Raw genomic sequence first — 64,109 nt, 5'->3', positions numbered from 1 at the left:
GTATAGGTTTACTGAATAAACGAAATTAGCTGTAGTGTGTATGGATGTTTCCCAGTACTGGGTTGCAGCTGGAAGGGCATCCGCTGTGTAAATCATATGCTAGATAAGTTGGTGGTTCATTCCGCTGTGGTGACCCCTAATAAATAAGGGACCAAGCCGAAGGAAAATAATGAATGAATGTCACTAAAATGCGGTATTTTAGCATTTCAAAAGGTTTAATCCGGATAAAATTGATCTGGATTTAGTAATCCTTTTTTGGATCCGTGATCACGTAATCCTGTTTACTTTTTGAGCCAGTTTTTTAAAGCAACATCGGATTGGATCAATTTGATCCGGATTGGAACTTTTCAGGATCACTAAATCTGTATAACCACTGCTCAAACAGGATAGGACATCACAATGTAGAACTATAGATATGTAAAGAGCAACAAGTAGAATAGCCAGTGTGGGGTCAATATACAGTTGAAGTCAGAATTATTCGCCCCCTTTGAATTTGTTTTTCTTTTTTAAATATTTCCCAAAAGTTGTTTAACAGAGCCAGGACATTTTCACAGTATGTCTAATAATATTTTTACTTCTTGAGAAAGTCTTATTTGTGTTATTACAGATAGAAAAAAAGCAGTTTTTAATTAAAAAAAAAAACCATTTTAGGGACAATATTATTAGCCCCTTTAAGCTATATATTTTTTGCAAGTCTACAGAACAAACCATCGTTGTACAATAACTTGCCTAATTATCCTTACCTGCCTAGTTAACTTAATTAACCTAGTAAAGCCTTTAAATGTCACTTTAAGCTGTATAGAAGTGTCTTGAAAAATATTTAGTTGAGTTATTAAAACTATTATGTTTAGAAATGTGTTGAAAAAAAATCTACCTTTTAAACAGAAATTGGGGGAAAAATAAACAGAAGGCCAAAAATTCAGGGGGGCTAACAATTCTGACTTCAACTGTAACTTCAATATAAATTTGTATTTGAAATTTTTATTTTAAAAACACACACATTTAAAAAAAGTCTTCTTCCAGCAGTCCGCTCATTTGAGACCTACAACACAAACACTCACTGTACATTTAGGATATTTATAACAAGCTTCAAATAAAGATGTTTTGAATTTAAAAAAAAAAAGACTTGATGTCATAAATTCCAGAATAATTTCAGATTTCCTCATCTGATGTGGAAAGACCAGCTAATCTGAGTGTAGCCTTTAGGCGGCGGATCTCAAGTCTGGCCTTGTTTGCTGCAGTTTGGTCAGAGTCTGTTGTTCTTCTGCCAGATGAAGCTGTGCATCTGCCCTTTCATTTTCTTTTTGCAATTGTTGAAAGTGATTTTAAAAATCAGTGATTGCCATTTTATTTTTATTTTTTTGGTTATTCTGTAATCATTGCATGCATCACTAATAATTATTCTAAAAACACAAACATTTTTTTATTGTGATGAATATGTATCAATTAGTAACAGAATGAAATGTATTGATTTTGGTCAATTTTGACAGCTGTTAGGGGGATTATTTCATGAGGTCAAACTCTTTCTACTTTACTGTAAGCCTACCTAATCACTGTAGCCTGACGGATGAACAAATATAATTAAAATAAGATATTCTGTAAGATACTGCATGATCCAAATGTAGTATTATTTGACACATTTTAAAGTTTTCATTACATTTTGGGCATGAAATCCATGCTAAATCCACCCTTTTGATAGGATCAGTTTAATCCAGATTTTTTGGATCAAAGTGATCAAAATCCTACAAAAAAAATCTGAAAAACCCAAAATAAAGGTTTGATCTGAATCAAAACCGGACTATGTGATCAAATTCAATTGTGTAATTTTTTTTTTTCTTTAAAAAAAAGACATTTTTAAGATTTGATCCAATTTGTTATTCAAAAACCTATAACTTTTAAAAAACCGGGCCCTGATAAATAAAAGGACTAAGCCGAAGGAAAATGAATGAATGAATGCATACTCGCGTCAAATCAATCTACACTGACAGACATGGTAAGTGTAAAATAGTTGTTTGTCTAAGTCTAAAGTCTAAAGTCAAATTTGATGCATAGTTTGTACAGTTTGACATACAGTAACCTCTGAAATAGCTAATCACAGGATACTGTAGGTTATAATCAGGGCCAGACGGAGGTTTTTTTTGCTATTTCTGCTGAGAATGTTTTTAAAAATCTGCGGATGGGAGTTTTATAACTAAAACCTTAATATGTGAAATACAAAGTAATACCTTTCTAACTTTTATTTAAAGTTGAAATTGCCAATCCAATTAGATGCACTTTATTTGGTAAACAAAACAAGTCTCTTATCTAATATATCTACTAAAAGACAGAAAATATTAGTGTATAAACTGCATTGTACATAAATCAGATGCGCCTTTTCATATCAGTCAGTAATATTCCTGTAATTAATAAAAAAATCTAAATAAATATAGATTTACACACATTTACTCAAGTAAATAAGCAGAATTAATGATGGGCTAGAAATCTGCAGAATTCTGCCCGCACAGATTCCGTGTGGGCCTAGTTACAATATAAAAAAACACTAAAAACTTAAATATGTTTACTTAATAATATAGATGTAATTTAAATAAACACACTTGATTGACTGTATTACTTAAACAAAAAAGTTGACCCCTGATCGTCAATGTCTAATTTGCATCATGCTAGTAAGTTTACTGTTGTAGAGATGTGGGATTTTTTTAAAGGAGTTATTCAATATACTTTCATGAAATGCTAGAAGTGTCCGAAGTGTTGGTGAACTGACCTGCAGTCAGCAGACCTGCTCTCTGTTCTCTACAGCAGTTGTTCCCAAAGTGGGGGTCGGGACCCCCCTAGGGGTCGCGGTATAATGAAGAGGGATCGCCTGGTGATTTCCAAAAATCTATTTATTTTCAATTAACCACTAGAATTACCATTTTTTACTGAAGGGAAAAAAATAGTTGTTTCTAGTTGCATGCAATATTGTTACTATAGTAGCTTATAGTTACTAGTTCTATTGGATTGCGACCCCTGGGTTAATTACATAATATTAAAGACATAGCAATAGCGTCAGATGCAGCAGATTGATTTTATGGCACCAGGTTAAACTTTCTGGCCCATTTACAGCACTGACATACATTAAATAAAATAAACGAAGAATAGAATTGGGTCTATTGGAGTGTGTGCGCCATTGCATGCAAGGTTTCTGTATTTATAACCACCTCAGAGGATATTGGGGGTCACGAGTCACTGTCATTGTCATTTTTGGGGTCGCAGGCTGAAAAGATTGGGAACCCCTGCTCTACAGTTCCGCACAGAAGCACCCTCTGCCGGTCACTGTTAGAACAGCAGCGGTCGAGAGGGGGCGGATGACACGGAGAAACAGAGGAAGGGGGAGAGAAAGAAAGAAAAGAGCCTGTGCGTGTTTTCGCAGGCGGAGTTTCGTTCTTGCGCACCGTTGGAATTCACTGTCTGTATTTTTTTCCTCGGGGTTTGCTTGGAGGAGACCGAAGGAGCGAGAAAGCGCCGCCAGCGAGCAGATGTTCTAGCTGGACTATCCCTGTTTCCAGCCTGACAATCGAGCCTATCATCTGGTAAAATGTGGCAGCCCGCGTCGGAGCGATTGCAGGTAAGACTGCCCGTCTAATTACTGCAAGAAACCCTTTTTTTGTCTGATGTCTGTTGTTCATTTTGGAGCTACAGTGTGCAGGCCAGCCAGCGGGTACACGAGCTACCCATCCAGCAAACCTGCTCATCATCCAGCTTTCATTTATTTGTTTATTTCCCTGATAAAACGCTGTCCTGGCGTTTGCATGGCTCCTCAACTTTGTGTCGCGTCTCTTGGCTGGAGCTCTGAGTGTCTGGACTGCAGCTGGTCGCAAAACAGACCTGAAGTTTTACAATTTCTCCAGAGCATATCGTGCTTTTCCAGACCCAATGCCATTTCACACCGTTGCTGTGTCTGTCTGCAGTCTCTGAAATGGCTGGAGCCACTTTTAGTTGAGCTGGAACTTGCTGTTCTTCAGGCCTTGATGTGGTTCCTCTTACTAGCTGTACCTAGTTACTAGTACCAGGGGGTCTCGAGATCATGGAAGACCTGAAAATATCAATGAGTTAGTGATTTTACAGCTCTGGAAAAAAGTCAGAAATTATTCAACCATGTGTGAGTCATAATTTTTCTACAGGTCTTTGTGAAAATTGAGTTAAAGTTGGTTTTATATTTTCACATTCAGACTTTCACTTTAGTAATATAATTTTTTAGGAAACTATTATTTGCAAACTCGTGAAATCATATTAGCAGCCAATGACTATCAAAGTACAACATTGTTCACAGCTAATTAAACAGTGCTAATATTGTTCTTAAGTCATGTTTACACGAGATTTCAGACCAAATGTCGAAAGTACCGTGGTAAACAATATAGGAAGCTTGTCACAAGTTGTAACTAAACGAATGTGCAAATATAAAACCAACTTTACTTTAATCAAGTACCAGGGGTCTCGAGATCATGGAAGACCTGAACATATCAATGAGTTATTGATTTTCCAGCTCTGGAAAAAAAGCAGAAATTATTTAAACACTCGAGTCATTACTCTTCCAATATCTTAGTGAAAAGCCAAAGCTAGTTTTTGGTTAAAACAGCTCTACCAGTGCTGACAAAATGTAGTTAAAGTTGGTTTTATATTCGCACATTCTGACATTCTTCTTAATAATATCATTCTTAAAAATTATTATTTGCAAACTCTTAATAGTGAAATCAATTTAGCAGCCGATGACTATCACAGTACAACATTGTTTACAGTCGTTTAAACGGTGCTAATGTTTTTTTCAAAGTCACATTTATAAAAGATTTCAGAGCTTATATTGAACGTGCCGCGGTAAAAATATAGGGAGCATGTCACAAGTTGTAACTGAACAAATGTGTGAATATAAAACCAACTCTACTTCAATCGAGGGGTCTTGAGATCATGGAAGACCTCAAAATATCAATGAGTTACTGATTTCCCAGCTCTGGAAAGAGTCAGAAATTATTCAACTGTGTGAGTCATGATCCTTCTACAGGTCTTAGTGAAAGTTGAGGTATAGTTGGTTTTATATTCAGACTTTCTCCCTAATAATATTCTTTGCAAGCTCTTAATAGTGAAATCATATTAGAAGCCGATGGCTATCAAAGTACAGCATTGTTCACAGTCGATTGAACAGTGCTAATGTTTCTTTTCCAAGTCATATTTACAAAAGATTTCAGACCAAATATTTAAAATACCATGGTAAACAAAACAGCAAGCATGTCACAAGTTGTAACTGAACGAATTTGCGAATATAAAACCAACTTCAATCGAGTACCAGGGGTTTGAGATCATGGAAGACCTGAAAATATCGATGAGTTACTGATTTTCCAGCTCTGGAGAGAGTCAGAAATTATTCAACTGTCATGATCTTTCTACAGGTCTTAGTGAAAGTTGAGGTATAGTTGGTTTTATATTCGGACTTTCTCACTAATAATGTTCTTTGCAAGCTCTTAATAGTGAAATCATATTAGCAGCCGATGGCTATCAAAGTACAGCATTGTTCACAGTCGATTGAACAGTGCTAATGTTTCTTTTCCAAGTCATATTTACAAAAGATTTCAGACCAAATATTTAAAATACCGTGGTAAACAAAACAGCAAGCATGTCACAAGTTGTAACTGAACGAATTTGCGAATATAAAACCAACTTCAATCGAGTACCAGGGGTTTGAGATCATGGAAGACCTGAAAATATCGATGAGTTACTGATTTTCCAGCTCTGGAAAAAAGTCAGAAATTATTCAAACATGTGAGTCATGATCTTTCTACAGGTCTTAGTAAAAACTGAGGTAAAGTTGGTTTTATATTCGCACATTCTGACTTTCTTCTTAATAATATCATTTCAGAAAACTATTATTTACAATTTTTTTATAGTGAAATCATATTAGCAGCCAATGACTATCAAAGTACAACATTGTTCACAGCTAATTAAACAGTGCTAATATTGTTTTCAAGTCAAATTTACATGATATTTCAATCTAAATATTGAAAGTGCTGTGGTAAACAATATAGGAATTGTGTCACAAGTTGTAACCGAATGAATGTGCAAATATAATACCAACTTTACTTCAATCTAATACCAGTGGTCTCGAGATCATGCAAGACCTGAAAATATCAATGAGTTAGTGATTTTCCAGCTCTGGAAAAAAAAGTCAGAAATTATTCAAGCATGTGTGAGTCATGATCTTTCTACAAGTCTTAGTGATAATTGAGGTAAAGTTGGTTCTATTCGCACATTCTGACTTTCTCCTTAATAAAATCATTTCAGAAAACTATCACTTACAAACTCTTAATAGTGAAATCACATTAGCAGCCAATGACGATCAAACTACACCATTGTTTGCAGTTGATTAAACAGTGCTTGTTTTGAAGTCATACTTACGGGCTATTTTACACTGAATATTTAAAATAACTTGGTAAACTGTTTAGGTACCGAAGTTTTAACTAAATGATTGTGCAAATATAAAACCAGCTTTACTTTAATCTAGTACCAGGGGTCTCGAGATCAAGGAAGACCTGACAATATTGCTTATTTAGTCATTTTCCAGCTCTGGAAATAACTCAGAAATTATTCAAACGTGAGAGTCATTACTCTTCTACTGGTCTTAGTTTAAAGCCCAAGCTGGTTTTTGGTTTAAGCGGATCTACCAGTGCTGAAAAGATTTAGGTAAAGTTGTAAAGACGTTCGTCTTAATAATCCGATTTCAGAAAAGAATTCTTTGCAAACTATAAATAATAACATCATATTAGCAGCCAATGACTATCAACATTGTTTACAGTCAAATAAATAGTGCTAATGTTGTTTTGAGTGTATACTTGCGTGCCATTTCAGACTGAGTATTCAAAATACCATATAGAGATCGTGTCGCATGTTTTAACTGAACGAATGTGCAAATATAAAACCAACTGTACCTCAATTTAGTGAAAAGCCAAAGCTGTTTTTTGCTTTAGACAGATCTTCCAGTTCTGAAAAGTCCTCCAAAACCAGTATATGTAGTTTAGGCTTTTTAAAAAGTGTAGTTAAAACCCGTTGTCTTTTGGAGCTAGTCATTAGCAGCAAAAACTAAAAGAATCTAGTGACCAGCAGCCTGTGCTAGTGCTCAGGATGGTCTTTGAAGTAAATGACTGGTTGGCCAGTGTGAACTAGCTAATTACAAGCTTGTACCAGTCAGAAACTTACTGTAAACTGAGTTTTCTTGTAGACGTTGATCGTTGTGAAGTATCACATAAATGGTTTCTTTGAAATTGGTAGAAAATAATAGGAATTCAAAGGTGTAAAATAGATTGTGTAAAAGTCCCTGCTGAAAGCTTGAACTGGTTAGTTTTTGCTGGTATAAGCTGCTTTTCCAGTATGGGCGTTTTAAGTTTGTTCTCATCCTGTCTTTTTCATTTTTTATTTTAAAAAAGTGCACAAAAGCCATCTGAAACCATCAAATAAACAATGTTTGGGTTTTCCCCATAAGAAAATAATCCAGTTTAAGCTGCATGTTGTGTTTTGGAATATAGTAGCTGGTTTATAGCTGGTCATTAAGAGGGAAATCCTAGCTACCAGCTGGCCTTACCATTGGTCAAGATGGTCTTTTGATCTGTGCTGAGTGCTTGGCCAGTTTGAGCTAGTAAATGGGCACTTTGTACCAGCAGGAAACCGGCTTAAACTGATTTTCTTGCATATGTTAATCAGCAAATCACACTAAGGCTTTAAAAGTCAAGACAAAGGCTTTGAAATTAGTTGAAGGTGTGGGAATTCTGAGGTGCAAAATGGACCTTTGTCATAGAAAGTCAATTACAAATTTGCTACTGAAAAGCCTAACTATGTTGTCTACTTGATGATAAGTTCTGAAAAGTCCACTAAAACCAGCAAAATAGTTCTAAACAGTTCTCAAAGTGAGCTTTAAAATATTTATTCAACTACCCACACATTAAAAAGCACATTAAAGTCCATTAAAAGAAACAGAAATTTAAATTTAAAGTATTTCACAAATTTCAGAAAAGGATTCTTTGCAATTTCTAAATAGTGAAGTCATATCAGCAGCCAATGACTATCAAAGTACAACATTGTTCACAGTCCAATAAATAGCGGTTTGTTGTTTTGAAATTATGCTTAAATGCAATTACAGACCAAATACATAAGTTATAAAGTGTGTAGATGTACAGATTTCATGATGAAAAGTCTACTTTTATCCTATTTAAGATGGTCTCCTGGGCCCAATTTAAAAAAAAAAATTTAATCCAAATCAATTTGGTACAGATTTGGAAATCCCACGTTTTGATATGTAAGATTAACTGATCTATCTTACTTTCATGACTGTTTTATCACTGTAATCCAAATGCCAATTTTCAGGTTTATCAAATCCAGTTTACCAGAGCCTTAAATGGGACCAACAGTAGGCACAGGCTGGTATAAGATTCTGACAGCATGACAACCTTGGATAAAAAAAAATTAGGGTTAAATGGTATCATAGAATTGTGAATACTTCTCTAAAAAAAAAAAAAAAAAAAAAAAAAAAAAAAAATATATATATATATATTAAAACAAGTCGTTTTTTTATCCAGACAATAAAAAAAAAAATAATATATATATATATATATATATATATATATATATATATATATATATATACATATATATATATACATATATATATATATATATATATATACATATATATATATATATATATATATATATATATATATATATATATATACATATATATATATATATATATATATATATATATATATATATACATATATATATATATATATATATATATATATATACATATATATATATATATATATATATATATATATATATATATATATATATATATTATTTTTTTTTTTATTGTCTGGATAAAAAAACGACTTGTTTTAACCCATTAAACACTAGATTTTATATTTAAGAAACATTTATAAAACATGTTAAGATAAAATATTTTGGCACTGTAAACATGTCAGGCTGAATAATTTAAATAAATCATTGACTTTGGCTATCTTCATTAGTTTCAAAAAACAGATTTCTTTACAGATTTTCTTTGGATATAAAGTAAGCCACTGCATTGTTTATCTCCATAGCATACTTATATGTTAGTTTATAAGTGGTTTTATTTTTAAATGTTTGCTGAATCTTGTGTTAACCAGTAGCTTTTGATGTGGAGATACTGTTGCCAAAAAACTAAGTAAAATGGTGTTAAAAAAATACATTAAAAACCAAAACTTGCATAAAGTTCCTACGGTATATTACAGAAAATTTGAGCAGTTATAAAACCTTGACGTTTCCAAACTGCAGTATACCTTGAAACGGGTTATCGTCCCATGTCTAACTATCAGTGTAGCTTACTGGCTTGGCAAAGTGCAACAGGTAGGGAAAATACCAGTGGCCACAAACAGTCATCGTTTGTATTAATGATAAGAAACAGAAGCGCTGTAATCAGCAAATTTAATTTTTTTATTATTTTTTTTTGTTTTAATACAATTCTGCTTTGATATTGTTTTGTTGTTGTTTACCATATCTCATTAGATGTGACATGCTTCATATAGGCTTCAAATATGAAGGAATTTATTCATCATCAGTAACCATTAAGTTTGCGAGCATTCACTTATATATTTTAGTTGGTTCATTTGGTTAAAAAATCACAAATGAATCAACTTTTTATTGTAATAGGAATTTGTTTTTATCATGTAATATTTATGTATATACATTTTGCCACAAAATAGCTATAAGTTGCTGATGTGGCAATAAATAAATAATAAATAAATAAATCACAAATGAATCCACCCTTCTGATGGGATCAGGATAATCCTGTTTTCTTTTTTTTTTCTTTTTTTTAGATCAAGTAGATCCCAAACTGAGTTCAAAGTTCTGAATAACCCAAAGGGCAGGTTTGATCCAAATCAAATGTAAGTTTGGATTACATGGTCTGATTTTAATATACGGGTGCTTTCACACCTGTGAATCGATTCAGTTGTTCCGAAACAGAGATTACAATTGTTACATTGTTGCTCTTTGCTCTTGGAGCTTTCACACTGCAAAGTTTCTAATCGGACCAAAAGAGCTACAACAAGTCACGTGCGGGTAAACTCTCCTTACATTGGTCAGAGTGTCAGGGTTTATTTTGCAGCGTCCTGCTAAGCTGTCAGGAGAGGTGGTGGTTTGGTGGTGATTGACAGGGTGTGCGCGCGCGACGTGTCTGAGAAGAGACGCGGTGAGGAGGGGTGAGAAGGGTGCGCGACGTAGCCTATTTGAGGACCGGGAGGGAGAGGCGAGATTACCGGGAGATCATCACTCGTTTGCGGGCATCCGGAGACTCGCGAAACTTCCCGCCATTCTCATAATTCTCTCTTCATATAGCCGTAAGCCTATTACATATCCATAAAACACTGTGATATAACCGCGCTCGGATCGGATCGCTTTCTCACTGCAATCGAACCACTCCAGGGTTCGTTTCAATCAAGCTGAGACCACCTCATTCAAGCGATCTCGGAGCGATTACTTTGGCGCAGAACAGAGCGCGATTGCCCTGTTCACATATGCCAAACGAACCGCGCTAACTGGGCAAACAATATACGTTCCGAAACAAAAGTGTAGGTGTGAAAGCACCCTAAAATCTCTCTGTTACTTTTGAAAAACCAATTTCCAAGATTTGATCCAATCCGTCATCCAAAATCCCACTGGATTACTTTAAAAAAAACTGAGCCATGGGAGTTTTAATCTAGTCTTCTCTGAAAAGTGTCCAAAACCTGCTAAAATTCACTTTAAACCATGTGCTCTGATTGCTTTCTGACTGGTTATCAACTGGTTATTAGCAGCAACAAACTAGCTACCAACTTAAAATCAACAACATCTCTGTAGAATAGGAGATGCTCAGCCATCTTGAACTAGCAACTAACAAGATTATTAAATAATTCCCAAAATATACGTCCCTACTTAAACTGAATTTTCTTGTAGATGTTAATCTTTATAAACAAATTTAAAAGATCATGAAAAAGTCATGAAAATTGAGGGTATCCTGAGGCGTAAAGTGGAATTTGGCTTCACATCGTTATGTTTTTAAGTCGGTGTGTCAAGAAAACCAGTTCAAGATGCTGCATTTGGTACCATCTCACTGTTCCTGAATGGCATCTGAAACCGGGTTTATTCCTGTACAGCACATCTGTTACCAAGCTGTGCATTTTGTTTTATTATTTACTGGTTAACTGTGCAGGAGATCGACACCGACGTCCGAATAGTAGTTAGCCAGATAAATTCAAGCATGCGGATTCATCCAGTTAGAAGTCCAGATTTAGATTTACCTGTAAATCTCCTTTAAATAAAAATAAAAGTTCACGTCAAGTATTTTTATCTCCCGGGGTGCTGGGCTTCACGTCTCCACTGTTTGTAATATTATCCAGATGTGGAGAGGGACAGACTATGCCAGATGAACTTGCACAATCTTTCCTCATAGAGTTTGGCACGACGACACTGATTAAATAGCATAGTAAACTCTTTTGAAAGCAGCTACGATGGATTTGATAAACAAAATGTGCTGCTATGCATGGCAAAATAACTGTAGTTAACCACTATAAAGGATTTTAAAAACCATGTAACATCAGCAAGATTTTATTAAACCACCACGGTTCTGTGCAAAGTGAGCTCAGGATTAAAAGTTTCCCTTCCTGAACCAATGCAGCTGATTATACGCTTAAGTTTGTTAGTCTGAATGGTGGTTGGTTATAAAGCATATAGGTCATTTTGGTCGTTTTAAATGATCTGTTATTATTACACTATGCTCCATGACCTAAATCCATTCAAGTCATCGTTAAAACTTCAAACTTGGTATGTCATGAGCGTTCTTCTTTCAGTGGTTAACATTAACATCATAAATCATTAATGATTGCTTGAAAGATGGATTATTTGGAATTCTTTCTTAGGCCCCGTTTACACTAGTGCGTTTTAGCTTTAAAATTGTGTTTAAGATCAAAAACGATCCGCATCCACACTTGCGTTTCACTTAGCGTTTCTGAACATATCTCCGTCCACACTACACCACCAAGACCCTATATCACGTGATCATTCGCGCACTCTGGGTATGTGCGTTCTAGTGTAAACAGGAAGCATGTGTCTCACTCGGCATTTGGTTATTGTTAGTCAACAAACGTCAGTTGAACAATGAACGCGATGGCAAAGAAAGCAAGAGAGGTATTTTTGTGGACAGACGACGAGGTCGAGTTGTTACTAAACGTAACAAATGAATAACTGCACAATGGCGCCTAAAACAGACAATAGTGCAAGCAACGCTCCCATTTCTGTGTTCGTGTTGTTTACATTGAAGGCTGGTCTGCTGTCTTCCGGTAGCATTAAAGCCATGTGTTATAGTCATGTGATAGGGGCTTGACGAATAAGGGAAGGATACGCAATGACACAAAAGCACCAATCAGGTTGTGAATGTCTGCAGCCCAACCTCCGTCTTCAGATGTCTCCGTTTTCCCCCATCCACACTGAGACGGAGCAGCAGCGTTTCAGAATGAAAACAGCCTCTCCAGCGTTTCCAAAACGCTCCGTTACGGCACTCGAAAATTCCGGCGTAACCACAGCAAAACCTTTGCGTTTTCAAACTAAAATGCATTAGTGTAAACGGGGTCTTACTGTATAGTTACAAGTAACCACAGATACAGGGACTCTGGAGTATTTTAAAGTCGCGATTCATCAGCGGATTGCTCGTATGTCAGCTTAGAGACAAACCAGCTGATTGATGTGACTTTGAAACGGCAATGTCCCTGTATCTGTGGTTACACTCTGTAAACAGCGGTGAGTTCGGTGAACTGATGAGCTTCACGGCCAAATCAAGACGTGCGAAGCAACTACAGTGCATGTTTTTTTTTTTTTTTTTTTTTGTCACCACTAGTTCTTTGACGTTAACTTAGGCCCCGTTTACACTAATGCGTTTTAGTTTGAAAACGCATACGTTTTGCTACGGTTACGCCATCCGTCCTCACTATGCCGGAGTTTTCGAGTGCCGTAACGGAGCATTTTGTAAATGCTGGAGAGGCTGTTTTTCATTCTGAAACGCTGCTGCTCCGTCTCAGTGTGGATGGGGGAAAACGGAGACATCTAAAAATGGAGGCGGGGCTGCAGACATTCGCTACCTGATTGGTGCTTTTGTGTCATTGCGTATCCTTCCCTTATTCGTCAAGCCCCTATCACATGACTAAAACACATGGCTTTAATGCTACCAGAAGACAGCAGACCAGCCTTCAATGTAAACAACATGGACACAGAAATGGGAGCGTTGCTTGCACTATTGTCTGTTTTAGGCACCATTGTGCAGTTATTCATTTGTTACGTTTAGTAACAACTCGACCTCGTCGTCTGTCCACAAAAATACCTCTCTTGCTTTCTTTGCCATCGCGTTCATTGTTCAACTTACGTTTGTTGACTAACAATAACAAAATGCGGGGCGAGACACATGCTTCCTGTTTATACTAGAACGCACATACCCAGAGTGCGCGAATGGTCATGTGATATACGTTTTTGGTGGCATAGTGTGGACGGAGATATGTTCAGAAACGCTAGGTGAAACGCAAGTGTGGACTCAAATCGTTTTTGATCTAAAACACCATTTTAAAACTAAAACGCGCTAATGTAAACATGGCCTTAGTGCATTGACCAGGCTATAATGTAAGCTACGGTAGTTTCAGACGCGTACACGTTAGATAAAGATGCTGGTCTGTCCATATAAAGTCTAGTTCTCTGGATCTTTGGTGAACTGTTCTATAATCTTATAAAATGCTGCCTTTAGAAGGATTGCGTGTATTCTTAAGAGCATTGCATTATGGAGATTTGAAGAGAATAGGATTATGGCATCAACACTACAGTCAGATCTCATGTCTCATAATAGTATAATCTGTGAAAGCAGCCATAATATGAAGAATACATTAGATTCAAGGCTCAAGAATTTGGCCATTTTCACATCGTCCCACCCAGTGTAACCCCACACTTATGGGTCTTAACAGGCCATCTCGAGATCCATTTCATTTTTGTCAGACCCTTGTGGTTCGGTGAGTTTGTGCAGACCGGCATGTACTTGTGCCTTTTCACACATTTGCTCATTTTAAAATAAGACTGAAAGTTCTCGCTGTAGTCAGTGTGTAACTGCATCTCATTCTGGATTTAATCAAAACGAGGCTCAATTTACAGCATTTGTGGTGTTGTTTTGATCACCACATCAAATAATTTAGCATTTTTCTCAGGAAGAAAATAAATGAGATGACAGTGGTACAGAATGAAGCCAATTTTGGAGTATTTACAAAATGTTATAGTATTGTAGGAAGTTTTATGGTATTAATATTATTTGTGCTACCTGTTATAAGCATTATATGTTTTAGCTTTTCTTTCATTCATTCATTCATTGTCTTGTTGGCTTAGTCCCTTTATTAAACTTATCCAGCTAGTTTTTACGCAGCGGATGCCCTTCCAACCCATCTCTGGGAAACATTCACACACTCATACACTACGGACAATTTAGCCTACCCAATTCACCTGTACCGCATGTCTTTGGACTGTGGGGGAAACCGGAGCACCCGGAGGAAACATGCAAACTCCACACAGAAACGCCAACTGAGCCGAGGTTCGAACCAGCGACCTTTTTGCTGTGAGGCGACAGCACTACTTTCTGCGCCACTGCCTCGCCTTAGCTCTTCTTTTCCGTTTTAATTCATTTGCATACTTTTATTATTGCAAAATTTGTTCCCCACAGTAACGAAAATGGTATTAAATATCGATATTTTTCAAAGTATCGTATCGAAGTTGGAAATTCCAGTATCGTGACAACTAGGGTTGCACAATATATTGTTTCAACATCGATATCGCAATGTTCACAATAGTCGATTATTGATAACGATATAAGTCACATCGCAGCATGTGCAATGTTGAGTCTGGATTATAGTTTATAGTTTTCATGTGTTTTTGAGGATTTTAAATACATTCAGGCATTTTAACCATTTATAACTTTAGTAATGATTATTTTTATTGAATTGTTTATCCGATGATGACAACACAGTGTTATTTTACATGTGATCATTCAATTACTCTACCTGAATATTGTTAAAAATCTGTAAAACACAGTTTATTTTATTTATGTCCTGTCCTCTAGTTTTTTTTAAGTATTGTATGCGTGATTCACTCCCCTACGAAACCATCCCAGTCAATGTAAAATGATTCATTCTTTCCAAATACAGATATTCAAGTCATCTGTTGATATTTTATTTATATTGCAGAAAAATTAAATATTGCAATGTAGGGCTGAAACAATGAATCGATTAAATCTATAAAAATCGATTACTAATAGCGTTGGCAATGAATTTCATAATTGATTCGTTGTGTCGTGCGACACGGGGACGTTTGATTATTAAAATACTCTTTACTTCAGCGCGGAGCGAAGTGAACATGGTCTCTCGCGCACTGATACAGAGTTTGCCGCCTCATAGACAGGGATGAGGAGGAAAAGAGGTTAACAGCAGGGTCCTACTTTTGTTCCGTTTTGAAGTAAGGACTGTAAAGTCCCTGGTGCTGATGTTTTACTCGTTATCCTGCTTGAAAAGCATGACAAGTTAGCTTTAGCTCATTTACATTTAAAGCGGCAACTGAGAAATCGAAACTGAACTTTGGCGCGGTGTCTGGCGCTGAGCTAGATAGAGCTCGCCCTGAGCAGATCTCTCAGTAAGGGACCGTCGGAAAAGTGCTTCTTTTTTTTCCGAAAACAAAACCAACTTAACCCGCTGAGAAAGACATGTCATATTAACACAATTATGCAGCGTTTTAACCTCCTAATGCTTAAGTAATGTTTTAGACATGTAAGTACACACATGAAAACATTACATTTAGAGTTTGTAAAAACACACAAGTCTAACAGTCCATTCAAATATAATTTGCAGATGTGTTTTATTCAAATCAGATACACAATACACACAGTGAAAGTAACTATAAAGCTGAGTCTACTCTTCTCTAAGTTCACCAGCCACTTACTTGCATGTATTTGGGGAGTAACAGGTGAATTTGCGTGATGAATCCTGCGTGTTCTGTTTTTTATTAATAAGGCAAACGTGCGGCCGCAAGTAAACATGGCGATGACCATCTCATGTTATAGATTGCGATCACTCACAAGTTTATGTGAACTGGTAAAACTTGTTTGAGATGATATCTCAAGATTTTTTTTCATATCCAATTCACAAATAATTTACCTTTTATTTGTTTTAAACAAAAAATCACTTAATTTGGAGTTTTTTTTTTCAGAAAACCACATAATTTCTAATGCTATCTCAAGTGTCTAGTATGTATCTTGATTTAAAAATATTTAGATATTTGAATTAAAAACAGGACAAAACTACTTACTTACTTAAAACTACTTTTTTAAAAATCTTTTTTCATTATCTTATAACATTTTAACACATTTTTATCTGTTTATCTATTTTTTTATTCTTATTTTTATAATTTTTATTTTTATTATTTCTTTTAATTTTCTTACACCTGTCTCTTTTACTCTTGTTTATGTAAAGCACTTTGAATTGCCACTGTGTATAAAATGTGCTATATAAATAAACTTGCCTTGCCTATTATTATTATTATTATTATTATTATAATAGCTCAGGGATGAGCTTTTTTGAATAAACTGTTAGAAATTAATGCTTTTTTTTATCCGATTCATCGATTAATCGAAAAATAATAATCGCTAATCGGATTATTAAAATAATCGTTAGTTGCAGCCTTATTGCAACGTTCGATTTTTCTGAAATCGTATACATAATATCCAAACAAGTAAAATTTTGATCACTTTATAATGCACTAGAACTCAGACTGGAAATCTTCTTGAGTGTATATAGTGACATGGATATCTTCTGAGGCTTTGAGACGAGCGCACACTTCAGATTACTCCTACCTTGCTGTCTAAAATAACAGGGAACGTTCTGTCATGTGTTATCTCAGCCAGGATTGCACAAACACGCGCATTCTTGGCATTACAGATCAGGGCATCATTTCTGCTGGACTCAGCCTGAGGGTCTCTCTGTAATTGGAGCATAATACTTATTTAATAGTGGTCTCAAAAGATCCCTCAGCTCACCCATGCATGGTACAATTCTTCCCGTGCCACCCTAAGTGATCTTGATGTTGCCGTTAACAAAGGGATTTCATCGATTTTCCTGACAATGCAATTGAAATGAGATCTAATTCTTGTGCTTCTCTCAAACACTCGTGCACGCTGATTCTTTCCCGAACGCAACACTTTTGTTGTTGGGTTTTTTTCTCAAAATGTAATGAAGCACTCTGAGTGTCCGCTGCATGGTAACCATGACGACCGGCAGGCTCTCTCTTTGTGGCGTTTCCATGGGAACGGGCATCGCTGTGTTGATGGCGATGCTCAGTCTCATTCTGTTTTCTCCCTTTCTGTGATTTGCAAGTGTTCTGGTGTGTATATTCAGTGTTTTTTTTTTATCTTGAAACTTTAATTGAGCTCCTGGTTTGACCCTCATCATAATCAGGATGAAGTACTGGGTTGGCATCCTCTGTGTAAAAACGTATGCCAGAGTAGTTGGTGGTTCATTCCACTGTGGCGAACCCTAATAAATAAGGGATTAAGCCGAAGGAAAATGAATGAATAAATGATAAAAATTTATGTACATGCCCAGTACTGGGTTGTGGCTGGAAGGGCATCCACTGCATAAAACATATGCTAGAATAGTTGGCAGTTCATTCCGCAGTGGCGGCCCTTGATGAATAAAGGACAAAGCTGAAGGAAAATGAATAATAAAAATAAATGTACATTCCCAGTTCAGGGCTGTGGCTGGAAGGGCATTTACTGTGTAAAACATATGCCGGAATAAATGGCGGTTCATTCCTCTGTGGCGACCCCTGATAAATAAGGGACTAAGTAGAAAGATATTGTATGAATAAATTATAAAAATATACGTACATTCCCAGTATTGGGTTGTGACTGAAAGGGCATCCGCTGTGTAAAACATATGCTGGAATAGTTAGTGGTTCATTCCACTGTGGCGACCCTGATAAATAAGGGACTAAGCTGAAGGAGTATTAATGAATGATATATATATATATATACATTTTTAGTTCTGGGTTGTGGCTGGAAGGGCATCTGCTGTGTAAACATATGCTGGAATAGTTGGTGGTTCATTCCACAGTGGCAACCACTGTTAAATAAAGGACTATAGCAGAAGGAAAATGAATGATAAAAATATATGTACGTTTCCAGTACTGGGTTGTGGCTGGAAGGGCATCTGCTGCGTAAAACATATGTCGGAATAGTTGGTGGTTCATTCCACTGTGGCGACCCCTGATAAATAAGGGACTTAGCAGAAAGATGATGAATGAATAAATTATAAAAGTATATGTACATTCCCAGTTCTGGGTTGTGGCTGGAAGGGCATCCGCTGCCTGAAACCTATGCCGGAGTAGTTGGTGATTCATTTCGCTGTGGCGACCCCTAATAAAATAAGGGACAAAGCTGGAGGAAAATGAATAATAAAAGATATGTACATTCCCAATATTGGGTTGTGGCTGTAAGGGCATCCGCTGTGTGAAACATATGCCGGAATAGTTGTCGGTTCATTCCACTGTGGCGACCCCTGATAAATAAGGGATTTAGCTGAAGGAAAATTAATGAATGCATAATCGGGATGATCATCTTGCGCTCATAACTACTGGAAGATGACCCATTCAATGCTTAAAAAATGAAAGAATGCTTCATGTCACTCATGATTTAGGCTTATATGCTGGGTGCTCAACCCTGTTCCTGGAGATCTGCCTTTCTGCAGATTTCAGTTGCAACCCAGATTAAACACACCTGCCTGTAATTATTATTTTCCATTTTTCTAAAGATGTACTGTTTAACAGGGCAAGGAAATTTTCACAGTATTTGCTATAATATTTTGTCTTCTGGATAAAGTATTATTTGTTTTATTTCAGCTAGAATAAAAGCAGTTTTACTTTTTTTTTTTTTTTTTTTTTTTTTTTTTAACATTTTAAGGTCAGCATTATTAGCCTTCTTAAGGCTGATTTATACTTTCGCCTGGCACTGTGTTGCGTACCACCGCTGACTGCGCACGCACTTTACGAAACAGACGAGGCTTTATTTATAGCTTCTGTTTTATAATTAACAAAACCAAACAAAAAAATTTTCCCATTGTAAGGAAAAGTCTTTACCAACATTCTCAATTACAAAAAGAGAAAAGGTTTGGAAACGAATGGAGGATTCATTCATTTTCTTGTCGGCTAAGTCCCTTTAGTAATACTGGGTCACCACAGTGGAATGAACCGCCAACTTATACAGCAAGTTTTTACGCAGCGGATGCCCTTCCAGCCGCAACCCATCTCTGGGAAACATCCACACACACTTTCAGACACACCCTCATACACTATGGACAATTTAGCCTACCCAATTCACCTCTACCGCATGTCTTTGGACTGGAAACCGGAGCACCCGGAGAAAACCCACATGAACGCAGGGAGAACATGCAAACTCCACACAGAAACTCCAACTGAGCCGAGGCTCGAACCAGCGACCTTCTTGCTGTGAGGCGACAGCACAACCTACTGCGCCACTGCTTTGCTTTATTGTCTTAATTAGATTAAGGCAAATAATTTGATTACTGATGTCCGTGTAAACGTAGTCCGTGAACTGAAGTGAACCCACCTTCAAGTTACATCCAATCTTTCTGTTGTGTGTTTGCACGAAGAGGCGAGATTTGGGTTTGGCGTTTAAATGAAGTATGTGTTTCGGGTGTTCTTTAAAGGATTAATTGAGAGGACTTCAGTACAATACGGCCTTATTCTGTTACAATGCAGCGTTTCCAAGAATATCATTTGGTGTGTGTGTGTGTGTGTGTGTGTGTGTGTGTGTGTGTGTGTGTGTGTGTGTGTGTGTGTGTGTGTGTGTGTGTGTGTGTGTGTGTGTGTGTGTGTGTGTGTGTGTGTGTGTTGAGTGAGTTTGAGGGTAAACCACAGATATGTCTGTCTGTCGTTAGTTTCTCTAAAGTCTGGCAGGGATCTCCAACAGGGTTCACAGAGAGCTTATGTTAGGGTGTGTGTGTCTGCAAAATATGTGAAAATGAATGTATTTACAGTTAAGCAGTGTGTGTGTGTGTGTGCTAGTGTTGGTTTAACGCTCCCTTCGCATCAGTCTGCTTGACATTGATTGGTGTTTTGCTGAAAGTGGGCATTGCCTTTGAGGTTTTCCTCTGCCACTGGCGTCTTCCCACACCATTTTGTCTTGGACTTTTGCGTCCTGTATGGGACCTCCTACGTGTCTGTCCTGAATTGGCCCTGGCGGGTGCATGTGAAACGCAACACGGACCCTCGTAAAGTTATACGCACATCCCGACAGACACCCACACTGGAACTTACGAGCTTTTGTCTGGTCACACTCTCATTCTTTGCAACCTAGCATTGGCGTACTATCTCTGTGTGAAAGTCGGCTTTCAAATGGCCCAATAAATCGCCTTTGGAGAGCAGCTTGCATTCTTTGCATCTTTTGCAAAAAACGTTGTGTTGGACACATTTATTTTTGTGTCAATCAGAATAAAATGAATTGCAAAAAAAGTTTATGTGGCTGATTATGTGGCCTGAATTTAAAGGGCACCTATTTGACCCCTATTTTCAAGATTTAAGAGAAGTCTTTTGTGTCTCCAGAGTGTGTCTGTTAAGTTTCAGCTCAAAACACCCATCAGATTATTTATTATAGCTTTTGAAAGTTTGTAATGTTCAGCTTTGAGCATCTTGTAGCTGTTTTTGTGGCCTCTAATGCTAGTTGGATGCTCCCCATCCACCGTTTGCACGTGCCTGTCAGAGTGTACCCTAGACAAACAGCACAGTGACAGACATTAAGGAAGCAGATCTCACTTAACATTTGTGAGAAATACTACAGTAGGAACATTCCCAATGATTATTTGATGTATTTGTTGTTGAGTTAGTCAATGAGAATGATGAATTACACAATGTTGTTACAAAATGCACAAGTTTGCACTGTTTTTGCACAGCAAATGTGACATGATACACATTAATATCCACTGCTGTATGGATATCCGTTATAATAATGTACAAAATAAACCTGATTTAACGTCAACAAACCGGGATTGAAGCATCTTCTTTTATAACTTACTGCGGCTGTGGTGATGAAGTAAAGCTGAGCTAAATCTCTATAATTCTTTAACATGCGCTGTTTTAAAAACGTTTTACACTTGTAAGACTCATTCTTGATCACATTTGACGATGATTGATGATCACAGAGAGCTGAACAGATCTTTTCATCCCAGTTGCTTTGCACATGTCCTCTCTTGTTAATATGGAGACATGTCAATACGAGTCTGTCAATCAATTCGGTGGAAGAGGAAACGGCACTCCTATGTCATGTTGAGATTGGCTTCAAAATAGAAGGGATTTGGATCCTATTTTACTATCAGGAAATGTAAAAAAAAAAAAAAAAAGATTTATTTTGTTTTTATCACTTCAATATGACTGTGGACGCATTATACCTGCACACAGGTCTGTCCAAACAGCTTCCAAAAGACGATAACAAACTAAAACAGTTGAACATTACTATATGTAGTTTGTTTAAATTCAGCTCATTTAAATACTTTGCAACCACTTACCTTAAAAAAAGTTGAGTAAATCCAATGAATCATTTTTTTCAGTGCTGCAAATGAGCTGTAGATAAGTTTGGAGCTGCGGTGAAATGAAATCATGACATTGCTGATTGGCTGATGAAACCGCAAGAACACAAAGTACTGAACCCACTGTTGAAACATCATCCATGCCGTGTTTATTTTTATGTCTTCCGACATGGTTGTTTAAGAAAAAGAAAAAAGCTACACATTGAATCCATTAGGATAAAGAGAATTGCTGCCAAATGTATAACACGGCAAAAACAAATTAATCACTGCGGTAAAGACTGCTCATATTTAGCCAGGCAGTGCATATTTGTCAAATATAAATCTCAAAAAGTATATGTGCATTATCATTCAGCATAACAGATTTATTTTTTATGTAAAAAGCTACACAGTCATTGTGAACTGTTCTTATTAAAACATACAAGCAATCAGTCATGCTAAATTTAAATCATTTTGCTGGCAAATGCATAAAACTTATGATTTAAAAGATTGTGTCAATGAATATGATTTTAAAATGGCTATTAGTTGGAACAAACTTTTTTTTTTTTAACATAAACCTGAGGTCTGTAAAAGATGTTAAGAAGCCAAAACAAACTCCCCAAATTTTGCTTTAGTGAGATGTTTTGTTTGATCTGCCAAAACAAACTCAAAAATAGCTTCATTTTGGATGGATTTTGTTCGAAATAATTTAGTTCATTCTTAAATGTGTTTTCAACTGCCTGAAGAAGTGGCTCAAAAAGATTGCCACCTTTATTTAGAGTCATCCACTTGTGAATATGATAATGCATCTTATAGGTGGCCTATTATGACCTTTTTTTACAGGATGTAATATAAAGGCTGATTTATACTTCTGCGTCCAATGCACGCGTATGCTCCGGCATTGACGCATAGCCCTACGCTGTGGCCGTCGGCGTCGCTGATGTGAACCTCTCGAAAAATTTAACTACACGTTGCAAAGACTTGTAGCGCAAGCTCTGATTGGTCGGCTTGGTAGCGCTGACGAGTCTGGGCGGGACCAAGAGCCGCGTGAATTGCGCGACCCCGATGGAGCGATTGTTTACAAGTGTGGAGTCCTGTGAAGGAGCTCCGGATGAAAAGTTTGGTTTTGTGTTTACCTCATAGTTACAGCTGTTGTACGTCTGCCGGTTCCTGCCTCAAAATGAGCGAGTTTAAGCCACTTGTACATTCAGGAAGTGTTCAGGAAAAGCTAAACAAGTATAAACCAGGCTTAAGTCTCTGATGTCCCTAGAGCAGTGCTCTCCAACCTATTTTATTCCTACATAACGCTCAACGTTGGATAATTTTACCATCCCTGTGGGGGGTTCTACGTAGATTTCTAGGCGACTATCAACCGTTTTCTCAAAGGATGATAAGTTGACAAAACATTGCTTATTTATGGAGAAAATCAAAAAGCACTGCAGTGTTTGGGTGTTCTGTGTTTGTCTGAAGTAATTATTCTACCGAAGGGCTGGGCGATATTGCAATAAAAATTTCACAATATCATGTTTCATATCATTCGATATCAATATTTCTTGATTATTTTTAGCCAATACATTTAGGAATATTAGGATTTTTTAATTTTACCACTACTCTTAATTTACCAACATTTCTAAGGCAAATAGTTTTAATAGTCAAAACCAAAAATATTTAGGCAAAATATCTGATCTCTTAAAATAAAAAATCATTTTCGCATGTGTTGTTGTTGTACTGACCTTAAGTGGCGAGCACATGGTTTCCTTAACCATTTACAAAAGTCATTGGGTGCGCTATGTTTTCTGCGGTAACTAGTCTACTGCTATTACTGAAATGTGTATATTCTATACAATGTATGAAGCAGATTGGTTTGTTCTACTTGCATGAGTCGCGGTGCACGTGTCGCATTCAGAAACGTTGGGACTAGTTGGGACTAGTAGGGGCTAGTTTTCAACTAGATGCGCATGGAAAATGCACAAAAGTCACATGTGCAATGCTTGCACAGCATGTGCGTGTCGCTGTCAGACTTGAAATGACAAACTTGCACCAAAAGCTTATTGGCATTGCTTCCAAGGCACATGCTCAGCAGCCACATTTTAATAAAGCTATAGCCTTCATACTAAAACTTCATACTTAATCTTTTTTTTTTTTTTAATTAATTATTGATAATGGTATTCGCTCAATAAATATCGATACCAATTTTATTGCCCAGCCCTAATGTGTCTATTAGATACAAAATATGAAGCTGATTTGTCAGTCCTTGTCACGTGACTCGGAGTGTGCTCGCAGCATATTGCGCGCATATTGGGAGCGCCCGCCTCCATTGAAAATAGCTTGCTCTTGGAAAAAATGCAATATGTGAACAAAGATGCCGTCATTTGCAAATCCAGCAGTTCAACTTCTTTCACAGACATGCTGAATTCACCTAATTTGTTGACAGTTGGGTTGCGGATCCATTCCTTGGCAGTTCTCAGTTCCTTCACTGGGTGTTTTCCCCTTCGCAAAGAAACTTTCCATAGCATCTGCTTTTTGCTAGCATGTGGTTTAAATTTTGGCGCTCAAGTGACCGAGATATAACATGAAGAATACAGTTGTTTACAATAGTATAAGAATACAATAGTTAAAACTCAGATAATAAATAAAACTTAAATAATTAATGATTTCTTGTGCAACCTGGTACCAATTGATCCACTGACCGGTATCGGTTCGCAGCCCGGGGGTTGGGGACCACTGCCCTAAAGTGTGTATGTAAAGTTTCAGCCCAAATACCACACAAATAATGTTTTATAACTCTTTGAAACTGCCTCTTTTAGGCTTTGATCCTAATTGTGAGGATTTGGCGACTGTCGCTTTAAATTCAAATGAGATTGTGCTCTTTTCAAAAGTGGGGCGGAGCTAAAAAACACCTATGTGTCAGCATAGCGGCAAAACCGGAATAACATTCAATCAGGGCTGTTTATGCTAATGAGGGAGATCTAGTCACTAATGGGCGGGGCTTTCTCCCTCTGACACGTACAAAAGGAGAATGTCAGTCAAAGTGTTTAAACCTTTTATAAAAGTGATTTTTGCGTAATAGCTCCACTTTAATAACACCAAATGTGTAATTGGGCCTTTAAAATCTAAGGGGGACACCTTAAAATTCAAGCAGGAACCAGAGTTAAAACAAACTAGTTTTAAAAACGTTGGCTTAATAGTGTTCCGGGTGTCTACAAATGTCCCTGAAGATGAGTGGAGACTGTGAACTCGAGGCTTTGTAGTCGAATTGTGGAAGTCATTAAGCGAAGGCCTTTGGCAGCAGTGAAGGCCAAGAAAACAGTGTTTTGAATTGTTGCAGATATTGGCAGGCATCGTGAAGACTGTTGCGTTTCACTCCAAAATACTCCTTTAAGAGCGGAGACTCTGTTTATATGATTCTGACCTATATTTCGGAGTCCAGAACTGCCGAGGAATGTTGCCAGAAGTCAGCTAAATCTGCGCGCATATGAAATATGAGGCTTGTCAGATGTAATCAAGCTGATAGCCGCCAGAGATCTGCCTGAACCGTTTCCATTGTCTCCAACTCTTGTGTTTTTCTCTTTCTGTCTCTCTGTGTGAGTGATATATGAACGACCAGAGACTCGCATGCTCTTGTTAAAGTCATCACTGCAAGACAGAGCCACAAACGCCGGTATAATGTGTTAAACACTGAGTCCATCTCTCATACACACACACACACACACACAGCATGCCATGGGCACACATTTACACATGGTTCAATTAGTTCAGCTCTGATAAATGATTCTGCTGCTCTTTCATGAACACTCACATTAACATTGAGTGCAATTTGAGTTGTTCAGCTCGTGTTATTAGTTATTTTGGTGTATGTTGTAGAGCCCAGAAGAAGGCTGGATTTCTTCGCAATAGCTCTTATCTGTATGTACTTTTTGCAGATACTTTCAGTGATAATTTGTATTATTATTAGTGCTTGTGCAACATATTTGTTTCACTAACTAAGGTAAAGCACAACAAAACATCCCATTTCGGTGTCTGCACAGGGTGTCCGCTGGGTTTTAAAAAGACTTAAAATGCCTTAAATCTCAAAAATCTAAATTTTGGGGCTTAAAAAGTCTTAAATTTACTGAAATATTGTGTTGTAGGTCTTAAATCTTTTTTTTTAAACAGTTCTTAATTTTCCTTTGTTCATGTATTCCTACCTAGTCTGGCCAACAGCCATACAATCACCAACAATCCATCTCAATAACTTTTTTTTTTTAAGAAGATTATTTTTAACTCTATTTACCAATTTCTTTCCTTACAATAACATTTGTTTACAAGTGCTCTATGTATTTAATAATAACAATAATAATTTCTTACACACACACACACACACATATATATATATATATATATACATATATATATATATATATATATATATATATATATATATATATATATATATATATATATAACAAAATAACTAACAATAATGGTTAAAAAATTAGTAGCCCAAGTTTATATGTTAGAGGGAAATACTAAATAAATTTGTCAAAAATAGCAAAAATCAAGAGGAATAAATATATCTGTTTAATAAATCGGATTTGTTCAAATGCACCAATGTATAGTACCTATATTCACTGAGAAATTGATAGAAATATAGATTTTCAAAATAGGGTGTACTCAAATGCTGAACACTGTATTTATTACTACATTATTTAATTTAATCCTTTTTCTTTTTTTTTTCATTTCTTTTTTTTTTCATGCCAGAAAATGTTGTGTCGACTTCAGTTGATTTGACCCATTTTAATACTCGTGCTGATGACGCAAATGTGCCAAATAATGGGACTCATTCTTAAATTAGGACCTAGTAAGGAAATCAGTTGTGAAAAGTTGATTCCCAACCATGTTCTAGAGTCCCCAGATCAGTAATCAGTACACATTTTGGACATTTCTCTTAAAATTCATGCAGATTAAAAAAAAAAAAAAACATTTTAATGGGGATGGTTTACCCAAAACTAAAAATTCTATCATCATTTATTTGAACACAGGTTATTTTGAAGAAACCTGTTACCACTGACTTCCATAGTAAGAAAAACAAATACTATAGAAGTCAGTGGTTTGAAAAAAGTCAGAAAACTTTCACACAAACAAAAAAAAAAGTCATAAAGGGACAACTTGAGGCAGAGTAAATGGTGAGTAACTATTCATTTTAGGTGAACTATCGCTTTAAATTTGCTAATGTCAGAGTGACATTGAGTTTCAGACAAGACCCTAAAGACTGGGCATCAGTAGTTCAGGTGTGGAAGTCATTAAGCAGCCGTTTGGCCAAGAACTGTGTTTTCAATCCAATTGTTGCAGATATTGGCAGGCAGCGTGAAGACCTCAGCAGAGAGATAATGGAAGAAACATTTTCAAGGTTCAAAATAAGTATCAGTTTGGTTTGATTGGAGATGAAGATCATTAACCCTGTAATCAGAGAAGAAACCATTTGTACAGAAAGATTTGAGCTGGGGTTGGGTGATTAGTCGAAGGCCATTTTCATGCACATTTTGTTAGTGTTGCACACCATAGAGAAGGTGCACAACACAAAAGCCAGGACAAAGAAAATCTGAAATAACAAATTTATTATGGTTTGAGTTTGAGTAAACCTCCAGCACGTCCTTTCAGATGAAGCAGCATTTACTACACAGAGCCATAGTACACTTATGCAAAATCGGTTTCAAATGCAGAATTGGTTTAATTGGTTGATTTATAGTGCATCTGGAAAGTACAATGTAAAAAAAAAAAGAAAAATCCAGCAGCTGGGGTGGCGGAAGAAAAAGTTAAATAACGGCCATTAAATTTGAGAAATTTCCTTTATAATAATATCATTTTACTTTATTTTTCATTTATTTTACAGTAAACTTCTGTAATTTAATGGCCATTATTTTACAATTGTTTGTCCGGCATTCCAGCTGCTAGAAATAAACCGTAAAATTACGGATTTTCTTCACAGTGTATTGATAGCGCTTCACTTTTTCCACATTTTTTTTATGTTATAGCCATATTTAAAAATGGAATAAATTCATTTATTTCCTCAACATTCTACCCTAACAATCTACCCTATAATACCCTATAATGGTAATATAAACCATGAGTTTTTGTAATTGTTTCAAATTTATTAAAAATTAAAAGGCTGAAAAATCACATATACATCAGTATTCACAGCCTTTGCTGTGAAGCTCTAAATTGAGCTCAGGTACTTTCTGTTTCCACTGATCATTCTTGAGATGTTTCAGCAGCTTCATTGGAGTTCACCTGTGGTCAATTCAGCTGATTGGACATGATTTGAAAAGGCAAACACCTGTCTATATAAGGGTCCAGGGTTGACAGTGCATGCTAAAGCACAAACCAAGCATGAGGACAAAGGAATTGTCTGTAGACCTCAGGGACAGGATTGTCTCAAGGCACAAGGCTGGGAAAGGTTACAGAAACATTTCTGCTGCTCTAAATACCAATGAGCACAGTGTCCTCCATCATCCGTAAGTGGAAGATGTTTGGAAGCACCAGGACTCTTCCTAGAGCTCTCCGGACATCTAAACTGAGTGATCGGGGGAGAAGAGTCCTAGTCAGGCAGGTGATCAATAATATAATCCATATAATCAATAATCCGATGGTCACTCTGTCTCAGCGTTCTTCTGTGGAGAGAGGAGAACCTTACAGAAGGACAACCATCTGTGCAGCAATCCACCAATTAGGCCTGTATGGTAGAGAGGCCAGACGGAAGCCACTCCCCACCTGGAATTTGCCAAAAGGCATCTAAAAGATTCTCAGACCATAAGAAACCAAATTCTCTGGTCTGATGAGACTAAGATTGAACTCTTTGGAGTGAATGCCAGGCGTTACGTTTGGAGAAAACCAGGCAGCGCTCATCACCAGGCAAATACCATCTCTACAGTGAAGCATGGTGGTGGCAGCATCATGCTGTGGGGATGTTTTTCAGCAGCAGGAACTGGAAGACTAGTCAGGATAAAGGGAAAGATGAATGCAGCAATGCACAGAGACATCCTGAATGAAAACCTGCTTCAGAGTGCTCCTGACCTCAGACTGGGGCGACGGTTCATCTTCCAGCAGGACAATGACCCAAAGCCACCGCCAAAATATCAATGGAGTGGCTTCACAACAACTCGGTGAATGTCCTTGAGTGGCCCAGCCAGAGCCCAGACCCAAATCCTATTGAACATCTCTGGAGAGATCTGAAAAGGTCTGTACACAGTCGCTTCCCATCCAACCTGATAGAGCTTGAGAGGTACTGCAAAGAGGAATGAGCAAAAGACAGGTGTGCCAAGATTGTGACATAATATTTAAGAAGACTTGAGGCTGTAATTGCTGCCAAAGGTGCATCAACAAAGTATTAAGGAAAGAATACTTCTGTACATGTTTTTTATTTATAATAAATTTGAAACAATTTCAACAGTTCTTAGTTCACATTGTGATTATGGGGTATTGTGTGTAGAATTTTAAGGAAATAAATGGGTTTAATCTATTTTGGAATAAGACTGCAACTTAAAAAATGTGGAAAAAGTGAAGCACTATGAATACTTTCCGGATGCACTGTATATTAAGTAAATTAGATTTACTACTGATCACACAACTGTGCTTCCCTGATATGATGTTTCTGACAATCACTGCTCGTCTTACACAATATTGAAAAAATCTTGTATTGTGATATTTTATTATTCTGCGATAAATATTGCAATATGAATACATTTTCACAAGATGGTTTAAACAGCTCTATTTGATGGTTTTCTGGGGAGTCTAAAGGCTGATTTATACTTCTGAATCAAGCGCACACATAGCCCTCGCCGCTTCTAACGCACACCTCTCAAAAAATGTAACTACCTTGCAATGACGCATAGCGCACGCTATGTGATTGTACATTCGTTTTCACATTCTGATTCCAATACCTGATTATTAATAGTTAAAATGACTATAATTAAATGAAGTATATCTTAAGAATAAAATATCATGTGTTTGGAAGAGTGTACTTGCATTATGGTGATATTATATTGCCATTCTGATATTATGAGTGGCATAAAATGGCTTTAGGATGACAATAATATTGTTTATCTCAATATATTTCGGTGCAATATATCGTAAAATAAAAAATAGATATCATGACAGGCCTAGTTATTAGCATTCTTATGAATAGGGACAGTACAATAACACTAGTCCAGCTGAAAAAATATGCATTGTACTTGGAGGATCTAGCTTATGCTAATTCCCCTCTCTGGACTGGAGCACTTGTTTAGTTTGGCCACCACAAACAGAAGTGAAACCATTCCTGTTGATCTCTTTAGTTACAGAAACATGGAGTAAATGGAGAAGTGTGTGTCGAGGCGTCCTCAAATGAAGACTGAGCTCCGCAAATATCCGTCTGTTTCTCAGAAACCCTGTCTCTCTAGAGAAAACCCCTTCGCTCTGTAGGAGGCAAAGTTTGGAAAACAATCTCTCATTTCAGGAAGGGAAGCTCAGGGTCAACCTTCTGGTTGCTTGAATAATCAGTGATTTAGAAGTATTTTATTATGACTTTGCTGAATGACAGACAGATATGATTAAAGATCAAGGATGTGACAATGACGGCGTGTTTAAACACAAACATGTGCCGTTTTTAATGCTTTTTTTGTTGAATTAGGTGTAAATGGAGTCTGGATTAAACCATTAGCGAAGGCTTTTTGACATCCTGACTGAGAGTAAAAATGAAACGCACTGAAAATATTATGAATAAAATTCCAAATTTATTTCGACACCTCGTCCTCCCCTGAACAAACCTCTCTTTCGTTTTTTCTCTCTCCGCTTCTCTTTATTCTTTTATCCTCCGACCACAGGAATGTTTCTCTTTCTCTCAGAAAGTTGTAAAGTGCTGAATCTGGGCTTGGGGTGCGTTTATACATGTGGTGGCTTCTGTCGTTCACTGGCCTTTCATATTTCTTTTCGTTATTTTCTCTCTGTGCAAAATCTTCTGTCATTTGTGACTCCGATTGGGACTATATATAAAATTATAAAAATAATTTTAAGAAAGAATAATAATCCCATCAATCTAGTTACAGTACATGTCGAAGGTCAATGAATTCAAGCTAACTATTTATTGTTCTGTGTGTGACTAAAAGGTAGGCAATATCTATGTTTCCATCCAAATATATTACATAAATTTATGTGCAAAACTGGAATATTGTATAAAAGATGCAAATAAAGCAGCGTTTCCATCCAACGAGTCAAAGAGAACAAAATCGTCACTTCCTGATTGACTGGCACCAAATATCAACAGTAAAAACAGAATTTACCGTGGTAGAAGAAGCTGCGTCAATTATTTAATAAATGTACTTGCGCCTCAGAAGACCATGAACACGTGGGGGTGTTTGAAGCCATGAGACGCAGAGACTCTTGACACACTCCAGATGCTCGGAGGTAGCCTAAATATATACACTACTACTGAAACAGTTAAGGCATTTTAAAATGACTAAAACAACATTTAAGACGTGTTATAGTGTGCTCAGCCTGCTGGTTTGTCCATTCACACACATTTTCATCATCATATGAAGACCTTTTTTTAATGTACATACTGTAATTTGTTCAGTAAAAGTGTTTCCATCGTAGTTTATGCGCATATTTTCTATCGAATAAAAGTTTAATCTACTCAGTTATGCGTGGTTTTTATGCATATTTTCAAAAGTTATGTGCATCATGACGTTTCCATCAATCGTTTTTATGCACGTATCCAAAATTGGCATTAAAATAGGTGTGTGGAAATGTAAGGCTAAGGCGAGAAATACCACTTCATCTTTAAAAAAGGGGAGGAGACCGACAGAAACTCCGAGTTTAGAGAATAAAACCTGCTCCTGACCAGGTTAGGTTCACAGAGTAAGTTACTACAGTAACTGACTCTGAGTTAAAGTTAACTCTCTTTCAGAAACAGGCTTGACTTACCCTGCTTTCTTGAGTTTAACAAACCTGCCATTTTGAAACGGAAAACCCAGAGTTTCTCTCATTTCAGGGTTAAAATACTCTGAGTTTTCACTTAACCTCCTTTCTGAAACAGGCCCCTGGTTGTACAAAAACGTTTATAATTTGGTCAGTTTCATCAGAAACGGGTCATTCTCATTTTGTATTCATTTTACAGTGGGGAAAATAAGTATTGAATACATAATTTTTTTTTCGTGGGAATAATATTTCTAATAAGCTGTTGACATGGAATTAAAGCAGATTTAAATAAAAACTCAATACAATCATAAAAATAAAACAAAACAAGCAAAATCTGATAAATGACTTCTGTGTAATAACACTGAAATGACACAAGGAGAAAGTGCTGAACTTCTGAAATGTATTAAATACTTTATATAAAAACTTTTATTTTGTTTTTTGGTGATGGCAGCTTATTGACGTCTCTTACGTTACTTGCTCAGGTGTGAGTTTTTTTTAAAGGCTTCAACACATTGTAAATATTGATGCTCTGTGGGTCTCGTCCATCAAATCTGAGCTTTAATTTGTAATCTCTATTGGATTAAAGTCAGGTGATTGGGTAGGCCATTGTACAGGTTTTTCTGAAAGCATTTGAGAGTTTCCTTGGCTTGGTTTTAGATCGTCTTGCTGAAATGGTTTGATCCTCCTGCTAATGTAAATGTGGGACTGAAGCAGCTAATACTCCTTTACAATGAGGAAGGGCAGAGGGTTGCTGAAGAACTACTAAGAGATTTCAGCTGCTGTCTGGGCGTTCACTGTCTTTCTACACCTCCCTTTCTTCATGTTCAATTTTTCCCTGTGTCATTTCAATGTATTACGCATAACTTCATTTCTTAACTAATTCAATGTGTTATGCTTGCATATATGTATTTCTTTGGTAGCTATCAACATCCAGTGTAAATTTGAAGTCAACGACACCTTTAGAAATATGTTTTCTGAGAAACGTTTCTGTGACGTGTTCAATACCTATTTTCTCGGCTGTATATATAGACCTTTTTCTTGGCTTCTGCATGGAGGGCGCCATAGCGACCAGCGTCTTCCGGTAGAATGTTTAGAACTTCCGCTTACATCGTTTACAATAGGTAATTTGCGATTTCGAATTGGGTTTTAATAGCGATTTTAGTGGATTACGAAGTGTTTCTGTTACACACAACTTTGGAAGGTGTGTGTTAAAGCCGTTATAATCTGTCAGATGTGGTTCAGTGCGAGAGAAAAACATTCTCCTGGTTCACGTGACTCCCGTCAGAAATACAGTGTGTTTGTGTGTTCCCGGCCTGTCAGCTATTAGCATTATAGAGCAAACCAGATTACTGGCATGAAAGTTAACAGGTATGTAAGCCATGCAGTTTACAAAAGTGACCAATAATAGTCTGTTACTGATACTCTGCTCGCCGTTTATGTTTATGTAAGTGGGACAGTACAGTAGGATGTATGTGTGTGTGTGTGTGTGTGTGTGTGTGTGTGTGTGTGTGTGTGTGTGTGTGTGTGTGTGTGTGTGTGTGTGTGTGTGTGTGTGTGTGTGTGTGTGTGTGTGTGTGTGTGTGTGTGTTAAACATTTTGGTGAATTGCATTGACTGTTGACTTTATCGATGACGAGGCTTCATTTAAATGGCACAAGATGCCTTCTGACAACGAGGGGAAATGCATAACAGCAGTTGTTTTCCATCCCATTAGATCGCATTTTTTCATTGATCAGTCCAGGAGGTGGCGCTGATCGACATCAGTATTGGTTAAAATACCTTAAAAGCCATAAAAAAAGTAGATTAAAACGATCATTTCAAAGCTGTCCAAATGTGATCGTTTATACATGTCAGCTGTTGAGGAAGTTCTTAGCATTCTCCTTGCACATATACGCAAAGCATAATGGGTAATTTTGCGTTGTGAGAAAAAGGTCTATGTAGCACTCCAAATGTGAGTGGCCTAAGATTGAGACCGACGTCTGTGTAACATCACACAAGTCTGCCAAAAACTTCATGGAGTAACTTGGATATTTCTTCCAACCAATTCATTCATGCCTCCAGTTGTGGAAGTGGTGTTTTATAAGACTAAACAGGCACCTGTGAATCTGTGCGTGTGGAGATCATATAGGCTAATCTGAGCTGTTGTGTTTTTCAGCATTTACAGAGCATGCTGAAGACCAAACTGAATGTGCTGACGCTCCGGAAGGATCCGCTGCCGACAGTCATCTTTCATGAGCCTGAAGCCATCGAGCTGTGTTCAACCACACCGAACGCCAAGAACCGCACACATACAGGATACAAGGTAAAAATCACAGATATATGTCTTTAAGAGACACACAGGAGACCCTGCTCAATGAATTTAGATTCTGAGCAGTGTTTTTGATTCATTTTAGAGTAAAAAACTTGAATTAATCTGTTGGGGTAATTCTATAGTTGGTTCCATCATTACTGACACTCGTATTGTGTCTTTACAAATGTTTTGTTTAGTTTCTTTTCAGCTTATTTTGTCTAGTTTTATGCTTCATAGTTTTGTTTTGTTTCAGTTTGGTTTTGGTGGGTTTTTTGTTGTTTTTTTGTTTTCTGCATTTTGTTTTGATTCTATTCAGTTTGTTTTGTTTTGATGCTTTCTCAGTTTTGTTTTGTTTCAGTTTGCTTTATTTTGTTTTCTTTTGGTTTGGTTTTGGTAGGTCTTTTTTTTCAGTTTCAGTTAGTTTTAGTTTGTTTTGTTTTGGTTTGGTTTTGGTGCTTTTTGTTTTGTTTTGGTGTGTTTAATTTTGTTTTTAATGTTTGTTTTTTAGGTTTTGTTATTTATTTCCAGTTTGTTGTTCTGGTTGTTTCCGTTTGGTTTACTTTTGGTGATTTTCTTGTGTTGTTTTTTGATGTTTTAGTTTTTTTGGCATTTGTTTTGTTTCTTTTCAGATTCTTTTGTTTTTCTTTTCTGCTAATTTTGTTTTAGTTTGATTTTGTTTCAGTTCGTTTTGATTTTGTTTTGTTTCAGTTCCTTTGGTTTTGGTTTGGTTGGTGTTTTTGGGTTTTGTTATTTCTATATAGTGTTTTTTGTTTTACTTTTTTAAGGAGGGGTTAGTTCGTTTTGTTTGGTTTTGGTGTATTTTTTGGTGTTTTGGGGGTTTTCTTTTTTTATTAGTCTGGTTTGTTTTATGGGTTTTGTTTTGTTTCTTTTCAGTTCATTTAATTTTGGTTTGGTTTTGTTTTTGTTTCAGTTCGTTTTGGCTTGGTTTTGGTGTTTGTTGGTGTTTTTTTGGGGGGATTGTTTTGTTTCGTTTGGTTTTGTTTATTTGTTTGTTTGCTTGTTTGTTTTACATTGACATTAAGCTATTAACTTGTTACTTTAAGTCAGCTTAATACAAGTTGAAATGACCTGTCAAATTAATTTGATTTAATTAAAATTTAATGCAGAAATTAATTTAAAACAATCAGATTTGCTTTATACTTCTATTTATAAACCTTTAGAATGGCATTAATCTTTGGAATCACTTAACATAATGTTTGGTGAGGATGCCCTGTTTATCTGATGAAGATAAAATATTTCATTAGTAACAATACAAAAGTTCCACTATCACTATATGATAATGTTTCCAATAAAAACCATTCATCTATAAGCTACCTGTTCTTGTGCATCATTGTGGAGTTACATGCATGAATTGGATGGCAGAACAGCCGATTAATGCATAAGCTAAAAATATAGACAATCTCTCAAGGATACAGGCCTACTAAAGAATCTGTGGCGCTGTTGCGATGGAGACCACAGCTTCCATTCATCTGAAAATGCTGGCTAAGGCAAACACAGAGCGTCTCCTTCTCTATATATCTGCCTGTCTCTCATAATCCAGTGTTTCTCCCCTCTCCTCATGAAAGCTGTTGAGTTCGGCTCTTAATTCATGCCACATTTTGGACGTTTAAAGGAATGTACTGTGGGCACGATTTTTGAAACGGTATGCATATTTTCATCTGTGTGTTTTAACATGGACCTCCGAGAATATAAAGCATCTGGCCTGCCTGAAGCACACTCGACCACAAGCATTCCAGCATTTTTGTATGTAGACGGGGTTTTCAAATGATTCTCATTTTTCAGTGATGTCCAGTGCGGTGTTTCAGAAAGAAGCACCTCATCATCCATTGAGGCCCTTTGATTATGTAACAGACTCAACAAAGCCAGTCTATACGCTGTTTCCATGGCGATCAGCCCTGCTTTGAGTGTGTGTGTGTGTGTGTGTGTGTGTGTGTGTGCGTTTGTGTGTGTACTTCACAAAAATAGGATAAATTCTGAGAATTTTTGTGGGGTTCAGCCTTCGGTCTGTAAAAATGCAAGCAGGTTTTCTGTAAGAGGTTTGTTTAGGGGTTGGTTTGGGTTCAGGGATAGAAAATATTTAAAAAAAAAAACAGTAGAAGTCTACAAAAATTCCCCACAATTAACACAAAAATGTGTGTTTGTACTCATAAAGGTCATAAATGTGTATAATGACATGGGTAATGACTTAGTTGTGCTCTGTTAATGCATTATGTCTATGGAGCATCTTCGCAAGTTGTGTGTTTGTGTGTGTGCATGTGTGTGCGTGTTCAGAGATAGAAAGCATTGTAAAGTCTATAGAAATTCACCACAAAAACTGTGTTTGTAATTGTTTAGGTTGTATATGGGGACATAAATGTCTATAATGACATGAGCATGACTTAGTTGTCCTTTATTAATGTGGTTTACGAGGACAAAAATTATTTAAGGCTTGAAAATGATACTTATTTGACATTGGGATAGTGGGGCAAGGCCATATTTTAGGCTGTTTTTGCAGTATAAAGGCAATATGAGCATCTTTGTAAGACGTATACGTGTGAGTGTGTATTTGTGCATGCTGTGTGTATTTGTATGTGCACTGGGATAGAGTGCATTGTTTGGTCGGAATTAAAAAAACAATCAAAGTCTGTAGAAATTCCCCACAATTCACACAAAAATGTGCGTTTGTTCTTGTTTATGGGGACATAAAAGTCTATAATGACATGAGTATGACTTGGTTGTGCTCTATTAATGTGGTTTATGAGGACACAGATCATTTAAGGCTTAAAAATAATACTTAATAGGGTATTTTGACATTGGGACAGTTGGGTAAGGCCATATTTTAAGCTGTTTCTGCACTATAAAATACATCATGCCTATGGAGCATCCTTGTAAACCTTATATGCGTGCATGCATGCATGTGTGTGTGTGTGTAAGTGATAGAAAGTACTGTTTGGTTGGTATTAAAAAAAATAATAATAGAAGTCTATAGAAATTCCTCACAATTTACACAAAAATGTGTGTTTGTTCTTGTTTATGGGGACATAAAAGTCTATAATGACACGGGAATGACTTGGTTGTGCTCTCTTAATGTGGTTTATGAGGACAAAAATTATTTAAGGCTTGAAAATGATACTTAATAGGGTATTTTGACATTGGGACAGTGGGGTAAGGCCATATTTTAAGCTGTTTTTGTAGGATAAAATTTGCATTATGTTTATGGAGCATCCTTGTAAACCTTAAATACTTGCATGTCTGCGTGTGTTCAGGGATAGAAAGTACTGTTTGGTCAGTATTTAAAAAAAGAAAGAAAAATAGAAGCCCAAAGAACATTTGGACAATGGGACAAGGCCATATTTTAATCAGTTTTTCTGTTTAAAAAGGATATTCCCCACTGAAAGTGTGTGTTTGTACTTGTTTATATTGTTTATGAGGACATAAAAGTGTATAATGACATGAGTATTACTTAGTTGTGGTCTATCAATGTGGTTTACGAGGACAATAATAAAATATTGAATAGGGTATTTTTACATTGGGACAGTCGTGTATATGCGTGTGTATACATGTGCATATCTGCATGTGCATTTTTGTGCGTGTGTTTGTATACATGTGCATGTGCTTGTGTGTGTGTGTGTGTATACCTGTGCTCTGTCAAGGTTTTGGATGATTTGGACAGCTGTGATTGAATGACAGATGTTGTCCGTGTGTGTGTGTGTGTGTGTGTGTGTCTGTGTGTGTTGTTGAGTGTCAGTAAGTGTGGTTTCTGTATTGATCTCCTCATAACTGTGAGGGATTGTGGGATTGGCCGCTCTTTGATCAGGGTCGCTTATGGGTTTAAACTGTCACCACAATCCAGCATAAACACATTCTTCCTCTGCCCTGATGTCTCTGTCTGACTCTCAAAGAGATGAATGTGTATTTTGAGGGATTCACGATCCCGCTACAGGAACCATGAGGGTGAGTTTATACAGTAGTGTAATATTTGTTTAGTGCAGCATATACAGTGGGGGAAATAAGTATTCAACGGGTCACCATTTTTGAAGCTTAAAGACGCCTCTCATGTGGAGAATGAAGTCACATGCATTGCTCAGGTGTGAATTTTTCACAAACTTCAACAGAGGGTAGAAATCTTGATGGTTCTGTGGGTCTCGTCGATCAAATCGGATCTTTATTTTGTATTCTCTATTGGATTCAGCTCAGGTGTTTGGCTGGGCCATTCTGAAGCTTGATTTTCTAAAAGCATTTCAGTGTTTCCTTGGCTGTGTTTTGGATCATTGTCTTGCTGAAATGTCCACTCTAGTTTCATCTTCATCCTCCTAATGTAGATGTTGGACTGAAGCAGCTCATATTCATTTACGCTGAGGAAGGGCAGAGGGTTGCTGAAGAACTACTGGGAGATTTCAGCTGCTGTCTGGTCTTTCACTGCCTTTCTACACCTCCCTTTCTTCATGTGTTCACTACTTTTTTTCCTCTTTCCTTTTTTTCCAGTCAACAGCATCTTAAGAAATATGTTTTCTGTGAAAAATGGTGAAGTGTTGAATACTTATTTCCCCCACTGTATATACTCATACTGGATAATGGTAGCTTATTATTTTATATAACGTCAACAGCAATGTAATAATGCCAAATACCTGCCATTTTAAATGTGGCAGAGTGAAAGCATGAGTCCAACACTATTCATAATTCAGCTTCAGCATCATGATTCTTTGTGTTCATCATTGCTTTATACTTTAAGGATTATGACCAAGTAAATATATATATATATATATATATATATATATATATATATATATATATATATATATATATATATATATATATATATATATATATATATATATATATATAATATTTATATATATAATATTTATATATATATATATATATATAATATTTATATATATATATAATATTTATATATATATATATATATATATATATATATATATATATATATATAATATTTATATATATATATATATAATATTTATATATATATATATATAATATTTATATATATATATATATATATATATATATATATATATATATATATATATATATATATATATATATATATATATATATATAATATTTATATATATATATATAATATATATATATATATATATATATATATATATATATATATATATTAATACAAACCAAATTAAGCACATTTGAAGCATCAATAATAATAATAAACTATCAACTACTTTATTTGGATTTAATGTCTTCGTTAACCGGAAGCTGCTGAAAGAAATTTACTTCAGTTTGTTTATGTACCTCCAACTGAATCAGAATATTAAGTGGGGGGCGGGGCTTTCTTTTTGCACGTCATTCCCTTGTAGAAAACAGTGAGTATATTTACATGGACACCAATAATCCAATTTTCATACGATTAAGACAAAACTCTGATTAAGTGTCCACCTTGTAAACAGAAATTTTTGATTAATCTAATTAAGATCATGATCTGCACCTGCCGAGTCAGTGAAGCTTGACCACAGACACACCTATCAAGTGCAGAGTTTGTTTTTTTCCCCATACAGCGTGCGGTATGAAACGCCATTAAAACAACACTCCTCCAGCAGTTTGTACTCTCATCCAATATCTCATTTGTCTCAAGCCTGATTTATACTTCTGCATCAGGTGACCGGCGTAACTCATGGCGCATGCAACACGCGTGGCTGTGCATTTATACTTCTGCGCGCTGTCTCTGTTGGTCTGCATTAACACTTCTGAAACGCTAGTTGGCAGTGAGGTGTTGATGTTCCTCTGTGTCGAGTTTCTTCTCTGCTTTTTTGCTTTTCCTGAACACTTCCGGAATGTATAAGTAGCTCAAACTCGCTCATTTTGAGGCAGGAACCGGCGGACGTGCAAAAACTTTAACTATGAGGTAAACACAAAACAAAACTTTCCATCCGGAGCTCCTTCACGGAACTCCACACTTGTAAACAATCGCTCGCGCCATTCGCGCGGCTCTCGGCCCCGCCCAGACTCGTCAGAGCTACCAAGCCGACCAATCACAGAGCTGACGATACGCGTCGTTGCGACGTGTAGTTACATTTTTTGAGAGGTGCACGTCAGTGACGGCGATGGCCACGGCGAAGGGCTATGCGTCAGCGCCGTAGCATATGCCGGCGTTTGACGCAGAAGTATAAATCAGCCTTCAGGGGCATGAATGAAATGTTCCTAAATGAAAGTGAAAGTGCCGAACTGCAATTAAAGTCGAACAGTTAAAAATGAAACACCCGCATTTTAATAAAACTGTAGTGCTTCATACCGAAACTTTATACCAAACTTTTTTTTATCGTTATTGATAATGGTGTATGGTCAATAAATACAGATACCTTCTTTATCAGCCAGCCCTAAAGCTGCCTTTCCACTGCACATGACATTTGGACACGACTGTCGGAATACGCCACCTTGTGGCAGTCGCACAGAATTTTCAGTGAACCATGAAAGAGAGGCAGTTCTCGCTATGGCTGAAATAAAGAAGTGCAAAAACAAGAGCCTTTATTCGTCGTGCGTTCACCATGGTTGAATGAATAAATACTGAAACTCATAGACTGCTAAAAATATTGGAGGAAATGTGGAGACAACATTTAAAAAATCATATTTTTTATAACTCATTTATTAATAGAGATGTATTTTTAAATAGACTTTTTCCTGATATAAACAATAACTAATGAAACTACTATTTCTCATCTCGTGTGCTCGGACTTACTTGGACAACACTGAAACACATCACATCCTGTCAGCCGGTCGCATACGGTCTAGTCACAGAAGTTCAAATAATTCAACGGATCCGCAGCTCGATTCGCATCCGAATTTTCCGCATACAGAGATGATCGAAACCCCAAACAGCTCCCGTCTACTCTCCATTGGAAATGAATGACTTCCGGTCTGTCGCTTGTCGTTTGTTGTGTGCAGTGGAAAGGAGGCTAAACTTGCTGTATCTGGAGTTTCCGAGAGGGTTGTACTCCCAGTACTGGGTTATGGCAGGAAGGGCATTATCTAAATAAAACAATTGTTTAAAAAAAAATTGGCGGTTCATTCCGCAGTGGCAACACACGGCAATAAGCCGAAGGAGACTAAGAGAGTGTATCTTTACACTCCTACTTTAGAATCTCCCCTGTGGTTTGGTATTTTTTGAAGTTTGTAAAGATCAATCTACCAGTGAGGAACGGTTAACGAGAAGGTTCTGGAAAGTGATTTTGTGCTTCACTGTTATAGTAATATACTAGTTTCTTACTGACCTCAGGCTTCTGAAAGGGATTTTCACTCATTCATTCCTTTTCCTTCGGCTTAGTTCCTTTATTCATCAGTGGTCACCACAGTGGAATGAACCACCAACTTATCCAGCGTATGTTTTACGCAGCGGGTGCCCTTCCAGTTGCTACCCAGTACTGGTACTGGAAATCGGAGCACCCGGAGGAAACCCACGCCAACACAGGGAGAACATGCAAACTCCACACAGAAATGCCAACTGACCCAGCCGGGATTCGAATCAGCGATCTTCTTGCTGTGAGGCGACAGTGCTAACCATTGAGCCACCGAGGTTTTCAAAACACATTAGTCCAGCATTAGAATTTCAATTCTGACAAATTAAAAATAATAAATAAACGTAACAACACCCCATTCTGAGCTTGTGCAGCTACTGTCATCTGTGTTCACTTCTGGACTTCAGCAGTGTTATGCAGAGGGTGACTCACAGCCTGTGTGTGTGCGCGCGCGCACTAGCGACTCATCATTCACCATGTCTCTGTTTCTGTGAGAATGTGTGTGTATGTCTGTGTATGTTAGTTCTGTATGTTTGTGAAAGCCTGCATTATGGAGTCAGAGGTGAAAGATTCATTCTGTGAGCTCAGCGTGTACAAAGTCTGGTCTGTGTGCTGTTTACACACATTCTGTTCACAAGCACACACACACACACACACACACAAACCATATGGAGTCAACACTTTCCCTCAGAGCAAACTTTCTCTGGTTTTAGCGCACAGACTCCCTTTGACATGTGTGTGTTTGACTGTGCTTGTGGCCTCAGCTGTGTTTGGGACACTTGAACCTCTCGCTCCGCATCAGGCAGGATCATTAACGTCTCGCTCCGGAATGTGGAGCTGCCGAAGAATTTGCTTTTGCTGAATTATACATGGAGATTCTTGAGGGCCTGTAAGATTGTAGTTCACCACACTGCCACCTGCTGGACATGTGAGTCTGGTAGAGCAAGTTAAGCAGAGATGGACAGGGTGTCTGCTGGGTCCTAAAATGTCTTAAATCTGCTGAAATTTTGACTTGTAGTTCCTAAATAATTGTAAACCGGTCTTAATTTTCCTGTGTAATGCTACCCAACACGCATCCAATCACCAAGAATCCATCTCAATAGAACTTTTAACAGAACTTTCTTTTTAACTCTATTTACTGATATGGTTAAATCATCGTCCTTACAGTAATATTCATTTTAAAGTTCTCCGTGTATTTATAGTCCAGATGTGGTGAGGACACTGATCTAGACAGACTGTTGTGCATGCATTTAGTTTCTTGTAGATATTAAATATATATATATATATGAGCAATATCTCATGAGTAGCAGTGTGATATGACCGTATATAATGGCTGTGCCTTAGCGTCCCACCAGTGCTGATATACAGCCATATTGCACTGCTACGAGTGTGATATTGCATTTATACAACAGTTCGATGGCACAATCGTGTATATAAATAAGAAAATCAAACACAGAGAGGCTAAAACCCTTTTTTATTAGGAACTACTTTCTTCCGCCATAAATTCACATCTGCAGCTGACATCAGAACAGCAGAAGCCGTTTCTAATTCACCAACGTCACTTTAGAGCTAGTGTTTAAATGACTCTCTATAGTGTAATGACAAAACAGCTGATTTTGCTCACACTTTAAGATTATTAGGCTGAACATGACATGAAATGCCATCCATCTACAGAGATATCTTCTTACAGTGTTACAGTCTACAGTATTTCTCTGTTGCAATCTGGATATCACAATAATTAACCCCAAAAAAGCAACGCAATCACTACCAGACTGCTGTTGTGTTTGCGGTAAGGAAAAACGCTAAACACATGCAGACTTTGCTTCTTTCTGTCTGCCAACACAACACACATTCCTGATATGCGAGCAAATCGGTATAAATACAGCACTAGAACATACAAAAGAGAGAGATCGACTTAGAATATCACTCACCAGCATACCTGCTAACATGTCTTTGAAAATCCAGGAGACCGGGGGCAGGGGGTGTTTGGAGTCTCTAAATAACACTTTTGAGAACCGGATAGGATGCAGTGGGCATTGGGCAGCCGCTGCGTTTGGGTACTAGACCAAAGTTGGCAACCCGGGGGTGTTTACAGACTGTAGCAAAGAGAGAGGGTGAAATTACGGGAATTTTCCGAAAGAAATAAAAAATGGGATTGTTGCGGGAGATTGGTCTGAAATACGGGAAAAAAAGAGTGTTGGCAGGTATGCGTACCAGTTTAATAATGATTTGATCTGCTGTAATTTAAAATCAGACTGTTATAATCTTCTGAGCGTAAAAGCTTATTATACGCTTCTGTCGCCATCTTGTGGATAGAAAACGTCAACCGTCTTTGGTCTACTCTATGGCAGGCTAATGGCCGCCAACGAGCTCAACGAACTTCATTCGTAATGGTCCTAAGGTCTTAAAGAGGTCTTAAAAAGCCTGACTTTGTGAAACCTGTAGAAACCCTGGATGGAAAAATACCAAATTTAAAAAAATTAACCCTAACCCGAATTAATATATTGGGGAAAAATATAAAATAAAAGTTTAATAAAAACAAAAATCAACTAAAAAATATAAAATGTAGTTGATATTTTGTAGTGTCATTCATTCATTTTTCTTCGGCTTAGTCCCTTAATTTATCAGAGGTCGCCACAGCGGTATGAACCACCAACTATTCCAGCAAATGTTTTACGCAGCGGATGCCCTTCCAGCTGCAACTCAGTTCTGGAAAACACCCATACACACATTCACACACACCATCATACACTACAGCCAATTTAGTTTGTTTAATTCACTTATATAGCACATGTGTTTGGATTGTGGGGGAAATCGGAGCACCCAAAGGAAACCCACACCAACTCTGTGAGAACATGCAAACTTCACACAGAAATGCCAACTGACCCAGCCGGGACTCGAACGGGCACTTCTTACTGTGAGGCGACATTGCTGACCACTGAGCCAAAGTGTCGCTTATTTTGTAGTTTGTATTTATTAAATCTTAAATAAACATTGAATTAAAAACAACAATTAATTTAAAAAAATGTAGATGATATTTCATAGTTTGTATTTTTGTTTAATGACTCATTTGATTTGATGTATTATCTCTCCGTTTCCAAAGATTATAGATGACTAAAGTCTTATTTTAATGCATATAACTGTTAAATTGACAAATGATCAAATACAAAATAGTAAAAACAATTTTTAATAATAAATAATTTAGTAAAGGGTGCTCCGCTTTTCCCTTCAGCCCAAAGACATCTGCTATTGGTGAATTGGGTAAGCTAAATTGTCCATAGTGTATGAGTGTGAATGGAACTGTATGGGTGTTTCCCAGTGATGGGTTGCAGCTGGAAGGGCATCCACTACATAAAACATGTGCTGGACAAGTTGGCGGTTCATTCCACCGTGGCGACCGCAGATTAATAAAAGGACTAAGCGAATAGAAAATAAACTAATGAATGAATAATTTAATTAAATATTTTATTGTGTAAACAATAAAATAATAAAAATATTGTGTAAATAATAAAAACTAATAAACAATATAAATGCACAAAGATATTGAATTTTTATCACCTGACTACAAATTATTCAAAAGCATTTATTTTTAGCTATAACACCACTCAGCCAGTATAAAATACTGAACTCATGAATCACACAAGCAGTGAGTAATTGTGTCCACATGTTGCGTAACTGAGTGGAACAAACAACATTGTTTCTCCATGTTCTCTGTGTAGTGTATGTGTGTGCGTACACTGTGTGGCAACCTAATATTTAATTGATTTACAAGTGTATTGCTGATGAATTGCACAATATCTGCGATGTGGAAGACGAGACATGAATGAATGAGTGCTGTGTGGCCGTCTAGACTCTGTACTGAATGAGCATCAATCTGATGGTTTCCCTATTTCCACCTGAGGTTTATTACACACACACACACACACACAGAAACACACATCACCAGGCTCATGTGAACAGACACTCTTTCTCACAACGCTGGCGTTTGTCATCTTACCACTGTGGAAAACACACAGCAGAAACGTGAAGAACAAGTATGGATTATTGTACAGGATAATTGTAACTAAAAAAATGGTTATGGTTTAAAGGGGCAGTATGTAAGTTTGACACACAGTGGTTGAACTAGGTATTGCACCCCTGGTTCAAAACACACGCAAGCGCAGGTTGCCAGATTAAGGACACCGACAGGAGCAGGGGTCTGTTCTTCGTAGGTGGATTACTCAGATATTGACGATTTGACATGATCCAGGATCGTTTAGTTCTTCAAAACTCATCTAAGAGTTGTTGTCATAGCAACAGTTCTAGTAGCTCAAACCTGATCGGGAGCAGGCTCGCAGTATTAGATCGGGTCATTTCAAGCAAAGATAATACTGAAAGTATGTACCAAATGCTGATGTTTTCTTACAGTAGTAGTTATATACACTTGGCAAAATAGTAAATCTAATTTTTTTAACTATATATATATATATATATATATATATATATATATATATATATATATATATATATATATATATATATATATATAAAGTAAAAAAAAATTTAAACTTATGCAATCTGCACTCCGAAATAAAGTACAAAGACTGCCACCTACTGGTTTAAAGAGAACATTTATTGATATGAACTTTTTAGTTAAAAACGCATACATGCACAATATTTAACTTTTTTTTTTTTTTTTATAATTTTTTAAAAATAATTTATGCAGTCATACACGTGTTTTGACCGCTATACAAATGATTTAAATCGATTTAAATCATCAATTGATGCTTCGCAATAGTTACAAATTTTTTGATGCAAACTTTAATCAGTTATTCCTAACGCTGATTAAAAAAAACTTGAGTAGGCCTAGGCTACTATTATAAAGAAAATCTTCTCTAAATGTAGAACTAAATGCATTGATATGCATTCAAGTACATGATGAATACTCTTGACACATAAAAGTGTGAAGCCTGCAGCTTATGTGGAAAGTAATTTGCGCATCATGTTTAACAAACCGTTTACTGCTAATTTTATGTCATTTTGCTCACATGGATGATTGAGTATTAATCAGATGATGTCATTACGCTGCTGTGCCGTCAGCCAATCGTTGCATTGCTGATCATGATTTCGGGAATCGATAGATCTGTCCTTTACAACACACGCAGCGATTTCAGATCAGTTCATCCAGACATTTTAATCTGATTCGCGAACTTGTTTAAAGAACCAAACTAGCCAGAGATCAGTTATCAAGAATAAAAGATCCAGAATCTGATCTTAGCTGGTCAGGCTGGAAAGTGACCAGCTAAATCCAGCTAAAACAAGCTTGACCAGCCTGGTTTAAGCTGGACATAGCTGGTTCTGGTCATCTCCCAGCCTGATCAGCTAAGACCAGGCTGGAAATAGCTGGAAACCAGCCTGGAAATGGCCAAAACCCCTCTAAAACCAGCCTGGTCAACCAGCTTAAACCAGCCAACCAGCCTAGCCTGGTTTAAGCTGTTTTTTTTCAGTAGGGAGGTACGAAGAACGGACCCCAGTACTATCAAGCCTAAAGGCTGATTTAAGTCGGGTTGTAAATAAAAGCAGCAGCACACAATAGAAGGAATATTCTCCATATTAAAAGAAGTTTTTGTCCTAACCAACTCCTGTATGTTTTAGAAACGGCTTCTATTTCTTGCAGCTGAACAACAGGATAAACTGACAATGCTTGCCTCCGGTACACCTCATGTGATACCTCCTCTGCACCTCAGCAGATAGTTCACATTAAAATATTTATACACATAATTAGGCCTGTATATAATCTTTATTGGTGCTGTAAAACGAATTATCGCATTTAAAAAAAGTTTGTGTGAAAAAAATGTTGATTAAATTGCACCTTTTCTTCCGTTTTTCAGCCAGTTATTTTTTTACTTTCTCCCCTTTATGAGCTAAAGCTTTTGGAAGTCCATAAAAGCTGTTCGGCATTTCTTATTTTGGCCAAATTAAACATTAATAAACGTAATATTTAACAGAAACATTTTGACGTTCTGATTGCAATTCCTACGTAGAAGAATCACATCCTGCCTTCCATCTGAATTTTGAACGTCATTAATGACGTCATGTGAAAAACAACTTATAGGTCTGATAAAATAGACTTCTTATGTCTCCAACTGCAACTTTGATATTCTGCAAACAGCACTAAGTAAAAAAAATGAAGAAGTAACCAATTTAATAAACAGAATAATCATGACAAACGGTGTCTTAAGTGGTTTAATCAAAGCTACATTTTTTGCATTGTTATCAGTGTCACAGAAATCGTTTCAATATGTTGGTTTGCTCAAAAAAGTGATTCATCTTTTTTTTTCTTTCTTTTTTTGTGAAAAAGCATTTATTTAAAATAGAAATCCAACTCTGACACCTGTAAAATATTGAATGCATCTTTGCTGAATGAAAGTGTGTGTGCATGTGTGAGTTTGTGTGGTCATTTACGATAATAAGGCCTAATGATATCCATCAGGTATTGGGAAACACACATCCTCATCTGTTACTGCTTTCCAACACTTCATCCAGAAGAAAGCACTCATCCTCTTCCTCTGATGTAAATCGCTTTCAGCAGAGATATTACTGGCATTTCCTCTCCCCGGCTCATCTTTCTGTTTCAGACGCGAGAGAACGAACGAGATTCAGAAAAACAAAACTCATCTGGAGAAAAAGCCACAATATTCGAATCATGTTCATAAGAGGAATGACTTTGCGTTCTCCGCTTGCTCTGCTATGAAATTCTGGTACCGCACAGATGTTTGTGCTTGTCTTCAAAAGTTTGTACAGTCTTTAAAGCAATAAAAAGCGTTTAATTGCATTCTCCAAATGAAGTGAAGGAATGGGAATGGCCAGAATTAGACCTTGTGGTTGTAGACTAAACAGAATGTCTGGAAGGGGAAAACAAACGGCCAGACGCTGCTTTTGTTTTTTTAACTTTGACGTTTTCTTCTCAGTTTCATGCCAAAAACACACACTGTTCAGACACAACAAGAAGCAGGTATCCACAACTACTCATTTTCTCGGAAATCGTCTTGTTTACTCGTTTAACTGATCTGGAAACAGCAGATTAGCTCAATACCCGGTACAAAAATCTTACTCCCTAAATGTGTTTTGTTGTTGAACCAAAGGAACTTAAACAAAGGAAGTTAAGCTTTGTTCATTCATACATTTTCTTTTTAGCTTAGTCCCTTTATTTATTCCAGCTGCAACCCATCTCTGGGAAACATCCATACACACTCATTCACTACAGACAGTTTAACCTACCCAATTTACCTGTACTGCATGTCTTTGGCAGCATCAGCCAATGAAATTAGTCGGCAATCGGCTACTGTTTGAGCTGGGGTATTTGCATAAAGCGATCTAATTGACTGACACTTCCATTGGCACTTGAAAAGTTGAGAAATCCTCAACTTCTGCAGCAAGCGATGCCACTGAAGCAGCGCAGACGGATCCACAATTCAGCTCGGCAACGCTTGACGTCACCCATTCAAAGTGAATGGGAAGTGTTGACGCTGACGCACAGTGTTAATGGGGGTTAAAGTAGATACCTTAGCCTAGGCATCCACAGCGCTGCCTACCATTCTTAGTAAGGTCTGTCATCTATCGCTCACACGCCGCTTACTTCATTTCAAGAGTTCCCACTTATATATGCTTAGTGATTATAGCAGGTTTGGCATGCTGTCCCGGGAGAGAACCCTGAGCCCGGAAATACTTGAGCCCAAGGCTCCCGCCCGGTCAATAGGCATATAAGGGGATCCGAGATCAGGTAGGTCTCGAGCGCTCCTCTAGAAAAGGGAGGAATAAGGAGGAGATGGGGTGGAAGGGGGGATTCTTCCAAAACGAAGATTGAGCAGTTAGGAGAAAACAATCCATTTATAGCACGCTTGGGTCACTCTGATTGGATCCTTACTGATTACAGAGGAGAAGCCAGTCGTGCTCGATCATATCACATGCTCCTCTCGAAATGAGTTAATGAAACTTCATTTTGAATGCCCTGTTAACAAAGATCTCCAGCAGTTTGAGTTCTTTTGTTAATCACTGCCAGCGTACATTGTGTACGTACTACGATCCTATGTCGGCGGAAAGTGCTCTGACAGTCAAGAAGTGGGATGCACGGCCTGTGATTGTCAAAATGTAAGGCTCTTATGGTGCGCCTTATAGAAAATACAGTTGTACAAATGTGCGTTGTTTTAAGAAAATTCTGCCTATGATTGCAGAAATTCCTTGTAGTGGGTTGCAGCTGGAAGGGCACCACTGCGTAAAACATATGCTGGCATAGTTGGTAGTTCATTCCGCTGTGGCGACCTCTGAAATAGAGACTTATGATTTTGATTCGCCGACAGGTTTTGAGAAATCGCAGACAAATGCCTAAAATCATAAGCAAATCGATGCTCGTGCACGTCAGTGACAATCACACAGTATGAACTATCAAGGACGCGATATGAGAGAATCGCCGATGAGTCGCAGACACCCGTGAGATATTTTGCATGCTAAATATCTGGAGCTGTCGGCGATTCAAACCATGCCGTGTGAAATGTTTTCTGACTAAAAATAACATCAGCGATCAACTACAGCCAATGAGAGAGCAGCGAATACCTGCAGGCCAGCATGAGGCTGGGGGAGGAGTTAAAAGCGCACATTATCAGTTTATTTGGTCCCAAGAAATGGAGGAAAAACTTGTGGAAATTTTAACCATGTCATTTTAATATGTCATCTGAGCAATATCACAACCAGGTCGAAAAAAAAAAAAAAGTTGAGGAGAAATTGTTAATTCTCTTCAAAAGCCAGGCGAGCAACACAAGTTTCTAAAGCTAAAGCCTTCTTTTTTCATTATGTATTTAATAGTGAAACGTATTACATGACCTCGCGTTGTTTCCATGTCACTTCTCACGTTTGTTTGGTTGTGAGACTTAGTTTGGACAAAGTTGTCTGTGATTCTTCCTATTTTAAAGTCATGCAGTGTGAACTCTCCTGTAACAGCACCGACAGAACGCTAACCTAGATAGTCATGCAGTGTGAAAACGTCATAGACTATAAAATATATGGACGTAGTATCTGAGACGTCACCCATAGGTTTCTGAAGAGCGCAAAAGAAGCCAAAGTAGGTGCGGCCAACCGTCGCCATTTTGTTCGCGCGTCATCACACTCACGGCGGGATACCAAACAAGGGCAAAGAGGCGGAGAGTGAGCGGAGCTACAGACACTGCTGGCATTTAGCTTTTACCTGGCTCAGACACACTTTACTTGGGGAAAACGCTTAATACTTTATCACCTGCGACTCGTTTGTGTTCTGACTATATGGCTGTACACTATATCAATAAAGTGTTTAGTCATTTAAAAACACTGCTGTAACCCATTGAGCCACTAAACATTGTTCTTATGATGTTTTCCTACAAGAGGAAGACGCAAATTACTTCCAAACACTTCAGATATAGTCTGTGTTAGTAAACGCAAGACTATTGATGACATCCAGCATAACATTGTATGATAACTTCAGATGACGGTTTTACAGTCCACATCTAATCAATCTGTCAGATTCTGCAGTCCATTACAGCTCTAAAGAACATTATAAATGATCTTAAATAAAACAAATGCATTAATAGAGATGGTTTACAAGTATATAACTTTATTCCCATGGGAAACGGAGGCCACGTGAATGGTTTGTGAGCACAATTAAGTGCACACAGCATCACAAATCATCTGGTAATTGTAGGAAATAATCCTAAAAGGCAACTGACTGTGTAAAACCACATAAACAAAACAAAAATAGGATGAACATGCAGAAAACAGAGACTAATCTGCCGAAGTCAGCTGAGGTGACGTGACGGCGACAGCGAGACCTAGCTGTCAATCAAGTGGCCACGCCCTTAATTATGCAAGCTTAATATAACCTTATATAAAGGAAACTGATGAGTTATAAAAAAATTCACCCCCTCACAGTTGTCATGAAGGGTAATATTAGCTTTATGAACCAAAATCATTCTTTGTACCAGGCTGTCAACACCTTTTTTTCTGCTGTAAAGTTGGCCATTCTAACAATGGGCTCAATTGAAATTTGCTCTATTATGGAGCCAGGACTAGCAGATTTTTGATGAATTGCGGTTTTAGTTACTTTCGTATTGGCCTCCCAAGGGAGAGCGAGAGGTTGGCGCTTGGAAAACATCGGTGATACGACTACTTTGAAAATCATGCAGTCTGAGCTCAGCATAAACTAAAGGAAATGAATAAATGATTGTAAATGAGCCTTTGTTATGCATGTGGCCATTGGTGTGAAAATACACCCAAATCATCTTTTCACGTTTTCTGTTGTGTGTTTGCCTCTTCTCCAGGTGACGTACCTCGGCAAGGTGACGATTTCCGGCACTCACTTCCTATCCGGCTGCACCGAATCGGCAGTGGTTGGATTATGGGACACAAAGCAGACATCGGTCACCCATGATGACTCCATCACCTCCAGCAATGCCATCCTAGAAATCCGGCCATTTCAGGTGCGCATGCATCACCTGGACGGCCGCGGCGAGGCCACCGTCGCAATGGACACCTTCCAGGTGGCGCGCATCGCATACTGCACTGCAGACCACGACATTAGCCCCAATGTGTTTGCGTGGATCTACCGACAAATCAACGACGATCTGACCTTCCAGATGGACTGCCACGCTGTGGAGTGCGAGAGCAAACTAGAGGCGAAAAAACTGGCCCACTCCATGATGGAAGCCTTTAAGAAAACCTTCCACAGCATGCGCAGCGACGGGCGCATCCACAAAAGCGGATCATCTGATGAGTTTCCTGAAGAGCCAAGCACACCTGACGATGGCTGAATGATAGGCCGAGGGTCGGACTACTCTTAAATATGGGGGGGGTTTGGGAAAAGCAGCGTGAATGCAATCTCGCGCTCTTTGTTTTTGTGCCATAATAGAATATTCAGAAACGACAGCGACCGAAATACCACATACCAAGAATCTAGCCTGCCTTTTTTTCAGTCTCGGCCTGCCAGATGGTCTGTGCCCATTTTACTAAAAGCATCTCATCATTTCCACGGTAACACTCGCATTTGAACGCTGCTGGTTTTGATATGAAGAGACAAGAACTTGTACCTTTCCTTAAGCCAATCAAACCTTGGGCCAGTTCACTTTGTTGTTTGTGGGAGGAGGGTGGGGGGATCCCTGATGTGTGTGTGTGTCATGTCATTTTAGATATAACACAGGTGTGTTTCCTCTCCAGGTCGAGTTTGAGAGGGGATAAAAAGTCTAATTTTGATATTTATGGCAGGCAGCCAGCCTAGGGCATTCCTTTACCTTTGTAGGGCCATAGAATCGTAATTATAGGGACCATGCATTGATTTCTATTTGTTTTTAAGATACCAAAAGTCAGTGTTTGTGTGTGTGTGCGTGTGTGTGATTTAGGGTTTGTATGTCTGCAGCTCTTGAGCCTTTGAATAACTATGGAACGGGTTCTCTACTGCAACAAGCTAAGTGTGCTCATCTGTCTGGTGTAGTTTAGTGTGTGTGTGTGTTTGGTGTGTGTGAGGTGTTTTCCAACAGAAAATACTGTTAATGGGGAAAGCGAGACGTTTCAGATGCATCTGTATATTCACTCATGAGCACATTTGCAGTCACTCCGGTAAGAATGCACATGATCTAGAGCAGGGGTCACCAACCCTGTTCCTGGAGAGCTACCTTCCTGCAGAATACGCTTATTTCACGCGGCCGCCATGTTAAAGAACCAAAGCGAGGCTGCGGTGGAAAAAAACCCGGAAGTGTAGGATGAGCACTGTAAACATTGCAGTAACATGCTGTGTACTACAAACCTCCAGCTGTTGCCGAGATTTTAAAATGCAGAAAATGGTGTAACCATCACTTTAATATTATTTAGTAAGTTTATTTTAAACAATTAAAAGCAATTTAGCATCAAACAAGATCACAATCTCAGTGATACGCTTAAGTGTCCTCCTAGGCTTCAGCTCATGGCACTAGTGAAACACCGTGAGGACGCTTTCCTGCTTCAGTCTATGTAACCCAGTGAGTGATAAAACAAAGCAGTCCTCTGCAACACACCCTCGTGTTGTCTGTAATAGTGTTGTCCTGGTACTGAAATTTTAAACCCGGCTATTTCCCCGCTAACATGGAAGCGCTGCTGAGCGCGGATGTCTCGACTCGACTGATCTTCAAGGCTTCGCGCTTCAGTCTCCGTGTATCTGTGTTTGGTTTGCACTCAGTTTACCTCTCTTCACCCAGTGCAAACACAGACACACGGACTGGAGCGCGAAGCAGCCGTCAAGATCAGTCGAGTCACCAAGCAGATCGCTCGGCTCGTTTGTGTTTGTGCTCAGTGTACAGCGGTGGGTGAACTGATGACCTTCTCGACCAATCACAATCATTTCTGTTGAACACGTGAACACAATGGCAAATCAGCGCTGTTTTAAGAAAGCCATCAACAGTGCCTTAAATGTTAGCGCGAAATTGCCGGTTTTTCTTTTAATTCAGTATCGTGACGAGTCTAATATAGTGAAAGAATCAGTTTATTAACTCGAGTTTGATGAATGGCATCTAAAACGTGTGTTTGGAAAAGAAAATGTTAGCTAACTAGTTCCATTTCCCTTAACTTAGCTGAAAATGAGCTCTGATATCCCTTTTTACATTCACCATTCATTCAGAACAGACCTCCGGGTCACCCGGAAGGCGGAGAAATGATAAATTTGTGTCACTTTATATTCGCTGATAAGATATACAGCCAGTTACACAACATTCCTATGTAACTCCCAATGATACTTCCGGTTTTCTTCCCACCGCAGCCTCGATTTCGCTTTTGAAAATGGCGGCCGCGTGAAATCAGTCTATTCAGTCCCGACCCTGATCAAACACACCTGAACCAATTAATAGTACCTAAAGCAGAACTTGATAATTACAAACAGGTGTGTTTGGTCAGGGTTGCAACTGAAATGTGCAGGAAGGAAGCTCTCCAGGAACAGGGTTGGTGACCCCTGATCTAGAGTTTTCCACGAGGACGGAAAAGTTCCCTGTGCGGATTTCACTCCTTTTCACTGTAATTGTGAAGATGGCTTCTGAGCCGATTGAAATGACACACGTCATGATTTTGCCATGTACGATGTGATCCTGGAACATCATTACTGTTGGAAAATGTAATCCATACCTTTTCCATACTCCTAAACCCAACCATAACTGTGAATTATTCCTAAAATCAGAGAGGAATAATAGTTGGATAACAATCATGTAGAAGTGCATAAATCGTTAGCATAAACTGGAAGCATATCGCATAATTCTGATTGACTGATTGGATGTTGTTCCAGGAACAACACAGATGTGAATGCAGGAACATGTCCTACTTGGTAAAATCAGGCTGGCATGAAAGGATTATTGAAAATGGAGCTTTTTCCCACAAACATGTTTTGCAGGAATGTTGCACCTTGTAGAGTGCATTAGTGTGTCGCCATTTTTCACCAGCGATGTTTTGGGAAGTATTTTTTCCATTCATTTTTCCTATTGAAGTGTTTTTAAGCCATGGAACAAATTAACAATGTGAATCACAATATCATAAAGTTGAATTCATAATAAGGTTTAATTAATTTAACAATTGTGAGGCTAAAGAACAAACGCACAAGCTAAGGACTTTAGGAGGGAAATAAAAGCAATCCCAAGGGGCATTGCGAAGAGCAAATTAAAAGTGGAGGTAAAATGTAAAACTGCTCATTTAAGTGCTGGGCAATTCATTGAAATCAAGTGGCAAACATGATTGAGCAAAGCCACAGTTGTCATGCACATCTTGTCAAGGAAGCACAGTTGTGATCGACTGCAAATCTCCTTCAAAGGCCAGAGGACACTCTCGAATGAAAACTCCAAACACCCACAAAGAAACAACCAAGGAAATCCTAATAGTATTGCATTATAGTAATGGGAAGTTTGGGTCATTTTATTCAGTCTCATTCAGAGATTCCTTTGGTTTCATTCATTTCGTTCCTTTTTGCCAAAATCTAATTACAATGTTAGAAGTTGCTTTAAACAGGGTGGCGCAGTAGGTAGTGCTGCCGTCCCACAAGAAGGTCGCTGATTCAAGCCTCTGCTGGGTCATTTGCTGTTTCTGTGTGGAGTTTGCATGTTTTCCCTGCGTTCATGTTTCCTCTGGATGCTCCTGTTTTCCCCATAAGTCCAAAGACATGTAGTACAGTTGAATTGGGTAGGCTAAATTGTCCGTAGTGTATGAGTGTGTATGGATGTTTCCCAGAGATGGGTTGCAACTGGAAAGATATCCGCTGCGTAAAACATATGCTGGATAAGTTGGCGGTTCATTCCGCTGTGGCGACCCCTGATTAATGAAGGGACTAATCTGAAAATGAATGTGTTGCTTTAAACGCATTTACAACTAGCCCACTGTTGATCACAACAGAATCACATCAAAACTAGAGAAAATACTCATTGTTATCATCTTTTGTCTATGATTAGCTCGGCTCACTTCTTCTGACAGTCCCATATAAACTTAACCATTGCACAGTTTAAGCCAAAAGGACCCGTGATTAGTTCCCCTTTCGAGTCTTTGGGTTTTTGTGTCATTGGTTCATCATGTGACAGCATCTAAAGAGATGAATGATTCCAACCTGAGGATTCAAGAGATCTCCGGATCAAATAGTTTTCCAGCTTTGACTACATTTGTTTGCCTTATGTCTTTCACGTGATGAAGGAAGGACTCAAATCTGATAGAAGACTCAAAAAATTGAGTTAATCTTCTCCCCCACCTGTGCAATGTGCCCCATCGCTAATGAACGAATCAATCCGTGAGAGGACTCATCGTTCCAGAGTTGCATAATGGTCCATTTCAACTGAGTGGTACGGTACGATACAAATCGGTTTGGGACACTTTTATTTCCACTGTCAAAAGGTACTTAAAAGCGAACCGTATTGTGCCACTTTTTGGTACCCTTTGCAAAGACAGAGTTTTCGGTTTCACTTACTCCAGAGAGATCGCCGCATGTCTATATTTGAAATACGAAATTTCTTGAGTTCATATTAATATCATGCGCGTGATTATTGAATCGCTTCTGATATCCAATCCTTTCAGAAAGGGACAAACACGAGAGTGAAGCTCAAAAAAACAAAGGAGAAGCCGGAAAAAATAGCAGCAAATGATTCTTACTGCTACATAAAAGATGAACAAACTGCCATGTTTAACTATTATCATTACCTTTTGGACTATTATGAACTCGTAATGGCAGAATACTCTCTAACAGAGGCTACATGTGCTGGTGAAGATTACAGACACAGATGAGAGGTTTGCACTGACTGTGGGCTATATGTTTTGTGTTGTTTTTGTACCCAATAAGGACTAAATGTATGCTGTGTGTAGTTTATCTGTAATTGGTAACATATCGGAGACTGTAAGGGGCTGTATGTGTTCATATACTGTATGTTGCATTTATTTATTGATTTTATATAATAGCAGACGTTACAGTAGGCTCTTTCACACTGATTGATCTGCAGTTATAATCAAATCATGTTTATAGAAAGGTTAGTACTGAACATTTATGCAGTATTTATGTGTATAAAGCCTTGTGAGAAGTGCTTCTCATATGATATGTCATCAACCCGTACAGCCTTACTGTAGACATTTCTTCGAGTAAAAATGACGTCCACTGAAACTTTGTTGTACACCACGCCCACCAAAAGGGTACCCTTAAGCCTGGTTTATACTTCTGCGTCATGTGACCGGCGTAACCCATGGCGCATGCAATGGCATAGCTGTGCATTTATACTTCTGCGCGCTGTCTCTATTGGTCTGCATTAACACTTCCGAAACGCTAGTGGCCGTGAGGAGTTTATGTTCCTATGTGTCGAGTTTCTTCACTGCTGTTTTGTTTTTTCTGAACGCTTCCTGAATGTATAAGTGGCTCAAACTCGCTCATTATGAGGCAGGAACCAGCGGACATGCAACAACTTTAACTATGAGGTAAACAAAAAACAAAACTTTCCATCCGAAGCTCCTTCACGGGACTCCACACTTCTAAACAATCGCTACATCAGGCTCGCGCGGCTCTCGGTCCCGCCCTGACTTGTCAGCGCTACCAAGCCGATCAATCACAGAGCTTGCGCTATGTAGCGTGTAGTAACATTTTTTGAGAGGTGCACGTCAGCGACGCTGATGGGCACGACGTAGGGCTATGCGTCAATGCGTAGGCTGCGCTGTAGCATACGCGTGTGCTTGACGCAGAAGTATAAATCAGCCTTTAAGGCAGTGGAAACGCAAGCCTGATAAAGGTGACCCATACCGATTTGTACCGTACCACTCAGTGGAAAAAGGACCAAAAGTGGCGCAAATGGATTTGCTATTTTAACAACAGGGCGCAAAACGTGAAAAAGATTGTTGTGCTGGTCTGAAAATAGCAACAAATCACGCCAAATGCATCTTTCGCCTTATTACGAAGGGTGTATAATAGGGCCCTTTGTCTCAAACCACTGTATATAGTAACGTTTTTACCATAAATCCAAACAAATAGCTTGAACAAAATCAGACCAATGATTAACATGGCTTATAATTTCTAATCATGTTTCCTTATGCAAAAAATGAATGGGAATTTTACTTCCAGAGCTACGACTGTTGTTTTGATTGAACAGAAATCCATCGTTTGCATATAGCGCATCTGACATTTCCCCTTGTTGGTTTGGAGAGATTTGCGTAAATGTTTGAGTAGGGTAAAGAAGGACCCCAAAAGCATAGCTGTCCCATAGAGTGCCTGTCTCTTGCCCCCATGCTGAATGTATGATGTCTATTGTGCTGCAAGCGCTATATATATATGTACTGGTACTGAAAGCCTTGTTTTCTTCTTATTATTATTATTACAGATTTTGTTTTATGTACATTTGTATTTGCAGGTCATTTGGAAGCTATAGTGGTTTAGACTCCAAATAAACCAAATGCGTGCTCATATACATGGCTCCACTTACCTGTGAAAATGTATAGGTACTATGGATTGAGGAGCAGCAAAACCTAAATGAAGAAACTAGTTTGAATTCGGATCCTGATTCAGTTTGGGAGAAAATCTGGATTCTGGGAAGCGAGCATTTATGAATAAAGAAAGCTATATATATATAAGATATATGCTGAAACTCATTCGATAAAGCTTGTGTAAATACAAATGTATCGTTTTACTTTTCTTTCGTTGAAATACTGCGTTAAATGTTTGATATTTCCAATAAAGTGAGAAGCAGCATTAAGGGAATCAGTATTACGGCCAACTGTGAATTTGGATCGGGAGCGAAGGGCAGCCTACAGCGTGAGTGGAGAAGGATGAGTTGTCTGTCTGTTATTTGTTGTTGTAATTGTTGTTGTTTTATAACTTGTACAATTGTAGATGAACATTCTCACTACATGTCTTAATGGCTCGGACTCGCTTTATGGTTTTGAAGTGTTACCATATGTGTGTTTTTTATGCTGTATTTGTAAAGACAAAAAAGATACAGTCATATATAAAATATTTACCAAGCTATATTGTTGTTGATGTTGTTTTTATGTACTGATTTGCATAACAAAATGTAAGTTTTACCTGCATTATGGGCACCAACCAACACCATCCACACAGAGAACATATAATAGACCTATATATTATTAATATTGGCGACGCAGTGGCGCAGTAGTTAGTGCTGTCACCTCACAGCAAGAAGGTCACTGGTTCGAGGCTCGGCTCAGTTGCCGTTTCTGTGTGGAGTTTGCATGTTCTCCCTGCGTTCGCGTGGGTTTCCTCCGGGTGCTCCGGTTTTCCCCAGAGTCATGCGGTACAGGTGAATTGGGTAGGCTAAATTGTCTTTAGTGTATGAGTGTGTGTATGAATGAGTGTGTGGATGTTTCCCAGAGATGGGTTGTGGCTGGAAGGGCATCCTCTGCGTAAAAATGTGCTGGATAAGTTGCCGGTTCATTCCGCTGTGGCGACCCCGGATTAATAAAGGGACTAAGCTGACAAGAAAATTTATGAATGATTATTAATATTTCCTGAAATAAAGTAATCAGTTTGTTTTGTGACTATACCGTGGTAAAACAGTGTCTTACAAACTAACCAAAGGACTTTAACACTTTAATTTTGTTAAAACATTGTGACATCACTAGTCTATTACTAGTTTCTCGGGATATTACTAGTATATTAATAGTCTTTCAGGATATTACTAGACTATTAATAGTCCCTCACAAGACACACTAGTCTCTCACAGGACATCTAGTCTATTACTAGTTTCTCAGGACATTACTAGTCTATTAATTATCTCTCACAACACACACTAGTCTCTCACAGGACATCACTAGTCTATTGCTAGTGACACAGGATATAGCTAGTCTATTATTAATCTTACAGGACATCGCTAGTCTATAGCTAGTGGCACAGGACATTACTAGTCTATTAATCTCTCACATGGCATTGCTAGTCTAGCCAATCTCACAGGACATTACTAGTCTACTTATCTCTCACATAGCATCGCTAGTCTAGCTAATCTCACAGGACATTACCAGTCTATTAATCTCTCACATAGCATCGCTAGTCTAGCTAATCTCACAGGACATTACCAGTCTATTAATCTCTCACATGGCATCGCTAGTCTAGCTAATCTCACAGGACATTACTAGTCTATTAATCTCTCACATGGCATCGCTAGTCTAGCTAATCTCACAGGACATTACTAGTCTATTAATCTCTCACATGGCATCGCTAGTCTAGCCAATCTCACAGGACATTACTGTTCTAATACTCACAAAACACACTAGTCTCTCACAGGACATCGCTAGTCTCACAGGACATCTCTAGACTATTACTAGTGGCACAGGACATCACTAGTCTATTAATCTCTCACATGGCATCGCTAGTCTAGCTAATCTCACAGGACATCGCTGGTCTATTATTGGTCTCTCCGCTAGTCTATAGCTAGTCTCACAGGACATTGCTAGTCTATTAATAATATCACAGGACATCACTAATCTACTTTTACTCTCACAAAACATCACTACTCTATTACTAGTCTCTCAGGACATTGATAATGTATTGCTAGTGGCACAGGGCATTGCTATTAAAAATCTCTCACAGCCCTGCTGAAAAAAGACAAAAACAGCTTAGTCTGGTTTTGGCCATTTCCAGGCTGGTCTTAGCTGGTCAGGCTAGAGAATGACCAACTAAAACCAGCTTGACCAGCCTGGCTTTTAGCTGGACATAGCTGGGCTCCCAGCATGGCTAGACTAGTCAAGCTGGTTTTAGAGGCTGGTAGATGACCGGCTAAGAACAGGCTGGAAATGGCTGAAAACCAGCCTGGAATGGTTGACCAGCTAAAACCAGCCAACCAATCTAGGCTGGTTTAAGCAGTTTTTTTCATCGCTAGTCTATTATTAGTTTCAAAGGACATTGTTAGTCTGTTATTAGTCTCAGGACATTGCTAGTCTATTAATAGTCTTTCACAGCTAATCACTAGTCTCTCATTGACATTATAATCTCTCACAGAAGTCCCTAGTCTCACATATATCATTAGTCTCTTACAGGACATCACAGTAGCTACATTGCTGGTCATCTATATTCTCTCTGTAAGTCTGCAAGACTTATGCGTTGCTAAACCAGTATGTTTATACTACAAAATGTTTACTACTACAAAATACTAGACTAGAAATAGTGGTTTGCTCATAACCACCCACTTGAACATTTTAAAGCCTTACCTCTGAAATATTTTACGGTGTATCTGCATGTTAAGGAGCAAGTATTTTGCTCACTAAAACGCGTGTGTGATACAGTAGATGTGCACTGCACTAGTGCACTTCCATTTTTGAACACCAGGTGGCGACAGAGTCTTGGAAAAGCTGGCTTAATGTGCCAAGTGTTAGTGTTTTTATGTCATGCCAATATTTTACATTCCATCTTGTACCTCTAGATGGCACTGCAGTGTTGCAGAGCGGAAAGGAAATACTGCGTGGAAATACAGCAGCAAAGCGGCTAATTATTTAAATGATCGACCATTAAAACTTCATATAAGCGCAAATCTTACCTTCAGTTTTATGACAGGGCTCTTGTGAAGGTACAGGTGTCAAAGAGGCCTAATTGTTGATCGTTCAAAATGAAACGTTGATGGTGGATAATTCTAGAAGGCTTGAGGCCAGAAATTAAACCTAGACAAGATCCTGACAGGACAGCTGTTCGGGAAAGAAACGGATAATTGATGTCTAAAATGAAATGAAAAGCTGATTTATTTAACCTGATTAAATATGTATTAGTGGTACAATCTAGCTAGCTAATACATTTTAATAATAGATAACTTAATAAATAGCTTATTCCGAATTCTAATGATTTTAATATTGGGAAATGCATTGGTTTTAATGGAATCTTTATTGCTTCTCTGTTGGTTTCTACTGGTAATGTGTTGTGATCTGTTGGTGATGTGTTATATCCAGTAAATCCTAATGTAATATGTCAAATAAAATAAAAAAACACGGTAGAAACTATTCAGATGTACTAGTTTTAATAATCAAAATTTTATGGGGATTTTTTTGTTGTGTAAATCATTAGAATCTTCAGTGATACCACATGAAAACATAGTAATGTGTACTAAACACTACAGTGTTTTTTAAAAAATAAGTGTGGTAAAGTACTTTAGTTAATCTGCTGTGGTAATACAACAACTACAGAAAAATGTATATGAAAAAACAATACTGCAGTTTTCTAATGATAAACCAGTTTACTGTATGAAACATACCCCACCAAGTCAACAGTCTGATGTAGCATGAACAGCTAGACTATAGGGGAATAACCAGCCTACATCACACATGACGTCACACGGGTTCAACCACGCATACCGGTTGCAAAAAAAGACCGATTGCAAACATGCCATCAGAGGAGCTGAATGGAGTGAGGACCTAATTCAAAATGCTCGACTCTGCAATTCTCATTTTAATTCAGGTAAGTTCACGCTAGGCTCAATCATACACATTGCTCGTTTTTGATTGCAGCAATGATTTCACATACCCTGCCTTACAGGGGCAGATCGCTGTCAGAATGCAGTAGTTTTGCTTGTTGATGATTGCCCAGGCCTTGTACAGCTCCGTCTTCTTTCCTTGTCCTTGGTTAGGCAGAACCTTGGTTTTTGGCACTACATAGTTTTGAATCTGGTAATCATGGAACATTATTTCTTGCACATCACCACACAGAACAAAATAGTTGGCATCCATAGACTTGTTGGCCATTAACTTTTCTCTTGTAAAATCATGAGGAGCTATAATGAGATAGTTGCGTATTTGGGTTGGATGCTTGGCCATTTCGTCTTATCCAATGTCCATTAGGAGGGTGCTATCACAAATGAACCTGTCAGACGAACGCCGCTCACTTTAACATTAATTTTGCTAAATAACTTTGCTTATCACTGGGTGACAAGCTGTTATAAAGCGCTATGTAAATAATATATATAATATGTAATCAATATAACTTATCTCCAACAACAAACTCTGCACCGCATCGGATGCCATTCCCTCACTGTAAATGCCAGCGCTCCGTTTTTTTTCTGCAACCTTGATACACGCACATCCTGAGTGTTTACAAACCAGTAATTCCCCTACACAATAATAAACAGCATAGTATGCTTTACTATATGGTTCAAAAACACTGTAATATTTACCATCTTTGTCATGTGGGTATTGTTTTTTTGAAAGCAGGGATGGTTTAGAGATTTCTTTTTCTCTTTTACATCTCACTTGAACAGCTTTAAAAGCAAGTCTCGTGAGTCCAAGTGTCAAAGTGAACAGGGCGAATACGGTTTCATGTCTGATTCGGTCATGTGTGAGATTTATGAACATATGTGCTCAGATCAAAGCGTTTATATATGTCTGTTTGCTCTTCTCTCTCTCTTTCTTTTCCTCTGGAGGCACTTTTGAAGCTTTTTGATAGTGTTTTGGCCCTGGTAAGTGAGATCTGTCACACTTCTCTTGCACACTGCATCACGCTCCATAATTCAGATATCACGGAGCATAGATATTTGTCTGATTGCAGCATATACATAATTTAAATGCTCCTTAAACATTACTTTCACTGAAGGATTCTGATTTCTGCTTTCCAATCCGTCTCATCATAGACCAACGTTTATCTTTTTCATCATCCTGTTTCTCATTATTTTTTATTAAATATAATTATTTGATCATTTTAATAAGTATTTTACATTTACATTTACATTTAGTCATTTAGCAGACGCTTTTATCCAAAGCGACTTACAAATGAGGACAAGGAAGCAATTTACACAACTAAGAGCAACAATGAATAAGTGCTATAGGCAAGTTTCAGGTCTGTAAAGTCTAAGAAGGGAAGTATAAGTAGTAATAGTATTTTTTTTTTTTTTTTTTGGGTACAGTTAGTGTGATATTCAGAGAGGCAATTGCAGATTAGGAAGTGAAGTGGAGACTAAATAGTTGAGTTTTTAGACGTTTCTTGAAAGTAGCGAGTGACTCTGCTGTTCTGATGCAGTTAGGGAGTTCATTCCACCAACTGGGCAGATTGAGCGTGAGCGTTCGCGAAAGTGATTTCTTCCCTCTTTGGGATGGAACCACGAGGCGACGTTCATTCACAGAACGCAAGTTTCTGGAGGGCACATAGATCTGCAGAAGTGAGAGCAGATAAGGAGCAGCAAGGCCAGAAGTCGCTTTGTAAGCAAACATCAGAGCTTTGAATTTGATGCGAGCAGCAACTGGCAGCCAGTGCAAACGGATGAGCAGCGGAGTGACATGTGCTCGTTTAGGTTCATTGAAGACCACTCGTGCTGCTGCGTTCTGGAGCAGTTGAAGAGGCTTGATAGAGTTAGCTGGAAGCCCAGCTAGTAGAGAGTTGCAGTAATCCAGTTTGGAGAGAACAAGAGCTTGAACAAGGAGTTGAGCTGCATGTTCAGATAAGAAGGGTCGGATCTTTCTGATGTTATAGAGTGCGAAT

General features: G+C 37.9%; 1 protein-coding gene across 3 annotated transcripts; it reads left to right on the top strand.

The window, feature by feature from the left end:
• Positions 1-3,408: 3,408 nt before the first annotated feature.
• pid1 (phosphotyrosine interaction domain containing 1) lies at positions 3,409-58,670 on the top strand. Of its 3 annotated transcripts, none has more exons than XR_012393668.1 (4): positions 3,409-3,604; positions 33,768-33,914; positions 51,508-52,826; positions 54,147-58,670. XR_012393668.1 is itself a non-coding variant. In NM_001013504.2 (3 exons), the coding sequence occupies exons 1-3, from the start codon at positions 3,575-3,577 to the stop codon at positions 51,994-51,996; spliced, it is 666 nt and encodes a 221-aa protein (NP_001013522.2). In that variant the 5' UTR covers positions 3,409-3,574; the 3' UTR covers positions 51,997-53,069. The 3 variants fall into 3 exon arrangements, 1 of the variants encoding a protein (NP_001013522.2); XR_012393667.1 differs by having other exon boundaries at positions 51,508-52,883; positions 53,970-58,670; NM_001013504.2 differs by lacking the exon at positions 54,147-58,670 and having other exon boundaries at positions 51,508-53,069.
• Positions 58,671-64,109: the final 5,439 nt, after the last annotated feature.

Source organism: Danio rerio, chromosome 18, assembly GCF_049306965.1.
Source record: "Danio rerio strain Tuebingen ecotype United States chromosome 18, GRCz12tu, whole genome shotgun sequence".
NCBI classification, from domain to species: Eukaryota; Metazoa; Chordata; class Actinopteri; order Cypriniformes; family Danionidae; genus Danio; species Danio rerio.
This window is presented reverse-complemented; position numbering and strand designations above follow the sequence as displayed.

Bases quoted from the DNA above. Each gene is read 5' to 3' on its own strand.
- pid1 (NM_001013504.2), top strand. From the start codon at position 3,575: ATGTGGCAGCCCGCGTCGGAGCGATTGCAG. The intron at 3,605-33,767 runs GTAAGACTGCCC...TGTGTTTTTCAG, and splicing joins CCGCGTCGGAGCGATTGCAG to CATTTACAGAGCATGCTGAA. The intron at 33,915-51,507 runs GTAAAAATCACA...CCTCTTCTCCAG, and splicing joins GCACACATACAGGATACAAG to GTGACGTACCTCGGCAAGGT.